This window comes from Scomber japonicus, chromosome 9 (genome assembly GCF_027409825.1).
Source record: "Scomber japonicus isolate fScoJap1 chromosome 9, fScoJap1.pri, whole genome shotgun sequence".
Taxonomy (NCBI): domain Eukaryota; kingdom Metazoa; phylum Chordata; class Actinopteri; order Scombriformes; family Scombridae; genus Scomber; species Scomber japonicus.
Window position 1 is genome coordinate 14,152,088 of NC_070586.1, and position 68,437 is coordinate 14,220,524.

The following is a 68,437-nucleotide window of genomic DNA, read 5'->3' on the forward strand; positions in this document are numbered from 1 at the left end:
TGACCAATCCTATTGTACGAAGCCACGCCACAGGAAATGGCCGGGGTCTTTAGGCTGACTGGCGTTTGACTCTATATTCCATCTCTGTTTTGGTGCAAAACCTCGCCACTGACAGAGATGGGAAACATCGTAACAATTGTGGACCACAAAGCTGTTGGAGGAATAAAAAAAAAAAACCATGTTGGCATTGAGTCGTGCTTCAGAATATACACAGATTCACAGCACAAGAGGCAGAAAAGATTTACACACCCACTGAAGAGAGAGACAGTAATATGTTCTAGCCAAGGCAAACCCACACTTGTGTTTATGGACATTTTTTCTCTTGCAGACCGCAGGCTTTCCGGTGGTGGCTTTTGGATGGGTCCATGAGAGTGAGTGTGTGTGTGTATGTATGTGTGTCGGTGATTTTTTCCACACTAAGTCTCACTCTAATCAGTATTTTAATTCTAATTACATGTTTAGATTTTTTAGGGCTTTGATGTTTAACTATAGCCCACTTTGGGAGAACAACCTAATTACAAATTTACGATTAGCAAGTAATCATGCAGATCTTTTCTTGTGGCACTGCCACAACTTAGAAAGTCACCTGCAGTCACCCAACACAGAGATTAAATAGTCCATTATTACAGCGATTACCGTGGAAAAAATGTGAATGTAAAACTGCAGTGTGCAATGTTTTACATAGTTTATTTTTAAGAGCTCATTGTTTTTGTTTTTTATTCTTTAAATAAAAATAATTTGTGAATTTGTGAGTTTTTGTTTTGAATATAAAGTGTAAAAATCCCCTCTAAAACATGTTTTAAGTATAAAAACACTTCAAGCCATACTTTGTGTTTTTTTTTAAAGAACACACTCAATTTATGTTCAGACAATGTATGAGTCAATGAATGTGGAAGGAATATAATATCTGTGCAGAAATCAGTTTAAACCTATCCTACCATTGCCAGACTAATTCCCAAATGTAGTTCATTTTTGTTTTCTAAAGGACTTTATCAACGGGCGCAGATCAAAATGTCTCAGGACCCAACCGGACAACAAAGCAAAGCAACAAAATATGTGGCATAATGCAGAGCAATGGAATAATGTAAACAGACTACAGCATAAAATACATAATTTATAAATGTATAAGTGCAGTTGTTCTTATTTTAGAAAAACTGTACTATCCAGTTTATTTAATACTGTTGTGATGGCAGATTCAACAGAGCGTTCCACACCAGTGGCAGCTATCTTGGATGCTCCTCTGTACAGTCATTTTATTAAACCTGCGCCATATTAAATAAATGTTTGTGACTGATGGGCGGACCTGGGCCAGGTCTGCTAGAGATCTGTCTGACAGGAGGGGAGACACATCTGCCAGAGCAAATAAAATGTGAGCTTGCAGATTTGTCTGGTTCCCAGGCTAGTTTAAACCTATCTGCTTCTATTGAATTTTTTTTCCATGAAAATCTTTTAAAACCAAAAATGATGAGCTCTGAGGTATTTATGTTCAAGGAAATAATTTTACTCAACTATCCACATAAAGACAAAGGAGGGAAGAGTTTTGGCTAAACCTGTAATTTTAAACCACAACAGAAACTGTGTGACAAACAATGCTACGTTTGCCCCCAAAGCCACAATTTCAGAAGGATAAAAAAAGTTGAAGTCGTGAATCTGATCCTGATGATACCCTAAGCTTGTTGGGACTATCATGTTTTTGTGCTTTGTAGTGTTTTTGCAGATGGCCAGCTGCTAGTGGTTTGGCCAGCCATGGGAAATCTCCCTCCCATTAGCTTGTCTCCTGCCCTTAGTCATCTCTCTTATCTTCTGGCTCAGCCCAGTGAGAGAGCCGTCCTTCGACAAATGGACAGAAATATTTCCCCATGAATGGAGCTATAGATAAAATCTTCCCCCATGATACCCTGGAGAATAGGCCTTCTCCCTGGATGCTACCCTAAACTATCTGAGCCACATTCAGGCCTTCCAGCGACTAAACTATTTTAATGAATACACAATTAGAGCAGTCCTGGGTCAAGTAAAGCCTAAGGGTCCAGATGCCATCCGTGTAAGACATGCACTCACATAGATATTTGACAACAATTCAGGCTTTGCAGTTTTGTCACAAATACTGTAGCTGTTCAGGAAATCAATTGTGTGACTCAGTCAAGTACTTTCAGTACTTGTAACTGAAAAGTTGTGTATGTTAGTAGCATTTTCTTATTGCCATTTGAATTTTTTTTTGCATCAACTAGGTTAATGCAATCAAAATGTGCGTATGATAACATCACATCTCATGTTTGATACCAACACAACCGCATACTTAGAATTGAGCAAGACTAATAAGATAAAGTTGGTGTTACTTATATTTTTCTCATTGACAACAAATCATTAGTCTGTCTCTCAATACTACTGTACTGTATGTCTTTGGCATTCAACCTCAAGCTTGCTGGTTCCTACTGAAGATGGTCACAAATATAATTTAGTTTTAAGTAAGGGTAATATTCTAAAACAACTCATCGCTGTAGTTTTTTTTTAAAACAAATGTTATTGTAACGGGAGTAAATGGTGTGTGCAGATGATTGTTTTCAGCAGTGGATTAATATGTTTGGCGTTAAATACATTTAATGCAACAGGGTGATTTATGTGGGATTGACTCAAAATAAACAACAATGGCTGTGATAATTATAATGAAGGATCATGCCACACCATTCAACAGTGTGTGGCCCATTGATATGTTTGAATTGTTGGACAACAAAGGGGGGATTTGTTGACAATAAGAGAAATAGAGATTATCACTAGATTTATCCTGTAAGTCATAAAAAAGGGAAATGAGGCTTGTGTTGGATTTGACTGTAGCAAGACTTGACTTGAAACTTGAAACTTGATAATGAAAATGTTGAAGTGTGCCTTGCATATTTAATTAGTTGGCCTACAAATACATGGTCTCAGTAATGTAAAAATACCAGAAACAAATTCTTGAAAGGAAAACCATCAAATGTAAACATGTAATGTGCTTGTAACAGCAAGACTTGTAACATGACTCAAACTCACCCCCTTCTTTTGACTTTAGGCTTGACTCAGGCTTATAATAAGACTTGACAAACAGACCTGATGCTATTACACTCAGCTGATTGTGTAACAATAATTGTGAGCCATTTTGAAAGTTTATGATATGGACTTCACAAAAATGCTATATGATAGTGTTTCTTTCAATTATTGCGTGATTACCGTCACGCATATTGTGTATTCTCTGTAAAACCAATGATCATAAATTGAGTTAAGTTGGTAGTGGACATCTTTTGGTCTATAATATAAGCTTTTATTATCGTCTATCACACTGCAAAAAGTGTATGTTGATCATGACTGAAAACCACTGTAGATGTCTAGGCATGTCATGCTGCAGGACATTTCACATTAATCGGAATATGCAAATTACCGTTGAATATGAAAATGTGCAGTCTATTCAGACAAGATGAACTCTTTCTATACCACTTGAAAATATCAAGTATGTTTGATAACTTTTTGGACATTTCTGTTGAGGTCAGGATACATGCAAGTCATACATGCACATAACTGTCAGAGAGCCAGTTACTTACGTAAAACCTAATTTAGAATTAAAACTTTGAATCTATAAAATAGTTTCAATATACACTAACAGTAGGCTTCCAGCCATATCTCCAATAACAAAGCCTTATCTGTAATTAGCTGACTTTTCAAATCCAACAACAATCTGAGACCTGAGGCGGCGAGAAGCCATTTCTGTTTTATGTCAGCTCATTTTTCTGCTTGTTTGCTTGCTCATACAGCCTCCGCCTGCACACCCTGACACAGCAGCAGACATTCTTTGTCAGAAGTGGAAGATAGCACCAGCAAGAGATGAAAAGATAAGGAAAGACTGTCATGACATGCATGTTGTCTTTGGAGTAGAAATTAGAGGCGCAAAATCACTGAAGGAATTCCTGCGTTGCAACTAAACTCTCCTGTGCTGTTTAAATCAGAGGAGCCCATTTCTAATGCATCTAAAAAATTGTGGAACACTTTGTCCAACACGAGCAAAATCAACATGGAAGTCGTGCGAACCGCTAAAGTATTTGCCACATACAATGTATCGTGATGAAAACAGAGCTGTTGAGAAACCAAATTGTGGTCAAAAAGCAAAACAGTAACCGAGATGGAGAGGGCTGTCGTGGTCCATTTCAAACATGTTTTGCCTCGGGGACTGTTTGCCAGCTGCATTTCATAAGTGTTCCTCCAACCAAAGACGTACCTACAAAAAAAAAAAAAAAAAAAAAAAGAGTCTCAGACCAAACTCCTTCAGGTTTTGAATCTGGGCATCCAAATGCTTTACTTCATTATTTTAATTTCCTCTGTCCAGACTTGTATGAGTAAGTTTTCAATTTCCTACTGTGAGCATTCCTGTGTGCTCAGCAGACTGTAGGGGACATGGCATGTAGATGAGACTGTCAAAACTGAATCACTTTCACATAATAAATGCTTTTAACGTCTTGAAATAAGCTCCAGAACTGAGTAATTTTGAGAAAAGACTTGTGGAAAAAGAAGAGAAGAATCAAGTAAATTAGCTTGAGCAGTGATACGTAACCATACAGACAAAAGAGAAAAGATACTCAAGCCTTGTTAACAGAAGCACCGTTGAGTGTGAATGCTATCTCTTCCATTTGTTGTCAATTCTGCAGCTCTGCACCAAAGTTTAGCTTTTCCATTCTCTCCAGACACATATAAAAGCCATTGTACTCTATGTGCTTTCCATCGGGCCCTCCGCCAACATGGCATACTCAGTGATGTCATGTAAATTCCTCCAGCAGTGTATCTTTTACTAGTGTCAGCTCTTCTAATTCAGAGGAGTTAACCCTGCCTGATATCACAAGTGACAACCTGTTGATGTGTTTTTGCTGTGCAGCGAGGGAGTTGCTAGGCACTTTTTTAGTTAGCAATTAATTTCAGCTCTGGCCAAGGGTGGGTGTGACGGTCTAAATGGCTCGGAGGGTTTGACAGCCAGCCAAGAGAGTGTGAGAGCGAATGAGAGAAAAACAGAGAAAGAGAGAGAACGCCAGCACGAGAGATTTCTTCAGCTGACTTTATTTTTATGACCGGCAAACCACAGTAAACAAACAAAAAAGCACATAAATTGTTCATGGACTACCCTCTAAAACCGAAACCCCTAGAAGCAGTTCTGTAGCAAGAAACAAGTCTCTTGAATCTCAAACATACAATGAGTTTTTAAATTCTTTTTTTTTTATGAAACCACTGCAGATTTATTAGATAATGCAATGGGAGAATTTATACATAACTTTATATTATGTTTAGCTTTAACTGTAACTGTAAGTTGTTTTCAGAGCTTTAAAGTCAGACAAGCAATTTGAATTCAAACAAAAAGTACATTTCTTCTTTGTGCCATGACTATATTCAGATACCCTGCAAGAGTCATTCCACAGCTTAACTACATCACTGTGAAATATCTTTGTGCCTTCCAAATGATGATTAAAAGTGTCAGCTCAGAACTGATGCATCTGCAGCATTGTCCCCTTTTTAATGTTAAAATATACAAACTTGAGAATGTAATGTTTGTTAAGACAGGAGGAAGACAAACTGAACCATTTTGTCATTTCTCTTCTTGTTAAATTAGATAGAAGGTGTTTGACATCCTGAGAGTGAAGAATATTCCTGCTAAACTCTTACCAACACCACATGGAAATAAAGAAAAAGTTAAATAAAGATATCTTGTGTAGGGTCATCCAGAGGCGGTCCTGGCTAGTTTTGCGCCCTGGGCGGACCGACTATCACCCCCCCCCCCCCCCCGCCCCCCCCCAACACAAGCACAATATTGAACTATTTATGTTATTTTATTACATATGTTATTAAATACAAAAGTTAACAAGAGTAGAGAAAGAAAATAAGATAGATAAATGACATGTAGTATGTTAACTCCAATGTAAATTGCACAAATCCTTCACCACACACAATAAGGTGAATAAATGAAATATAGTATGTAAAACTTTTTTTTTTGCATTTTATTTATTTATTTATTGCATTTTCACATAACCCAAGTTGATAATAATGTATTATTATTTATTTGGAAGCAGCAGTTTGTGTTGCTTGAGCGGTTAGTTTAGAAAACTGGCAATTTTTTTTTTTTTTGAGGACGCAATCTTTTTTTTTCTTATTTTTTTTGAGAGCGTCGTGCGCCCCCAAGTAGATTGCGCCCTGGGCGGTTGCCCACTTTGCCCATAGCAAAAACCGCCACTGGGGTCGTCATAGTGAGGTTAGCCTGCTAATGTCTGTCCTGTCCTGATAATGTTTTATTATGGTGTGGCTGGCTCTTTTTAACGGATGATTTTGGATTATTTCAAATCTAGCTTAATATATGCTGCAATAAATGGGGGCCTAATCTACAGCCCTTTATCCGTGCCAAGATGCATTTTTAAGTTTAGTTAAAGCTAATGACTCTTCAGCTAAACTGAGTATCTGTGTTCTGTTAATTTGGCCCAATCAAAAAGAGGTGATATATTGACTTGCAATGCAAAATCTTGGATTATATTGATTACATTTTGTTTTATGTCGTGCTAATATTTTAAAAATGGTCACTTCCTGCAATATATGTTCAAGTAAACAATGGTATGTTTTAAGACAAGGAACGGTTTTGGTGAGGGAAAATAATTAATGGTAGGGTTAGGCAATTATTTTTCAGGTCTGTGATTGTATGCAAACCACCACTCTGCTTCATGCAAGCCACATGTCCTCCACTCTCTTATGTTTTGTCTCGCTATGTAAAGGGCACACTACTTTCTTATTGGGAATTGGATGTAAATTGTGAGGTACAGATTCGTCCAATATAGATTACAGAGCTAGATCACAAGGACTATCCTATCCCTCCATTACAGCTCAGCAAGGTCACACAGGGTAAACACAAACAGGGAATATCATACTTAAAAGAGTGCAACTGTTGAATAAACCCATTTAATTTGGCTAAAGCCTCATATGGCATGACATGTGAGTGTTGTATTTAAATGGATTTAATGTGATCCAGTCCTTTTTAACCCAATGGTCACTTTAAAGATGAATGACTCTTCAAAGTCGACTGTCAAAAACATTGTTTTAATGAAATCTTGTGTAATCCAAAGCAGCTTAAGCAAAATTGCATTTAACAATATTTATGAACGGTAAAAACAAATTTAAAACCAGTGTGCTTTTCTTTGTTTTAGGTTTTGTTTGAGTCTGATCTGGTGTGTGTGTTGTGGCTATTTACTCTGTGCAGGAACTTTAACTAATGGAGGCTAACAACATCTGGACTTACTAAAGCACTATTAGCAGCTCACTTATAATTGGCCTTGACCCCTTATTCTGAGAGGTCATTGGTCAGAAAAGGTTGGGTAGTTTAGGAACAGGAAAATTAACTTCCTGTTATTCAATGATAATGACCACATTAGGTGCAAAGTTAACTAAGGGTCATTAGAAAGAACCCTGTACACATGCAGCCGCTTTTTAGAGAAATGCTGGTTGGATTTACTGAAATGAAAAACAGCAAAGTTAAGAACATTGTTGTATCAACCTTAAACAAGGTCAGCAGAACCACTTTGGGAATTTGCATGCCTTAAATCAATAGACTGCCTGCTGATGTGTTGCCTGCAAAATTATTTGACATTTTAATGTCGTCAGAATTTGACCAATTGCACACAATACTAAAGACATATGACATGAGTGTGTGTGTATGATATGCAGTTGTCCCAATATGAAAGCCCAGGCTTTGTAAAAAAAACTACATCAAACAACATGCTCATAAATTGTAATGAATGTTATTTTTCTAAAACAGCCACAAAAAAATAACCCTGAATATTAAAATCCACCTGTGTATTCATTAAGTTCCATCTTAGTTTTTATGCGTTTCTGAGTAAAGCCGGAATCCTTTCATCATTATTAGATGCCAGCTTTTTGTTCTCGGGTCCAAAAAACATAAACTTTGACTGTAATCTTTTGAAGCTTCATGCTGCCTGCAGCAAATGGAAAACGTCTCACTGAGACGACTGTTCACTGCTGGTCACGTACAGAGACAGAAAGGGCCCAAGGCTCACTGCTCTGCTTCTAACTAACTCCATATGCTACGGGTCTGGACATCCAACTGACTTCTAAGACTGTTGCAGAGTGGTGCAACATAAACTTAGCATCTCATCTGAGTGGGGCCATTGGGTAAACCCCTTCCCATGCTCTAAAGAGAAGCATCTGTCCCCTATCACTCTCGCTATCCACCTAGCCCATCGCCAAAGGGTCTGACAGTGACGTGGCGCACATTTAAAATCTTTGATGCCTTAAAGAATCCAGAGTTTCCTCGTTTATTCAAGTTCATACAAATGAAATTATCCCTAAAGAACCACAAAGGTCAGAAGTTTTAATAACTAATACTTACAGTAAGAGTTTAAACAAGCAGCACGTAAATACTCCCTTTTTCTTGTTTTTGTTCAAGTCTAAAACACTCGGATCCTTCTTTTTGTGAGGAATTTTTGTTGAGAACTCTTTACAGATTGGGATGGTGAAAGGGACTGCTGGCACTGAGATTCAATTTGTGAATGAGCAGGGTAAGAAAGACTACAACAGGTAACAAGGACCTACTGCTGAGAGACAGATGGCTGAGCCACACAATAAGAGGCCCGTACACTAAGTGGAAGCTCTCTGTGTGTGTGTGTATGTGTGTGTGTGTGTGTGTGTGTGTGTGTGTGTGTGTGTGTGTGTGTGTGTGTGTGTGTGTGTATGTGTGTGTGTGAACATTTATGTGTGCGTGTAAAACCTCCTTTTGATTTGCTGCATATCAATTTGTCCAATGAGCAGTCAAAGAATGTCTCACAGAGCAGCGACTGACATTTCTTTGGAGGTTACTCACTCCATGCTCTCTAATGAGCGACACAAATATGGCCGCACGAAAAAATACCTGACAATATGGGTGCTGGATTCCACATTACACACAATCACAGTAAAGCAAATCACAGATTCTTCTGAAAATGTCCATTTGAATAGTAGAAATTGAATAAAAGGACTATTGGTCAGGACAATATATCTGCAATTTGAAATGTATGTGAAATATATATTTACACAATCAGTGGCATACACATCACTGCAGATTGTACCTGTCTTGGAATAGTATTTGATGATAGATGTGGTGGAAATTGTATTATTTTTTCATTAAGAAATACATATATCATAAATTGGGGGAAAATCACATCACAAAAGTGAATGCAGTTTTGTTATAAACTTTATAACTATAGAAAATGCTCAAATGAATTAAAGTAAAATCCTGGTAAATCTTCATGTGCAAACTCTCAGCTCAGCTCTTCAAAAATATTTGAGGTGATTTATAGTTCATGGTGTATCTACTTTTTCTTATCACATTACTGGCTCGAATTCATAACTAAGTGTTGTGTATACAGAGTATGTGTGTATGTCAGCTCTGTAGTGTAATGGTTATCCTATACTGTTAGATATGCATAATAGAGAAAGCGAAAGGTGTAATATATCATTTGTGGCTCCAAATTTAACTCCTTTAGTCTGCTTTGTCAATTCAGTAACATCCAACATTTCCCAGAACTAAGTCAAATTTACTTACGGACAGGTTCACATTGTTTCAAGTCTATCTTAAAACACTATTGACATGTCCATATGCACACTGTAAGTATTACTGGTCGTTGCAATTGTTCCCCTTATCCATACTGGCTGCAGAAATCCCTTCTTGAAGTAATTTCAATGTAAGTGATGGGGGATAGAATCCACAGCCGTCGTTCTGTGCAATTACACATTGTAAAATTCAGCTGAAGCTTATATGAGGCTTCAGCAGTCTTAGACAAATTAAGTGGTTTTCTTCCAAATTACAGTCTTTTTTAGTATGAAATTCTGTCTTTTGTGCTTTCACAGTTGCGGCAGGATAGTAACACGAATCGGGAACATTGTACTTAAAAGCCTGTAACTTTGGAAGATACTCACTTTATGTGTCTAACCCAGACTGCATAAGCTACATGTTAGATTCAGCTGAACTTTAGATTTCATTTTTGCACAGAAAGGAATTTTGGATTTTGTTCCCCATCACTTACATTGAAGTCTCTTAGAAAGAATATTCTCAGGACCAGCATGGACAGAAGCAGCCACAGAATAACTGTCAATGTACATATGGGCATGTCAGTATTGTTTTAAGATAGACTTGAGAAAATGTCAACCTTTGCTTTAATTTATTTCCTCTTAGCTACATGGGTTTGTGTGACATAAATGTGTACTGCCTTCTACCAACTGCTATTTTGATTTCTAGTAGTCGTGAATGCAACCTATCCATGTAGACACAATGTAGTATGTAGCGTGTATACTCTGTGTAATATGAACAGAACCACGTTTGCTGGCATCTCTATATTAAGGCTCTTATTTTCTACAGCCACTTCACAAAAGGGTAGAGGGGTAGATTTGGTGTTTTTAAATAAAGCAAGGATCCAAAAAGTTTGTGAACACTGGGGCCCCTGCATGATTGTGGCTTTGTCCAAAATTACAGCATGTCTTGTGGCGACATTGCATTCTGGTCTACTGGGGCTAATGTTGGTGGAAAATGAGCTTTTAACAATGAACTTTTACAGTATGTTTGTTAAGCATCACTGCAAAATAATGACTCTATAAAAAAATCCCCTACTGAAGGATAAACCTTTTTGTAGGGTTTATCCTGAAGGTTTGAGATTGCTGAAAAATGCTATGAAATTCCATCAAAACTGCTTTGGATGTTCATGTAACATCATGTCATCTTCGAACTTATTCGTGAGAAAAGAACAAGACCAGACTGTTTAGAAAATGCAAAATAAATTACAAACTGCTGCATTTAAACAGCTACAGAGCGAACATAACTTTTACAGTATGTTAGAAACTGGCCATTCTTTCATTTAAACGCTCTGTTCTTGATATCTTTCATTCTTAAAATTTTGCAGCTGATTTTAGATACCATCAACCATCAGCTGACAACAACCACAACAGACACATTAAAGTTTTTTTTTAAAATCTGTATTGTGATTATTGTAAGAGAACATGAATGCCAGTGAAGCATGCAGGCATAGCATGGATGAATCACAGAGGATCTCAGATTGCAGGGCTCCAGCCACTGTAATTGATAGTCAAACCACCATCCCCCCTTCGGGAGAAAATCTACAGCTAAAGTCAAACCACATCCAGTTTGGATGTATGCCAGCGAATTATTCATTGCTACAGCTATCTGGGCCAACGCAGAATCATATGGATTACACACACTCACACACACACACACACACACACACACACACACACACACACACACACACACACACAGTCAAGTTTCCATGACTTCAGAGGACATTACATTGACGTACATTCATTTCCTGGAGACTTATCTTAACCGTAAGCATAACCACCACGTGCCTAATGTTATAGCTTACCCTACCCTTAGCATAACCTCCAAACTTACCTTAACTTAAAACTAAGTCTTCATCCTAAAATGAATGATTTTGTCCTCACAAGGGAGGTGAGTCCCCACAACATCACTGTGTAAAACAGATTTACGTACCAATAACATGAGTAATACCTGGACCCCTCCCCCAATACACACACAGTGGTGCCCTATCAGGGGCAGACTGAGCTGTTTTTTGGAAGTGAACTTGTTGGCTTCGGTGGCTCTCCACACTAAATAGCGAGGCTAACCAGTGTTTGCTTTGTGGAAATCCCTTTGGCGTTTGCAGAGTGAGATGGGATGGATGGCTCACACAAGCCTGTTGCCCTCCTCTCTGCAGTCACATGTTTCATGTCATGTTCGAGGCTGTGTGTTTTCAGTCTGATATGTGGTGAGACACAATTATGCTGCACTACAGGACAGCGTTACTGCAATCAACCTCCTCTTTGTGGTATAAAAGAGCTGAGAAATGCTAAAAATGTTGGGGTTTTTTGTAGTGCAAGTAATATATATCAAAATTTCAGCTGCTAGTTTGAAGGTATTTAAAAATTAGATTCATGGGAAAAGGGGCATCATATAGTCATTTCTTTATAAATTGACAGGGGGACATGTTTTTACAATGCATATGTTCATGTTCTCATTTAAATTAAGTTACTAGTAATCATCTGCTTTGGTTTCCTTTGTTTATCATCAAACTGCCTCCTCTATCAGTAACTATCTAGAATTATAATTTAATAAGACTCATTATCACTATTTTACATTTAATAGCAATATTGAACAAGACAATGTCAGCAAAAAGGCAACCCAGGTATAATATTGGCTGATTAGCTAGCCACCACCAGTAATTATTTAACATCAAATGAAGAAAGCTCACACACATGTAGCTACTGTTTTTACTGACACTATTTAGGTTTTGACTATTCGTAAAAAAAAACCCATAGCGATACCTGTGAACCGACTTGTTTCACTGTCAGAATTTAATCCATTTGGTCTAATAATATTAGGAAAGTCTAGAAGAACTGCACGATTAAATTATTTGATTCCTTTTCTTATCCTTTATCTTTTATTTTATCGTTTCAGTTAGCAGAGAGCTAACTGAAAGTTAGTTAGCTCGGTTGGCAGAAGTCACTTGTACGCATGCCCTGCCTGCCCGTAGAGTTTGTGCAGTGTGAATTAATCTGGCCAGCATGGGAATGTTTTACTTGACACCAGATTAAGGGTCAAATATACTATGAAATACAGAGAGATTTATCTGTCAGTGATACGCTGAGCATTGTGTGTATGGAAAAGGCATGAATGTAACATTTATATGTAAAAGTTGAGCACTGCAGGTTTAAATTCTTTTCAGGGAGATTCTGAAGCTCTAAGTGTTTACAACTTGCTTACATGGCACATAAACTAAAACAAATTCTACCTTGCGGGTTAGATGGCACACTGAATATGTGCAGTAGTGTTTCTCCAGCTGGACCCTCCCACAAGTTCTCCCTCGGCCCATAGACTTTACATTGAGATGATGTCACAAATTTCAAAATCTCTTTTTTATGATCCAGGAAAGTTTAAAACCATCATTGTGTAATACAAAGGGTAATAACTGACCATATTTGTAATTGGAAGTGTCCTGTTAACAGTTTATAATGTCGGGAAAAATCTTTTTTGGCTGCAGGGAACAATTTTGTTGAAATGGCACAGGTGTGGCCACTAGGAAAATTGGCAGCAAGGCTGAGCTGCAATGCCTCATCTATAACTCTGTCAATACATCTATGCTGCTATGTAATGCTTTCTCACTGGCATGAACCAAGTAGCTCACACAGAGAAGGAGGATCTGTGTGTCCCAGGTATAGTTAATACACATATAAACAAGCAGAAAAACACTTTTCTTAAACTATTATACTATTAAGGCTATTAAAAACTTATACTGTGAAAATAGAACAATTTCTAAAGCCATCTGATCTCAAATATGTTGAATGGGCACAACGCCTGCACAGGAGGGAATGATTTTAATAAATGCCAAATCTAGAGTTTGCTTTTTTTCTTTCTACCCAATAGTCTGGGGAGGATGGGGCTCTCCCCTATCAGGATTCGACCCGACAACCCGCAGGCCTAAAGTGAATGCTCAGCCAGGGTTGGGGGCCCAGGCCTCGTCTCATCTGGTTTCTATTCTCCCTGCCCTGTCCAATGAAATCTGACCTGCTTTAGAGGAGAACTGAATTATGGGTCCATCAATAAATACCATATTTCCCCCTTTGAAGTTGCATACGTGATGGAAAGTGGTAAGATGTCATGTGTTAAAGTTATTACCCAATTCCTTAGCACTAATCTACTGTGCTTGATGTTCCTGACTTTTGAAGACCGTTGTGGCTTTATCTATTCTGACAGCAGCCAGACTGACCCCTTTTTTCACTTTGACCAAACGTCAGAACTATTTTCAATCTACCCTCGACTTTATATAACCCCTGCAGAGGTAACCTAGCGGGAAGGGAAGAAATGGGGGCGTTACAGGGGAAAGATTGGCTTTGAATGTTTCGTGACAATGGTGGATAATTTTACCAGCTGGTGAATAGTCTGCTCTTGAGTCATTTGGAGGTGCCTATAAAGCCTGTGTGTAATCTTCCTGCCTCCCCCTCTTTAATTGTGCCTCTCACGGAACAAGTTGCTTTGCCTAAGGTCCTTCTGATCCAACAAAGAAGACAACATACACGGACAACATGTGGATTCATGAAAGTTATTGTTGTGCTATATTTCACACTTTTTGTTTGTGCTTTTTGCCTTATTTGATATTTGAGAGTGAATGGATACAAGAAAAGATTGAAAGACAAAACATGTAGGAATTAAAGGTCTTACACCAGATTTGATGAATGCTGGTTGTACTTCAAACAATCTAGGTCAGATAACGTGTAGCCTGGCAACCTCTAAAGGCTTAGTGATCATATACACTAGATGAAAATGGCAGAAAAAAGCCTGCTGTCAGAGAAAAAAATGCTATGCAAGATGAATTGTACAAATGGAGATACCAGAGCACACTTTCAGGCAGTCTCTTCCTGAATGTATTCTTGGTGTTTCACTCATTTGTACACATGAACAGTGTGTGAAGAATGGAAAAAGAGAACTTGAAAGAGAAGTTGGAATCCTTAAATTCTCACTTCTGCTCCCCAGGACAATTGTTAGTAAAGTAAATATGCTTGTTTGATTGTTGGTTTTATAAAGTTACGCTGGTTCATGAGTTGACAAGCACTTTATTTGAAACTTAATACATTCTTAAAAACTCCAACAAAGTATTGCTTTGCTGAAAAACTTCATTTCATCACAGGAACACCAACTCTGCCATATCCACAAAAGACAAAAACAAGACAATAACTCACAGAAAAAAAGTGTCCACAGTGTCCATTATAAAAGCCCCATAAAACCCATATCAAGTGTCAGGGGGAGGAGGGGGACCTGGCTGTTACCTGCACATGCTCAGTGTCAATGAAGATCTCAAGTTAAGAAGCTGCCCCCTCTGACAGGTCAGTGAGATGTAGGGTTATCCTAGTGGTAACAGCTGCCTGTGATAATGACTTACAGCACTCGTGCCATCCTCAACGGGTAAAAAATACCACGACCATTAAGAAGAAGCCTCACGTGAACTAAGGCAGAAGGGACATCTGTAATTACAGCTATAAAGAAGCCGGCAGCAACAATATACTGGATAAAACTAGTTAAAAAATATTTTCAGGTCAGAACAGTGCATATCAAAACAAGTAGGACTTAAAGATTCTTATAAAAATCTATTGATGTTACTGATGTTTTTACAAGAATGTAGTACTATCTGATTATCCCAGAATCTGTTTACTTGTATGGATATGGGAGACCTCATGCATGTACTATGTATATATGATGAACTACTCACATCTCTTAGAATTGCCTTTATACTGCAGAGCATCTGTTGACACAGTCTTTGTGTCATTTCATCGGTGCGTAGGAGGAGGTGTGAAGATGTTGTCGGTGATATTCATTACAAGCTGGCGCATCAGCCCATCAAAGCTCTCTTTTGTGGAGGGGATCAAGCTAGAGGCAGGTTAAGGCTTTGTACAGAGACGCCTGTGGTTCGCTCTTCCTCCTCTGCTGCTGCGTTGTTGAGCATCTCTGCAGGAGGGCTGCACAAACTGAGCCAAACTTCTGCAAAAACCGAATCTAACAACCAGGATTATTCAGCCAAGTAAAACTTACCCAATATAGTCTGATATAAGGCTGCCTCCCTTGCCTTTTTTGCCGAAATCTGTATATATAATTCAAAAATAAAGCACACATCTTTTTACGAATGAGTCTTTTACATTTCTGGATAATTTGCTTTAATCATCATGCACATTATTGATCAAGTTCACCCATAAGTAGTTGACTTAGTCGATTTTCACATGTAGTTAATCAAAATGCAACATAAAAACTTATAACCAGCATATAAAAGTTTTAAAATGTAAAAGAAAATGCAAGGAACAATTTTTACGACATATAATATTTCATGTAGCATAATATTTCAGATAGAATCACAGTATGGAAGTCAGTTAAATCCTGATAAAAGACATAAAGTGAAAATGGAGAAAGAGATCCAGAAGAGATAGCGTTCAGTCACATGCAGAAAGTCTTTGCCACTAAGCGATCAAGTGCCTGCAGGGTCTTTCCTGTTCAGTGCAGGTTGTGACCTCAAAGGACAGAGCAGCTGCTGCAGAATGATCCGTCTGTTCTGAGAAACTGCTGAGCCATCAGAGTCGTAGAAGACCAGAAGAAGCTGCCTCAAGACCTTTGACAGGCTCAGTTTAATCAAGCAGCCTCAAGGGCCGTCTCCACTGAGATCATCCCACCTTGACCTGCAAAGGTCACAGTTTCAGTTTTAGTTTCCTCTCCTAAATCAAATGCCTTGTCTTTTGTACAGCACACTGAGGAATTGACCATGGCAGTCTGACTAACGACCCATCGTTCATTTTGGTAAAATACCATTGATCTGGGACTTTGTTCTATAAATTTGATGACCACGACTTGACTTTAATACTAATAAAAAAATTCTGGCAATCAATTCAATTTTAAGATTATGCTCAATTGATCTTCGAAAAATAAAGCATGACACCAGAGGCAGCTGAGCATAGATAACATTTAAAATTCAGGGGCTTGATAGAGTCAATATAATATTCAACTTGCTTGAACTTTATGTCGTTCTTCTCTTAGGTGAAAAAGCAAGAAACAATGACTACACTCAGTTTTGGGTGAGGTTCCACCTTTAACTCCCTTGGATTTGATCCCTAAATGTCCGAGGAAGGAGACTGTTGAATAGAATGAGGAGAATTAGCAGGAATTTGAATTGGACTCATTGCAGGAACGTGACTCTCTCCCTCCCCCCTCCTTTGAGCTCAATTATCAGCCCTTTTCACTCCTCAGGGCCTGAGCACACAGCAGCAGGCTACAACTTGTGCAGGGGGCATGAAACTCTGGTCGAACCTGAGAAAAGGGCGTCTCTTTAAGACATAAAGTTTCAAACTCTCCTCCCCTTGTGTCATTCATTCAGTAAGCTCAGATTCTTATGGTCTCGCTATATTATAGATGTTGTGTGAGTTTGTTTTGCCAAGTTATTTCAAGCCAAAAACATGGTCATAGCTATAAAACACTCCTCCTTTTCTTAGTAATAAGTGACATAATACTAAGCTGTAACATATACAGTACCAGTCAGTGACTGTCTGTAGCATACATTAGATTGTGAAGGAGAAGCAAATGAAAGAAGAAGAAAATGGAAAGTGGTAAGAAAATATGTATGCAGGTATTTATTTCCCCTCAAGATGTACCTCCCTCTCTCCCTCCCTCCATCCCTCTCTCCTTCCCTCCCTCCATCCATCTCTATCTTGCTTCCTGTCCGCCCAGACAGTTTCCGTCTGTACTTTGCAGTGAAAGTGTCTAATGCTGTGGACAGATTTGTCTTTCCTAAAAGACTGCTGACACCTGTCTAATGTTCATTTAAAACTTTTACTGGCCCATTTCTGCAAGGCATCCACATATTCGGAGATTTCCACAATGTGCTTTCTATTGTACTTCATAATGAAAAAGGGAGACATTGGCCTCAGTTTGTTCCTCTCTTCCTTGCACAGTCTATATGACTTCCACTGATCCAACTTTCAAATTTAATACTTGTAAAGTACTTATAACAACAAATGTATTGAAATGATGTATAAAACAACACAGTGATAATAAAACATGAAATTGAACACAAACGTAGCAAAACGACAGTTGAAAAGAATGCATAACTAAACCGTCTTTTTTTAACGGTTACTGCTCTGCAGCAACATGAAGTATCATAAATAAATGAGTCATGTTAAACACTGGATCCACTCATTCTGCCAAACAGGTCAGAGTCACTGCAGCGGCCAAATACATAGACACCATTGATGTGACACTGTGCCAAACAAGGCCCTCATACCCTCTCTTATCTGTTCTGTCTATTGGCAGCAGAATAACACTTAGTCACACTCAGAGAACACTTGTTATTTGTGAGTAATACAGTCCATGCATCACATTGCACAGAATCAGTCTGTAATATGTGTTCATAAAACAACAAACCCAAGACATTGACTCCTCTCAGGACTATGCTGATACCTCTGAATTCCTCATTTAATCTGAAGAAACTGAAGAAGCAGTTTACACATTTTGGAACTAGCTGCTCAGACTCGAGATATAAGTTTGTGAGTCATGTTTTGTTAAATTGGTTTAACAGAGTTGGAAAAAACTAAAGCATTTTTAACAGCAGAGGCTTCAAACTGTAACCATGAGTTGACATGTTTAATCCTTGTATCAGTGGGACCTTCACATTTCCAATAGATCAGAGCCCAAATTTGCTGCCCATTAGTAATGTTTCAAAAAAGAGAGAGCATGGCCACACTGAATTTGTATGAATGAGCCTGCATAATTTGTATCCTCATATATTAGATAGATATTAGATATTATGATATAATCAATCATTTTAAAAAGGGTAGGTTCTGGCAAATCTGGGTATGGTATCCTTGAGGTCTCGCTATTTGCTTTAAATATTTCTACTCACTGCATAAAGTTAAATCAGAAAAGATGCTTTGGGTTCTTGGTCAGTTTAAGCCCCAGACAAGTGAAATAGTCTTTTACTCCTCTAAAGGCCGTTGAATGGACCAGCACAAGGGCATGGATTTTCTCTTTTCCCCTGTTAATTGTAAAACCAGAAAAACTGCAGAAGGCATTCATATACTAGTTGGACAGGAAGAGAGACTGTTGGGTTGTCAGCCTACCGAGTCACAAACTCCAGTGTGATATTAAATCATCTTTGCTGCAGTCATTATACACAATATCAAGACCTCTGTGGACTTTACAGAAAGAATACCCATTTGGTCAGTGTAGATGATATCTGCTACATGTTTGACCTGCTGGTTGCCAACTTCTCTCACCTTTCCAAAACAATCTCTCAGACTTTGAGGACCTTGAGGACAGTATATGTCTAATTTCTAAGCATTTTCACACTAATTTGTCATATGGAGCTCTACAACTTTACTTTTGCTGTATTTTGATAAAACTTTTAGTGATGCATTTTCAACATTTTAAAATGACTCCAACGGGAGATGAAGCACTGCATAATTTACTTATCTATGTTTCTCACAGACAGCATCACCTTGGGGACTAATCTTAGGAAAATAAGCGTTATTCCAGTGTTTCGCATGACAGTGACAGACTACTGTTAAAAACAAGCTTACATATTTGTTACTTATTGGCCCAAAAGGGACTTCAGCATTTGTGAGAACCATTAGAAATTATATATTTTACTATTATTATTATTCTTATCTACCCTGCATACAAAAAGGATATAGAAATGCAAGTGGTTTCAGCAGAGAAAAGAGACAATAAAATGCCTCTACAAAAACACATTCATGCATGAAAGCAGCAATGCAAATTCACACAAATGTAAGTAGGAGGATAAAATACAGGAACAAAGCTGGAAAATCAAACCTATAAATACCACAACATGACTTGACAAGTGAGACACGAGGGCAGTAGGCTGTTTTGCCAAAGGATATCGGAAACACATTCCACAGTGTGTAAATGACATTTCATCTTCTCATTAATATCAACTCAACACTTACAAGCTTTCAGTCATTATTTTCTGCAATCAAATTTTGACAAGGGATTCTCAACATATTGTTATGCAACTGAGCTACTGTGCTGCAGTGTAGGTGTGACTTCATGCATGTGGTGCATATTTTGCATTAGGGCACAACTCCTCAAATATAAATGAAGTATTGTGTGTGAGTCTTGGGATCCCTATGGCTCCTTAATACCCCCTTCAGTCCTCTTCTTTTGTAATCTAATCAAAGTTCCCAACTCACCAGGGTTCAGGGGGGAAAGGGGGGTCTCTTGTGTTAGGCAGCTTACTGCAATTAAAATTTATTTAAGGCTTACAAGGAATCCTTTCACTCTTAAATAAATCAGAGTGAATTCCTCTGACTCTGACGAGGTTTTACCTCCCTATAATTATCCTTTGCTCAACAAGTGCTGAGAGAGCAGCTCTTCTTTACCCCTCTACAATACCTCAGAGCTTTACACGTGTAATTAAATCATAAAATAACAACTGCAAAGTAAGAGTTTTCTAAACAAACACTAAAACACTGTAACGCGGAAATGGATGCACGCCAGATGACTTCATGTTCATTTAAAAAAAAAACTTGAACAATACATCATGCCTTGATGGTTGAGGTGTTGGGTCTTTAACTACAAGACCTGACAGTGAAGCTCAGACCAGTGCTGGCATCCCAAGGAGTGTCACTGTGTAATGTGACACACCTCAGATGATTACAAGTTTCAACAAGTTAACAGTTTCAGTCTGATTCTCCTGTTGTTTCTACAAACTGCTGCTGCTGTCCTGCTGACACAACCTTTAGTCTTACACAGTTTTTCATGTCATGGAAAAGTTTAGCCGCAAGACAGAGTTGACAGCATTGGGGTTTTAATTTCAAAAACAGCATTGACTCATCTCTGGAAATACACTTCATTCATATTTTGATTTCTGGCCCAGAGGGAAAGAGCAATGAGGACAAAAATTTATTAATCTAAAATCCTGCTTCACTTTGATGTGCTGGAAGGATTTTGAGCCTAAGACATGTGACAAATGTAACTTGCCTTCTCTTTTTCGCTGTGTATTTACCTTCTAGTTTGGAGTTTAATTCAATTAGTGAAGTAATTCAGTTATTAACTTAAATTTTCAGTTGTTTATGTTCAGCACTCTTATCCAAAAGTCATCTCTGTGGGCTTATCTAACACTCTCTCCTCATCCTTTTAATATGTTTTTACGATTTCCCTCTGATTACTTTGCCCTTGTGACCGAGTGTTGAATGAAATGCCTAATTTAACATGGACCTTTTGTTGGCCGCCTTATTGTTGGGAAGCTCTTTCTAATCGTCCAGCGGGGGCCATGGTGTTGTTGACGGCTGGGGGCCACTCAGTCCGCTCTTATTATGCCTCAGTGACAGCGTGTCCTTGGGCAAGGCAGCAGAGCTGTCAGGTCTCTCTGTCACACTTCTCTGCAGGCAGGGCATGGCCAGCCCACAGCACAGCCAGGGGTCCTAAAGACCCAGGGCAGCACCGCTCATCTCCAAGGATGCCTACCTTGGTTGTTTAGCAACCGACTCTGCCTGACAGCGTTTGTTCATTTGTGCTTGGCTGCTGTGTGATGGAGCGCTGGTTTTTTGGGGGTTACAGCGAAACTAACCAAACAACACGATGGGTGCTTTTGTTGCCTCAATAAAGAGGAGGAGCTATCAGGAGATCCCACTATGTGTCCTTTCAAAGCTCCAAGTCATGGGAAGAGCAAGCACACACACAAACACGCAAGCACAAAGTAATGTAGGCCTACTGTACAAGTGTCAAAGAAAGCTTACTCATTCATTCTCATGAATCACAAAAAATGTGACTTGTCACCTCAGTTGACTATTTTTATTCATGATTGTTTAAATATTTTGAATGATGACTGCAATAATCATTCTATTAAATATGATATAAATATTAATGTCCATATTGAAAAATGCAATCATATTTTCCCAGAGTCTACATTAACATCTTCAAATAACTTGTTTTGTTAAAACACCTGACCAAAACTAAAATAAAATTAACTTACTATCAGGGAGGAAAAAATATTTTCAGTTGAGAAGTTAGAACCAATGAATTTTTGACACTTTTTCTTTTTTTCTTTTTTTCAAAAAAGGTAATTGATTCTGTTTCAATTAAGCAATCTTTTTTAATATGATGAAAATCCCGATCCTATCTCCTACCCCACCAAAAAAGGCAAATTGGTTAAAAAAAAGAAAGAAGATAATACACCAAACAAATTATACATTATCAGATTACCTTAAATCCAATATCACCCAATCACATTTTTATTTGTTGATCTTAGCCAGTAAGATATTATTAAATTCATATTTTGGATTTTAGTAAGTTCAGGTTACAAAACACTTGCAGTACAGTAGCAAAAAGCCACAGACTGCTGGCAATGACTGACTGAACCGGCTTCCTCTTTCTTTCATCTCCCCTCTAATCTTCTGTTTGCACAGCTCTCTGTCTTGTCAGCGTAGTTTGTTTAGGTTTTATGCCCGTCAATACAGTTGTATTTCTCCCTCTCAAGGTATCACCCACATCTGAAAAGATCAGCGGTGATAGATTTGCAGGCAGAACATTTCCACAGCAGCAATCCTGGGCTTTGTCTGGAAAATAATTAAGGCTAACGGAGTGTTTCACCTTAAACGGCTGCAAAGAAAGCACCCCAGTGTTACGGAAAGTCACTTTCACGTTCAAGATCATCTCAGAGGTGGCTACAGCAAAGATGGCAATGGGTTTCTTTTTTCCAAATCCTCCAAGTTTATATGCACATTATGCTGCAATATACTGTAGTTTGACATTTTGGAAAATTGGCTTATACTTATTTGCTCTTTTGCTGCAAGGAGATTGAAGGAAAGATACTCCTCTCATATCTGTATGGATTAAATAATACTACATCTTATTAATTAAGTAGCAAGATTTAGAGGTGTGCTCAGGTGTGTTTTGTTACCCTTGAGTAGTGCCAGGCTGTTACTGTCTTTGTGTCTAAAAGTCCCAGAATGACGTGCTATTCCTTTAATAGCCTATAATTTGAACAGATCGGGAACCATAGGTTAAAAAAAGAGAGGAAAACCATAGTACATTTATTTTGGTCTTGGTGGTGTAAAAAACAGTAATGGTTTGTGGTTATAACTGTACTGGTTTAAATATTGGCTAAGAATAATGTACCAAATATAAAAATGTAGACATGCGCAATAAAATTAGTACACTCTTTTAACAGGCACAAGTAGGAATGAATGTTAAGGTGCTGACTTTTCCTCCGTCCTGACCAGCCCTGCTCACCATAGAGAAAGAGAGCGTTGTTTTCCTTTTAACCTCGGCAGCCAATGACTCACGCTGGAACGTGTTGCCAACAGACAGAGTTTGACAGTTTAATATTTATGCTGTCAATTCCTTAGACTAACTTTGGTAATTAGGGGAGGTGATTCCGGACAGATGTGGACGAAGGGACAAAAGGGCCCTTTGTTTGGCTTTTGTGAATGCAGTCACCTCTCCCATGACAACATTAAAAAACAGGTCCACAGTCATTGACAGCCTGACTGGTTCACCCCTCAGCGCGCTGGATGAGGTCACATTTCTTCATGGCATGATGTCACTTGGGTGGGACGTCACGTCAAGTAGCATTAGACGGAGACGTCCTGCTGACTGCTCTGCAATTAGCAGCATTTTAGTTCATTTAAAAACTGAAGTTTACTGAAACCGAACAACTCAATATTTTGCCAACAGTGGAAATGTAAATACAAGCAGGTGTGCCGTGTGTTTACAGAGACAGGCCTGTAAGCAAAGTCACAGGTGCAATTCTGTCAACAGCAGTATAACTGAGTGTAGACAGGATACTGAACTACTGTAACTGCTGCATTGTAAGCAAAGAATAGACAACTTTATGTATATAACGATGATAATGTTACAAGGAAGAATTTACTTTTTAACTGCTGTGGTCTCTTTAATTAGGCTATATGTAATGCTAAAATGGCACATTATTACATGAGTGTAAAATATGGTAATTCTAAAACTCTGCAGGCAGTTGAACAAGTGATGTCATTAGACACGCAAGACTCCATCACTAAATTACAGTGCACCATTTTATGATAAATTATCTCCACTTCTGTGTTTAAAATCAAACTTGATTATGGTCAAACGTTTTAGCAGTAATATAGTCCCAGAAAGTCCTCATTTTTAAACCACAGGAAAACTTTCAACTCTAATCATGATTGAAGTCTCCAGTTGTATTTTTTATGTTTTGCATGTCAGCATTAGATTTTACAATGAGATTCATCATGACCAAATTGCATCTGAAAGGAAAAATTAAAGGACAGGTTCACAGTTTTTTCCAAGTCTGTCCTATAACAATAGACAAGCACCAAAATGAACACTGACACAATGTTCATGCTGTAATCATTTCTCCTGTATACGAGATCCACTCATAATGTATTTTCAATGTGAAAGTTATGGAGGACAGCATAGGAAAAATGTATTTAAAAGTTTTTTGCAGCTGATAGGAAGCTTCAGCCATCCAATTTGGCCAGGTCTTTCAATGTTATTGTCTTTTTAGTGCCAAATTCCCCATTCTTGTTATGATCTTTCCACTGCAGCTGAACAGGATGTCTGTTGAGACATATAATGGGAATTTTTTACTAAAAAGACTGCAGGAAGATTTCTACTTACTTTGATGAACTTATACAGCTAAAGCATCATTATCGTTAGAAAGAATTTAAATACATTACACACATTGGATTTAATACCCCATATTTACATTTTAAGCACATTTGGATGGGATCTTCTAATTGTTAGTGAGAACAGGAGGAATGATTACAGCAAGCACTATTATTTTAAGACTTGAAAAATGATTAACCTATCCTTTAAGTTAACTATTAAAGTAAATACTATGTTTAGTCAACATAAAATAAATATTATGCACACCTGCATCTTCATACAATTTTACTGATTTGCACTTCACTGTGTGTTAACTGGATGCAATGCAAAAGAAACATTACTGGATTGAAAAAATATGAATTTAAGTCTTAGTTTTTGCGACACTCAGCTTGTATCAATATGTTCAGAAGCATTTTTCATACTAAATAACGGATAAATACATACAGAAGCAGAGAAATGGCCTACAGCTTCCTACCATTTACACTAAGCTGTGGTCACTGGTCAGACTAACAGCCCAGGCTCAGCCTCTCTCCTGTGAGAACTGTCTGACCACTGACTGTAACTCTGTTTTCCCTCTTAACAGATCACACACCACAAACACCACAAACTGCTGCTTAGGCACGGTAACACGTCAGGTAGTTCACATGTCCAACATCAATCATGGTCGGTCTGTCATGAGCAGGAAAATACTACCATGAGGACTCTATATAAAAACAAACATGATTTTATTACATATTTTACCCTCTTAAATGTTTAACATGTTATTAGTGAAGATTTGCATATAGAGGTTTTGTATTAGCTCACGATGTTAAGAAACTAAAATTTAATTTGAAGCTTACTATTGAAGGTGTTCAAGGTTATTATTGCTATAAACACAGAATCCTTCAATTATTCATACTGCACATCATTATTCATAAAGTCCTCCAAAACTCATGCAAATTTCCCAATAAAAAAGGGATCCTCACACTAACATGTTGTTGTTTGATGATTCACGCAAAGCGCATTTCTTACTTTGGCAAATCGATTAAGTTTATTGCTGGCTTAAAGGCTTATTCCCCTGCAATGTTACAAACTTCAGCATCATTTGTTTTCTTTTCCCCCACATCAGCCCACCTGGGCAGAGTGAGAGTGCAGTACAGGTAGTTGCCATAAACACTCAGGCTTTATCGTCTGGGGCAAACACAGCCAGGAGTCATTTTGTTGCACACTCTAGTTTAATGAGAGATGACCTCAGGCCATTTATAGGTTGTAAAGGACTACCTGTAGCAGTTTAAGCGCATCAGGCCTAGAGGTTTCAGGCTGTCACTGAATCATATGGTCAGTAAAGACACAAGACATGTCAGTGGGCATGAGCAAATGCTTTAAAGATGAGGGCTCTGAAAATAAATTTGAATTGAAGGTCAGGTCTGATTAGTCATTCCACATCCTGATGTGCCAGGATTGTGTATTTCTCATGCCTGAATGAACATTCAGGAAAAAAATAGTAGAAAAAAACATGGGCAAAGGGTGCAAAAAGCATGAAGCTGGCATTATTTCTACTTCTAATCAGTTCATTGTCATAAAAACCCACAGTATCTGAAAATGTGCAACATTTAAATTTCCTTAAAACTGTTATAATCATTGTTTTCAAAATAACAATGGAAATGACTACTTACATGTCAAAGGCACTTCTGCACCTTTCAGCTCAACACTGTCATTAAACTAATTTTCAGACACAGCAGGCAGTTGTCTTTCAGTAAAAAAAAACATACGCATAAACCTACCTGTACACCTACCTGCCCACGTACCTGCCCAGCACCAAATGGCAGACAGCAACTAGTTGACGGACATAGTAGATTATCTAGTAGCTAATGGGCCAGATATTTCCCTCAGAAGTTGGTAAAGACCGAAAACAGAGCTAAAAGAAGAGTGAATATAGTGCATATTTGCTAGCTTTAAAGGTGACATGTCAACCATGATTACAACTAATTTATGCCGCCCCCAAGTGGCCAAGACATTTACTGCAGCTTTAAATATACATAAAAAAACTTCTGCTATGAACAGATAAATAAATGCAATAGACAGAAAAATTTAACCACAAGGTCCCTACAATGATATCACATTCCTCCACAGTTGAGAGTTGCCCAGAATTTTTGATTCTTTTGAGGACTTGTCATCTTTTCTTGGCTGGTTGCTGTTTTCAAGATCAAGAATGTACTTTCAGTCCCAAAAAATGAATGGATTTAAAGCTTCCTACTGTTCCTCAGAACAATCATAATCTAAACTATTCAAGTATCAGCATTTAAAAAAACCAATACTGAATTAATAGATCATCTTAATTCATTATGTGTGTTTGTGTTTGTGTGTGTACTTGCTCTACTCTCAGCATTTTAGTAGGAGTGAGTCAGACAGGATTTTTTAAATGAACAGTGTGTCCAAATTTCAGAGGAAAATAAGAGATGTTTCCTAACTGCGTGGGCTTGCATTCATTATAATTTGTTTTTACTATTGTACTCCTGGGAAACTCACAGCACACTTTTATCATCTGCACCAGTAATGGCACACAACAGAAGCACAGGCATGCTGGAAAACATGGAGAAAATGGGGCATGGAGGGAGTCTAAATTCAATCTTCACATGCATGGTCAAACCCGATGGCAAAGGGGCCCTTCACCCAAGGTAGAGTTTTGTTGTGCTAGACCCAGGGATCCGGGTCTTGTTATTGAGCAATATGCTCTGCTTTGTGCAATGAAGGTCCGCCCCCTTGTGCTCTGCTTGTGTTTTATCTACCCTTTTACAAAGAAAGAGGCCCTGCAAACAGCCACCTTCACACCTCTCTTAGCTGCTCCACTGAATGAGCTCAAGCACTTCTCCATTCATACGTGGAAATATACTACACACAGTGTAGTAATGGTAAGTACGCAGCCCTTTCTTCTCAGTGTGAAGAAGAGAGAAAAAAACGTATCAGTGGAAGTATTGAGATTATATGAAAGAGGAGAAACGCAGGCTCCTGTTCAGGAATTGGTCCCGAAATGTTTATAGGTTTTTTCGAAAGGGCGATTGAGGAGCGAAATGTTCAACAATAGGCCCGATAAAACTCCAGCAGCTTGGAACCTTTATAAAAATGCCAAATATGAATCACTGCTCTGCGGATGCCAGACGGGCCTTTCCTGTGTTGCTAAGAGAGCCCCTTGGACTGGAACAGGCCGGGCAGCCAGAGGGGGGTTAAGTGTTTCGGATGGCTGTACAGTGCTGCACGGTGGATATGACTTGATGCTCCTATTCCTTCCCCGCAGCATGGGTGGTCCACACTTGATTTTATACTGCCACCTATTAGCACCATGAGCCCGTGATTTATGCAGCTGTCAACTTCAACTTCATCAGCTCCGTCAGCCACTGGTGAATTGTGGGTATGCTGGCAAAGCCTTCCCTCTCTGCACCTCCTACTTTGGGGCTAAAGTAAACCACCCCTGAGAGCAGAAAGGAGGGGGGAAAAACCCTGTTAAACAGAAAAATACAATTTAGATAAATAACAACCATGCATACCACTGAGGCCTCCTCTGTGGAGAACTTCCAGCCCAAACATCTGGCTGGCTGCATATAAGGAAGACACTGTGTTTGACTTAAAGCAAGGTGAAAAAGGAGGAATTCATGGTTGAAATAGCCAACTAACAGTTGATCTGCTTGGGGATCAGTTGGAGGCTACACAGAATTATTCAGGGCAAGTGTTGCTGGGAAAATTGCTGTATGAAATAAAGAAAATAGCTGTATTCAGGCAGTTTCTTTTCTCAAACTACATCTCACTTAATGCTAGGATAGTGTGCTTGAGAACAGTGTGTGTTAAAGTAGGAAATCTGTTGAAAATTAGTCTATTGAGTGAGCTGTTGGGTTATTTCGCACTGGGTCGTACAGTACAAAGTCATGGAAACTGTGGGTAACAGCTCTTATTCGCTGGTTAATGAAGAAAAAGGTGTTATTCCCTGTGGGCAGAGCAGAGTAATGGCCTTTTGCTTGGTTGTAATGGGGCTGCTAGATTCATGCTGAACCAGTGCTGCGGGCCAATTTCAACAAACACAGGCATGAAAGGAAGGTGGACTCTGTATATGGGTGATTTACAGTATGTAATTCTTTACCATAAGGAGCATATTAGTAACAAAAAAGCACTTCTACAGCTACTGTCATGCTGAGGGCGCTGCATTTGAGACTAAAATGCTGATTTGTGGAAAAGTCATTGAGGTTTTAAGGTGTCAGGGGGTAATTAAAGTCCATCAGCTTTTACTACTGTTGCAACACAAGAATGTTAAACTTTACTATGCACCTGTTAAAATAATACTTGTCACAGGGAAATTGTGGGAAAACACCCAGTTGGTTAGATCAGAAAGGAAAATCATATAACGTAATCGTCTAGATCACTGATTCCCAGTCAGGCAGTATTTCCACAGTTGCCAGTTGTGAGAGTAGCTCAGCTAATATCTCAATTTAAAAAAAACTCCCACCAGCTTCAGTTACTTATAACACCACATTTTGCCATTTAGATTGCATGTAAATTAGTTTGCAAGTGAGCAGAAAAAGTCAAAATTGATAGCTAGAAGTACCTGGTAAGTGCCTTTGAAACAATTAGCTAAAAATAATGGATAAACAGATATACAGTCATCACCTGGAAATTGATAAAAGGTTGAAGGGTCAAGCTTCTGCCACTAGAATGCAAACTTGACTAGTTGTATTAGAAAAAAAAAACAATTTCTATGGTTGCTTAACATCCACTTCAAACGCAATTGAAATGAACACATTTGGAGCGTGATGGATGGGGTCAATGAGGGGGAACTTGAGCTCATCTAATAAAAAAGGAAGGGAACCACTGGTCTTAGGTGATTTATTATTCATCTTGCATGTTATCAGCTCAGACCAGATTTCTGCAACACAAATCTTGTATATTCTCTGCAGTCTTGCTTTTGATCCTCACTCTTAAATGTACTGCTGCTCAGTTTGCCTTGACATACAGCTGTCTTCTGTTTGCAGATCCTGCAGACCTACATCACAGATACTCACAGTGAAATGTTGGTGTTGGCTACATGCAGGGTGTGACTGGTGGCAAAGGCCTCTCCTTGGTGTAAAGTGGTTTACTTAATTTATGCTGGGTCAGAGGCAGAGATCATACTTTTGAGATGAGAAAAAAGCATGTTAAGGTCACACGCTAGCTTTCCAGATGCCAGAAAGTGTGATCAAACGATTCCCAATTAGAACCATATAATTTGGTAACATTATGATATTAAAGATGGCAGCTTGGTTTTCCCAAGCAAAACTAACTTCACGAGCGGCTGACCATAATTTGGGGTTCTGTTGCATTTATGCAGAGGGGTAATGGTGCAGGAGGGTGTGTGCATGTGTGTGTGGCAGGGGGTGTAGGAGTTACTGCAGAGACAGAGAAGTATTCTGGAGAAGAAAACGGGTTGGGAAGCATTCAAATATGCATTTCTTTGCTCCAGAAGCAACATGGCTCATGTATGCAAGGGCGGAGAGAAGGCAAGAACACGAGTGTGTCACTTGGGAGGCTTTTTGTTTTTGGCTGTCACTGTCGGAAAGAAAAGTAGAGGGAAAAACCTTTTACATACATCATACAGACTATACAACAGCAGGGACTGCTGTCAGTTGTCATGGTGACAAAGGAAACAACACATAAACACATACAGTAAACAACAACAACAACTTGTTAACGCAGAGGGGGAAAAAAAGGAGATGGTATGACAAATCTTGCTAAGGGTTTGATGAGAAGATACAGCTCTCATATCCATCTGTTAAGTATTCAGCAGACAGTTAGCTTAGCTTAGCATAAAGACTGGAAACCGGGGGAAACAGCTAACCTCTGTCAAAAGCATAGACTGTTTATAAGGATGGATATACTGAGGTGTGATTGGTTTGCATCAGAGTTGGATTAAAGCCCAGAGTTGCTACTTGTATGTGGCACTATCTTTTCTGTTTGGAGTCAGGACCTTCCACATAAGGAGTAAGGAGTGCGGGATGTTGCCTTTCACACTCTGGAAATACATCCCACAACCTCAAATTGAAGCAAAAGCTAGTTTACTGGGAACACCAAGCACTGCACACTTGGGCTAATGTTAGCTATTTTATCTGAATTGTGCTTAGAGGGCAGGTATCATAATCAAGTAACACTAATCTCACTGAAATACTGTGTCAATAGTCAGATAGTGCGAGTCCTGGAGTCAGGGAGAGCAGCAGTGAGTCCACTGTCAATCACAGCTGTCAATCAACGCTCACAGGGCAGACATCAAAGCCAACTTTAAGTCTTAAAATCTTATTAATAGAGCAATAATTTCCTGAATGACCATCAGCACACTTATTAGACGACCTGAATTTAGAGATTGAGACCATAATGCCAAAAAAATGATTGACTTTAAATGACCTTTAAAATTAGAGTTAATTGGAGCCAGGGATTTTTTGGAGCTGGCATCTAGTGGCCATTGGTGGTATTGCACTTTAAGGTACTACATTCAACCAGTTTTTGTTTGGTCCAAAAGTAACAACATATGTCTACCATCGCCTCTAAAGCTCACTAATTAATTTTGTAGGCTACTTTTTGGTGGATCCAGGCTAACTGTTTCTAGTCTTTATGCCAAGCTAAGATAACCAGCTGCTGGTTCTAGCTACATATTTACCACACAGATGTAAGAGTGTAATATTTATCTTCTCATCTAACTCTAAGATAATAAGCATATTTCACAAAATGTCTAATTATTCCTTTAAGAAAATGTTAGTATAAATAAACTATACCTCTTACAATGTGCACAGGGATTTTTTTTTCTGGAGTTACTTTCAAAAGTATCACTGATAATAACAACAGCTGACACAGGGCAGAAAAGGGGTTGGTATGAAAACAAAAGATACTTTAAAAACAATAGGACTAACCTGAGTCATAAAAAGAGAGCTCACACCATGACTTATCTCAGCATCATCTAAGTAAAGAACTGCAGCAGTGGGACCCTTTAACATGTGAATCGATACCTTGAAATGCATGTGTGGAGAGAGAAAGAAAAGTTTGCTCAGTTCAGTGAAGCGTTGTGACCCTTCATTGCCTGGTTTCCAGTGAAGCGTACAGGAAGGGTCCAAGAGGGAGCGAGGATTCACAGGGAGGCTGAGAGTCAACAGCCGAGTTGAATCCCTTGAGATTTCTGCCTGTCTCGCCCTGTCTGTTGACACTCTCCTACTCCATTGACTTTTTCATTAACCCCCTATCAAAATGTTTTTTCTCTCCCACACTCCACCGACATTAGCCCCCCCCTCATTTTTCCCCTAACGTGATTCTGGTTCAGCTGTTCCACCTTGTGGACAGATTTGATACAGTATGAGTTTGTGTGTTTCTGTAATCTGATTTCTTTGTTCTAGTTCTAGTTTTTCTCATTTTTTGATCAGACATGGCCCATCATATTTAGGGTTGTTACTATGATAAGGAGCGAATTAGGAATATGGGAACCAGGACATAGGAGTATGCCCACTTTTTTATTTGAGATTTTTTTTTCTAAACAAAATTTTCAGAGGTGAGACTTACCTTCTAATAAGCATTTTTACACAACTAAACATTAAACATAAGTTTTGAATACTAATATAACAATAATAAGAATAATAATAATAAAAATAATGAGTAATAGAAGAGAATTTAATCATATGACAGACCCATGACTTTTAGTAAGCATATTTTCTACGCAAGAAACCAAACTTGTGAACATATTTTATTTGGTGCTGAAAACATCAAAATAAATGATGGCCTCTCACTTATTTTAATTAGTTGCAACTTGTAGAGCAGCCAAAATCAATGTTTTCATTGGCCTGGATTCAGAGTTGGGTCCACATGGTCTCTTCTGCAACTGTGAGGCCATCTTTTGCTCTAACTTTTAACCTCAACGCTAATGTTCCTACTTAAGTTAATAGACAACTTTTACATGATTTAAAAAGGCAATTTCACAGCGAACATTTATGACCACATGCTGTAGCCAGGAGCAGGACAAGACTTTAACCATTTTCTGTATAATTTCTATGAACCTCATAAATACTATACCCACTTTAAATGAACAAAGAAGGCAAAGTAGAAGCAAAGCTGCCCCACTGCTTTTTGTTTCTTTTACCAGGTTTGCTGTGTTATTTTATCCACAAAAGCACTGATCTGTGCAGGGCCACTTCTCCCAGTTGTTAAACAGCTGAAACACACTGTACTCACTGTGTCTGTTCCAGCTGTGCTGGTGGAGTGCACAAATATTAGCACCGACTAGTGGCTGGAATAAAAGTGTGAGACTGAAAGTGGGAGGTGGGTTCAAGATTTATGTATACATACTCCAATCTGTAATACAGTAACAGTTTTTAAGTGGACAGTAAGTATATTTTCACATAGCTGGAGCAGAAATAATGAGCACCAATGGTAGGAAAATACACTTACTGTATTTGTATGATTTCCTCTGCATGCTCACAGATTACATGAAATTCAGAACATTTTGTTCTCTTGAAAAAAAGGAATATACAGACTCATTACTTTTTTTAAAAAATATTAGAGTATTCTGAATAAAAATCAACGTTTCCCCTTGTGCTTTAGTTCAATGGAGCAAAACAAAATGGTTCAGTAAGCATGTAATAATGTGGAGCATCAGGTGTTTCCCTTCCAGCACATCGCTGTTTTGCATCCCAAATGATGACGCACTAGTGGAGGAAGGTGATAAGGATCTGTTTTCACCTCAGTGGTAACCTCATTTCTCTAACTCAATCCACCTCCACTTACAAATGAAAAATTTGATGCTTTCAGTCTTGAACTCTAATAATTTCAACTTAACATGCCAAATCATTAACCATTTAATAGAGGTACGACTTGACAAAAAACTACTTTCCTATATTAGTTTTAATATATATATGTATATTTAGTATGTTAATTGGATCATTATTATTCTACCTTATTGCTATAATTATTTGGGGCTTTTAATACTTATCAACTTGTCATTTTCATCACATTTTGACAGAGTTGACTGACCAAACTCAGCAGCAGTTTAATTATGAAGACAAACAGCCTTTGCTGGTGAAATATCCTCATGTAAAAGGTGAATTTTAACTAAAAAAAAAAAGAAGTAGTACACACCTGTTAAGAATAGACCGTTTAATTACCAAAATTGTAACCCTTGTACAGTTCCCTGAAAAAAAATGATTGACTGATACAAACTGTTAAGACAGTGGTACAAAGCATTTCCCTTCTGTTTTGATCCAGTTCATTAAATATTGAAAAGGTTTTGAGAGCAGTTATATGGTACAATTTATTCAATGCTACACAAGAGGTCTGTAAAGCTGTTCAGAGACCTAATCAGAGTCTCACTAGTTGTATTTCACCATAAGCAGAGGGGCTGCGGACAATGTAATTTCAATCCATGGAGAAATGAAAACCGTGTGACTAAAACAGAAACCATACAGATACAGCAAAGAGGAAATGGAAGACACCACAAAAAAAACCCAACAATAATTGTCTGATCTGAAAAATGTGATTTCTTGGGGACAAAAAGGAGACTAGGCAACGCTGTGAAAGTAGTTTCATGGAAAACTGATTTCAACCACATGACTTTTTAAAGTTACTAGACTTGGGACTGTTGAGAGAAGGACACGCTGATAGCTTTAGGAAAGCTTAGAAATCCTCTTCAGCATTCCGACTCCTGGAAGACTTCAGCTCTTTCAGACGCTGGATGCACTCCTCCACACTGCGCTCTCCATGGACTTTGTTATCCCGGGTACGTACATTGACAGTGTTGCTGGTCTTCTCCTTTTCTCCCACCACTTTTCCAGGTAAAGAAACATGCAAAGAGGACAGAAAAAAAGGAAATCAATATCTAGATAGACAGTGAAGGGGAGATAACGATATAGACGGTTATAAATGACAGACAGAGTGTGTTGCTACTGACCCAGGATGAAGTTGTATTGAGCCAACTGTGCGTTTCTGATCTTCTTGTTCAGAGTACATCCAGGGTCAAGATCCACATCAGTCATTAAGCCGCCTTGGTGGAATTCCTGCTGGACCTGCCACATTAACCAGAGAAATGACCAACAATTCAAACAGGTGAGTCTATGTCAGCAAGTTTTAAACAATTACTAATTCAAACTTGCTGATTGAACATTGTAGTTGTGAGCACAGTTTTCCAGTGAGATGAAGGATTTTTAGCGACATTTCAGTGGTACCTTCTCTGGGTTTAAGGTCCAGTGTGTAAGATTTAGTGGCATCTAGCGATGACATTGCAGATTGCAACCAACTGACTACCCATCCCCTTCCAAGCATGCACAAGAACCAATGAATTGCGAAAGGTCCTCTCTAGAGCCAGTGTTTGGTTTGTCTGTTCTGGGCTACTGTAGAAACATGGTGGTGTAACATGGTGGGCTCCATGGAAGAGGACCCACTACCCATGTAGATCAAAGGGATTACACACTAATTAAAACATACTTATGAATATTATATTCCATTTCTGCCAGGTCCGTTCCGCCAAATGCCACTAAATCTTGCACACCAGTCTTTTGTCAGCTTGTTTGTATGATTATCTGACTCTGCTTGTGTCTTTTCCTTCCATTTCTTTTTTTAAAGCAGTGCTGCCTTGTTCTCTGCAATACACAGTTGTCTAATGTTAATACCTAATTCAACAGATGGCACAAGCAGATAAAATCCATGTTAGCTTCCTCCCATTCATTTAGTTTTCTGCACACACTTCAAGATGCAAAAACGTGAACTTCAGAAGCACTGACAGTATATTATGTGACTTTGTGCAGTTGACAGAAACCGTTCACATATAACATCCCAATAAAAAAATCCTAAAAGAACCATATAACAGGCTTTACAAGTAAAACAGAGGGCCATAACTATTTACATAATGATTACTCTATCAAGTAGTTTTGTCATTTTGTCTTATATAAACCGTTTCAGTAGAGTTTGTGCTGTTTCTGAAGTTAGAATAAGTTGCCGTGGTTACCTTCTGAGCGTACTCATCACAGGTCGGTCCCACAGGTACAACCATCACTTGACGAGGAGAGAGCCACAGAGGCCTGAGACAGAAGAGAAGAAGACACATTTGCATTTAGTTGGACAGCAGAAAAGCAGGTCAGGCACAATCTACAAAATACCTGTGAAAATATTTACACACAGCTCAGCTCATGAAGAATTGCAATAAAACAAATGTCTGGAGTCAAGTCCTTTTTTGACACTTTTTAATTATTAATTAAAATACACTGTATACAAACCATTTCCCTCCGTAGTTTTCAGTCAGAATAGCAATCATCCGCTCAACTGATCCCAGGATGGCTCTGTGGATAATCACTGGTCTCTTTTTGTCATCACCATCATGGCTGGAAAATCATTTCAAGGGGACAATAACAACATCAGCAACAACCAGGACTCACACAACAAGAGAAATAGTAGAACGATAGTGATCATCTTCTCGAGAAATGGTAATGTCATTAGCATTCCAGCTGTACAATGGTTACTTTCATTCTTATTTACAAAAACAGAGAAGCTGGTTAAAATAATGCACCAAGACAATTGGTTTCAGGGAGCTGAATCCAAGAAACACAAAGAAAATCACAAATGGAGTTTAACAAATCTCATTTTTGTTTGCTAAAGCTTTACCTCATTTTATCCCATGTGTCTTAACATTGATTTCTTAGTGTGAGAGATCCACAATTTTAGATACTGTTAATTTGTATCACAATCTACAAAATATGAGGATTTGCAACAACAGTTTGTTCCGTCATTTTTCATTTTTACTTTTATTGATGAAAAGAGGTGGATGAATTACCTAACAAATGTGAGGTTGAAGCGGATTGGTAGCTGAAAATCAAGCTGAATCGTGGCACACTGATGGTATCGGCCGATGGCATCCTTGATCTGAATGTCAATCTGCAGAGAAGGACAAAATGGACGGTAAATGGACTGCACTCTTCTACCTTAATGGACAAAGTGATTTACAATTTGCCTCTCATTAACTCAAGGACACCGACATGTGGACCGGAGGGGCCAGGGATCGAACCACCAACACTATAATATATGACATGGATGCTGTACCTCCTGAGCTACAATCGACCCTCGTGCTGCTGTCTCACAATTTTAAGTTTATCATTACTGCAGCACGTGCTCACCTTTGGTCCATAGAAAGCTCCATCACCCGGGTTCAGAATCCATTTCTCCCCAAATTCATTCAAGCTGTTCTCCAGTTGCTGTAAAAAAAACAAACATATAAACAATTAATTACTGGCTGACCAACATGCAAGTAAACAGTAATATTAAGCAAAGCTGTATATTTAGACCTGACATTTTCTTCATCTGGAACCAATCACTGAACTGAGAAATGTTAACGTCTCAATAATATTTTATGGTTGCTTGTGGGAGTTAATGAGGTGAGGGAAACACGCAGCAAGTTCTGTTCCAGTGGCTATGCCAAGTTTACAAGTCCTTTTTTGTGTACATAATTTTCCACCTTTGTGCGTGCAAACATTCATCAAAAAGTCAGTGCTTTATGTGGGAAATGTTTTCTTCAGAGACAGCATCCTGATAGGTCAAGCAAAGCAGCTGTACAATTTATTTTTAATAACTTCAGATATTCTAGTAGTATTCAGATATTATTGCTATTCTGAGAGCTGTGACTAACTCTTAATTACACAAAGACTGAAAGGCAAACCATAATTTAAGAAGCAGCAAAATCTCTTTAGTGTTTAAAATGATCTCTTCTGTCAATAAGCGGACTAAAGAGTGTTTAGTATTTAAATAGTTCCTGTGGCTACTGAATTGATTGCTCTTGAAAAAATAACTTCATCAGTAATGTTCTTCATCCAGCGGGCAAAATAAAAAGGTACAATGAAGTACTAACATTGCTGACTAAACCAAGGACAGAAATGAAAAGGAGTTCTTTAAAGTTTATAAAATACCCATGCCTGTAGAAACAGGAGGAGTGAATATATCCAATAATTATGGGTAAGTACCCCTATCTACATCTTACCCTGCTCACATTTTATTACTGTCCCCTGTGGAAGATTGTAGGTGACCTGAAGGAGCCTATGACCAAGTAAAGACATCTGCACTAAAGGTGAAATGAAATATACTTGTAACAATCAGATAAAGAGGAAAATGAAGTGAAAAACAAATCTTGACTTGCTGTAAAACTGAACTCATGCTTTGTCTCCATCAAAAGACTTTCATCCATTCAGAGTGTGTCAGTGAAGGCTTACTGGACTAAGAAACCATTTAAATGTGCTTCATACACTTGTTAAATCAATACAGTACACTCGTAGCACTTTTATCTAACAGCTGACGTTTTATTCTGATTGTACCGATCTACAGTATATTTTACATTTGAAGTTTCTCATGAGAGACCGTCGCTCTGTTTCATCTAATGCTGAAAGCACCAAGCAAAAGACTCATTATCACTTAGTTTAACTTGTGCACTTTTGTTATCATTTTGTTCAACCTAGTTTGAAACATTACCTGTTCTCCCACAGCAACTTATAGCTGAACCTAAGATATCAAAATATGGAGCTGGTCCACAGAGAATGAATTTGACAGCAAAGGGAGACAGCGATAACACTAATTTAGATTCTCTGGAGGGGACTGTTTCAGAACTGATGGCAGTTCAACTGAATAAAACTCATTCATTAAAATATAGATGTTCTTTGAGTCTATAAATCACAATCCATTGTCTGTGGTGCCAAAAATTCCCATCTTGATAATATCACAGATCTCCATCCTAATTTTCAGTGAGACTCTGTAAGTTGTTCACATCTTCAGCTATACACAAAAAAACAAGAGGTGCTCTGATTACCTTTTCTGCTTGTTCCCAGACTTGGGGGTCTCCCAGGAATTTCTCTGGTCTTGTGGAAAGGTTGAGTTTGAAAGTGAAGCCAAACACGTCATACACAGTCCGCAGGAAGTCTAGGCAGCCTTTGATCTCCTCCTCAATCTGGAATCAAAAACAGCATGAAACAGAATTTGCATCATCCATCTGGACATAGCTCCAATTTTAACTTCTGGCTTAATACTTGATTATATCTTTTTTATTACAGTGTTACTAAATAAATTAAATTAAATGATGTAATGAAAAACTGCTTGGTTTATTGTAGATAACATGACAATTAGTTATAATAAGGCTATCATGCACATGCATGTGTCAAATCACAAATTTTAAGCAGGCAGCTCAGATGTGAAAAACATGTGGTACAACAGGATATTAAACACAGAAGATCAGTTGGAAAAAAATGGATTGCCTCCATTTTACAGGGGAAAAGTTTCTCCTAAATCTAAATGTGAAACAGTTTTTTCATTTCTCCATCTGGAGACACTGATTATAAACCTCAAGGCATATATAATTATAAGAACATATCATCTGAAGTCTGCTTTAAGGTTGTTTTGATTTTGTACAAAACAAAAGACAAGAGTACAAGCACTGCTTTCCAGCTGTTGTTATAAAAGTGAAAAATTAAAAATGGAAATAATTTGTATGCAAAGTGCAATAAAATAATTAATCATTCAATCGCCTAATTAATTAAGAAGTCTCCTCTTTTTTCCAAAATTCTGTTGTGTGTATCAACATGAGCATGGCTCCTTTTTGGTGGAAGAACTTAATATGCAAGTTGCGACATCCAGCTGCAGCAGCTGGTGGAGTTCTCTCACTTTATCTGAAAATGTGACAGGCTGCTCAATGACCACATTACCTGAATTCATCTAATAAACTGTGCCAACAAGACACTGATGTACTAAGAGGCTTCAGAACTTCCTTCTCCAAAGGAAGTCATTTCTCTGTTAATTGTGTAATGGCTTTGTTTTGTTTTTCACGGTAATATGTGGTGTATGTTTTTAATGATCAATATAGAAAGTGGAGACAGTTCATCTTTATCATGCTTGTACAGTGTAAATTCATTCGTCATTGCGTCAATGGCGGGCCTCACCTGGTCCATGGTGCAGAAGATATGAGCATCGTCCTGCTGGAAGCGGCGGACACGGGTGAGGCCGGTGAGGGCTCCTGACAGCTCGTTCCTGTGCAGGACGCCAAAGTCGGCCATGCGAATGGGCAACTCTCTCCAGGAGCGTGGCCGGTGATCAAACATCAGGCTGTCGCCAAACAAAAAGTGAAAAAGAATTTACATAAAAATAAGAATGTTGACTGTTGCCTAGATTTATCACATTAACTAGAAATTGCTCTACTGCTTTAATAACAGTGCAATGCTGAGTTCAATATTTGATTTAACTGACATTCAATGCTTTGACAATATGTGTTTGCAAGCTCAATTTCCATTTCAGTATGATCTCCAGAGGGGGTGTCTTTGTGGATAGCACAAGGACTGGAACAGTAAAAAAAAAAAGAGAGAGAGATAAAAGATTTCGATACAAAGAACTGCAGTCTGGCTCTTTACACTGCAATGCAGCATTTAGCACTAAATTGAAGTGGGTCATTCACAAACTGAAAACATGGCAAGACTATCAGTCCATTTCAAGTTAAGTTGAACTAAATGACAAACTACAGCATTAAAATGTCAAACTAATTCATATCGATTGAGCGATAACACATGCCCTGAGCAGTCATAAAGCTGTTCTAAATGTTCTGAAACATTGCTTGATTGTGCTCTTTGTCTGCTGTGGTAGTGAATATTGCAACCAGGTTCAAATTTTTTGCAAGGTTACAACCCTAAACTGAGCTCATGTGATGTTATAAATGCATTAAGTGCTACAGAAGAAACCTGCCACCAAAAAATAACTAAAAATATCTTTTAAACCATTGGAAAAACTTGATGAAGAGTCTGTAACAACAGGCTTTGATTTGCTCATTTATAGCATACTTTCAATCATATCTGTGAGGAAAAGAAGGCTTTACCAGTGTCCGGGGCAGTTCATTGGTTTGAGTGCGAAGATCTCCTTCTCAGACTCAAAGGAGAACATGTTCTCGCTGTAGTGCTGCCAGTGACCGGAGGTCTGCCACAGCTTACTGTTGTAGATGTTGGGAGTCACCACCTCCTGGAAACCTCTCTTCCTGTACTCACTCTGCCAAACACAATGTGTACATGTCACAACAACTGTTCAAAACAATTTCTGTCAATACCTGGGGACTCGCCGATAAACATTGCATATTCCCCGAAAACATACATAACTCTCAAAGATTTAGAGAAAACAAACTCCCTCAAAGAATATTTATTCCACTGAATATTTACACCCTTGTTTGTTTACACTTTATGAAGGAGATTTGGGGGTAAACTAAAAAAAGGAAATGAAACAAGAAATTCAGCTCATGCTTCCACGTTTTTGTTTTTTACTATTTGTCAGTTCTATAGACATTTAGGTTAGCCTGTTTTGTTGGATGTCACTTAAAATTTGAAACCAAAAGTAATACTGAAAACTGTGTAATTTGTTTTAAATCCCAATAATCACGTACGCTACAAATGTTGAGATGTTGGAGGTGTTTCATTGCTTGTACAAACAAATCTTATTATTCAAAATCTCCTTAGTCTTCTATTTACCACATAAAAGTCAAATTAGTTCCAATTTACACTGCACAGTGGACTATTGGAAGACGAAGAAAATCAATGCTTAAATCAAATTAGTTGCGTGGCTTTTAATTATGAAGCAGGTGCAGCAGAGCTTCTCTTTAATACTGTCACTTCATGTATCACTGCTTTCAATTTGTTCAAAATAAAAATGCTATTTTGAAAGACATAAATTAGTTTGACATGGAGCAAAGATTTTTCAGTATCTGGCCACAACTGATGAAAGAAATAAGTAATATGTAACATGTCTATGTAGGACAGTATTTTAATTGTGGGAACACATAAGATATTATGTTGATATGATTGCAAATCTACAAGAGGTGTTATAACATTATAGTACACACACATTTATCCCTGCTCATCCAGCCTGCCAGCAAATTTAAACTTTCTACACTGACTTTTTGTCCTTCTTAATGTCTTTAAGTTTAGAGTAAGATCACAGCAATTCTCCACTTTGAGTTTTGACAGCTCTGACTTACTCTGATGAACTCAATCAAGGTGTTGTAGATAAAGGCTCCCTTTGGCAGGAAGAAGCAGCTCCCAGGACTCAGGTCGTGGAAGAAGAACAAGTCCTGCTCCTGATGGAGAAGAAGGGAAAAAATGATTTGTAACTATGAAGGCAGCCACTAAGTCCAAACTGGTTTTTATTTAAGATAATGAAACATTTGCATACTCTAGTTAATGTAACTGTTTAGGAACATACTCTGTCTCCTGCTCAGCTCACACAAGTATGAATTGTGAAGTACTTCTAAATGAATACCGCTTTCTTACAGATTACTATTTTACTACCAAACATTCTCAATATTTGTTCTTTTTACGCTAAGAAACACATCAATTCATTAACACATGAAAATGAACAACTTTTCTAAATCCTAAAAGAAACAACACATCATAGTGATAGTGATACTTCCTCATATGTTCATCTTTGAGATTTAAAACCATGAAGGTTTTCTTGTAATATGATGTTTCATAAGCCAGAAAATGTAACTACACCACTGCGAATCCAACTGCGGTATATTTTCACACTGTTCATAAATGTCTTTGAAGATCTGACACTGTCTCATATATTTCTAACTTTAGAAGAATTCTACCTGTAAACCGCAATATTTGTTTTGGTTATATCATCGCTGCAAATCTGTAGTCAAATCACATCTTCACAAACTTCAACATATACGTACTGCACTAAATCTTAAAAAGTGAGAAGAAACCCAACAGGAGGGCCATTTAAAAAAAACTACGAGGGAAATGGACTCTTCAGTTACCCGGCCTAGTTTGCGGTGATCTCTGTTCTTGGCTTCTTCCTGGAATTTCTCCCACTCTTTCAGCATTTTGGGGTCAGGGAAGGAGATTCCATAGATCCTCTGGAGGGTTTCCATATCTGCTTTTCCTTCCCAGTATGTAGACGAGTTCTAGCACAGCACAAATACAGGATGTTAGCTTTCATCATATTTTTTTGGGCCCATCTTATCCCTTGAGAATAAAGTGTAAGGTAACTCTGCTCTAGAAATGGGGACAGATGTGCTTACTAACAAATAATCTGAGTGCATACTACAGCACATGAAATCCTACTTCAATCAGGAATCAATCCACAAATATAGTAACAATAGGTTAGGACATAAAAAGCTCACCTTGTGGATCTTAAGCGCCTTGATTTTTCCAGTGTGTCTCACATGGGGTCCACGACACAAGTCGATTAAGGGACCACACCTGAAATGCAGCATATTAATGAATATTCTCTAAAGTGTTTCAAGGACCATAAACATATACGATGACATGAACAAACAGGAACTAAAAAAATACAAACTTTTAAATGTAAGGATCCCAGACTCACCTGTAAACGGTAGTAGTGGGAGTGGTGACTTTCTCGTTCAGAATGCGGCACTTGAACTTGTTGTACTGTTGAGAAGAGGTGATATTAGATTTTACCACTGCATTGTTTCTAAAGGAGGAAGTTTCTTGTGTTTTTTTTTTCCCCATACGTGTTTGTGCTCTGCGATACCTTGAACATTTCCAACAGAGTCTCTTTCTTTATCTCGAGCCTCTCGAAGGGCTGCTTCTCCTTGATGATTTTCTTGCACAAGGTCTCCAGACCGGGGAAGTCATTGCTCGATACGCCCCTGTCGAAAAATGCGAGAGATAAACAAAACAGGAACATTCAACAATAACTTTTCACTGAATTGTCTACATTTGGGCTGGGCCGATAAATTACTGTTACAATAAAGTTAAAGTACTGTTATAATACAGTTAAATGTCATAAAGTTAAATAAAGTACTGTCATAATAAAGTTATTTTAACCTGTGGTGCAGAATTACATATAAACGAACATCTGTTACATTCAAGCCCTTGCCAAATGAGTTCACACGATGCTGATTAAGCCTATCACTGCCAGATAAATCTCAATTTCACAGTGTACCAGAGTTTTTAATTTGTTGTTGGGTTTCACATGCTGGCTGGTTGAATACATACTGCTCATGCTGTATGGGCAGAGCATGCGTACTAGAGACTTCCGCCAGCCAGACAGGCTAACTTATGGTTTATCGCCCACCCCTAGCCCACATTAATATTCAAAATGCCTCCAGTGCTCAGTTTAGCCTGCCAGTATTTCAAGAGGGCATCATGGCTGTAACCAGACCTTTTGTTCACCAGTGTAATTCTTTGACTGCCACAAACTGATAACCTCTGTCAAGCATGGGCAAACAGTTAAAAGTCCTTGGCTTTAGGGCTTGGGCAATGTCAAAATATCCTTGCAAAAAAAAAAAAAAAAAACAGTCTTTGGGAATCCATTAGCATAAAATGACTTCATTAAGGAGGATGTAGAATTAATTAGACAGCACTCCTCACACTCTCCTGTAGCCTGTAGTGGGGAGAAATGTATGTTTTAGGGAAAGGTCGAGTGAAAAAGTTGTTTACGAGTAAGAAGTGTTCCAAATTTCTAAGGGTGTCCTCAACACACTTTTAAAGCTTCACTGAAGTAATCTCTAGTCCGTGTTTAGAATAGATTTGGTTTTATGATCCGAGATATAGAGCATATATAGAGAGATGTCACCTCAAATCCACAACTGAGAAAAATCCAGCTTGACAGCATTAGTGTCATTACAGTCCACCTGTTCTGTGTTTGCCACTGGTCTTATACAGTTAGCAAGAGTGACAGCTGTTAAGCCTTAAAGTACATGCCAAAATAAATTAGAACTGACAAACATACAACTATTTATTCAGACAAATGTAAACCCAAAGCTTGTGCGACTCACTCATTGTTGTCCAGGAACATGTCGTAGTAGAAGCCATTCTCGATGGGGGGACCGTAGCAGAGACAGCCCCCATACACCCTCTCCATGGCTTCACCCATGATGTGGGCGCTGGAGTGCCAGTAAACCTTAAGAAAAAGGAAAAAGAAGTACTGCCTGATTAGCAAAACAACAGCAAGGCCAAACTCTTTATGCTAAGTCAGTATCACTGTGGTGAAAAAAATCAAGATTATTGACCTTCATCGTCTATGTCGATATTACATTCATTCACTGTGTTGCAGACTTTTTAAAAAGCCTTTGAGAACATTTGAACCATCTAAATAGTGCAAATCAATTCTTCTGATGCTGACAACATAAAAAGATATGTTATAAATCTGCTACCATGCTGCCAAATTACAAAAAAGCAAACTGACTGAGACTTTGGATTCTCTTAAGTACTTAACAATGTCAACTGACAAATGTTTCTCCTTGTGGTAAAACATTTAGCACTTTGTTAAGACAAGGAAGATAAAATTGGGCTTTTACTTTAGGGACGTGTCTAGTACTTATTCTCAGGAGACCATATGCTGCCACGTTTATGACAGTTGATGATTACAGCAGTGTTTTATGTTTTCTTAATGTCTCTGTAGCTCGCACACTCAGCGAATCACAGAGCTTTGGGCTTTATTATCGAATATAAACCTCTCATTCTTCACTTTAACCTTGCATGCACAAGTCAGCCTATGCTAACTACACACCAGTAAGGCTAAAATATTTTGTCATTGGTTGGTGAGTATTTTAGGTTATAGAGAGATGCTCAAAAGGGCTTCAAACTATGTATTCAAAGAAGTTGTTTAGAGTGAATTCTACAGCTTAACAATCTCATCTACTAACTCATATAAGGAGAAAAAAAAATGTAAATCTAATAATTGTGTCAGACCAGAGCAGACGTGGACTTACAGCTTGAGCTTCCTCATCATCAAACTTGAGCAACTGAAGGCTGCAGTCATCCTCCAAAGGTCTGTCCAGATCCCACACACCGTTGTTCACTTTGGCAATCACTGTGTTGTCTGCGAGGCCTTGGCTAAATAAAAAAGTTAAATATGAAATATTAATTAACATGCAGATGTACATTTATATTATCACATTATACTGGCAAGTCCACTTTTAAAACAGACAAAGTTGGCCAAATTCTTCCGTGACATACTCTACAACTAAGATTTAAAAATGTTTAACATAAAAGTGATATTCAAACCGTAATATCAAATTAACCATACATAGCTCCAATACTGATTATCTAGATGTGTGCATGCTTGTATGAAAAATGGCGAGTGAAACTGAAGATTCAAATGTCATTATTTTCAGAAATCCATGAGTAATTGCTTTCTAACTATTATAATCCACAAGATAAATCAAATTCCCAAACATCATTACAATGACAGACAATACGTGATATACTGATATACTCCACAGCCTCACCTAGATGTACTGATCATGTGACACTCACAGTCATCACTAGACCTACAGTAGATGTAGTTTAGCTGGTTTTACAAGGTCCACGTTGGTTTGACAGACCTGCTGTAATTAGGGCGGTGCATTATAATGATATATAGATGGTTTGAAGAAATATTATGCTTGTTTTGTTGTATCGCAAATCACACTCGTTTACAGCAATATTTTTCATCATCTGGAGTCTGTCCATCTTTTGTGTGGATTACATTAATAAATTACTCTTCATGGCATTTTACTCAACAAGTTTTTATTGCATTTACAGTAATGTAATGAGTGTAGTTGTCATCAACTCGAGTGCTTCACCTGGTTCACTTTCTGCTGCACTGCGTATGCAACACACACATATGCAACACACACACACACACACACACACACACAAAGGGCTCAGCTCCACAGGGACATGAACCAGAAACTATTAATTCACTGAATTCAAAGAAAATGTGTTGAAAACAGCAGGTGATCACACTAATATGCTTGTTGCACCACAGAACAATGACACAAGGGTTATATATATTTAAAATTTCCACAAGCTTTTTACTGTTTATTGTAATTTTAATCTCTTTTTAATCTTTTAACGGACTACTGGCACTTGATATATATTAGACAATGCCGACAAGGGTCATTCTCTGACTACTTTCAGGCAAAGTTTCCTCTAGTTTTTAAAAAACTATTATTAGTATTTTCTTTTGTTTGGTAGACAGCCAAAGGTTAGAGGGATGTCATTTCCAATTACAGTTTTCATAATGTGGGTGTTGGGAGGCCTTTTAAAACTGTGAAAGTGATTACATGCTGTATAAATAAATTTGACAGCTATTCTTTCAAAATTAAATTTCTGAAGCAGCGTTGAGTTTTCCGCCCTTTTATTGTGCTACATGAAAGCGAGGTGTCACATTTAATGACAATATGGAAAACCATCCACATCTAATTGGATATCAATCTCATCATCACACTGACCTGATTCCACAGGCCACTTGGTATGGTGTGGTCTTCCAAGACTCTGCGTCCACCACCTTCCCATCGGGCAGGGTCACCTTGATGGGTCGGCTGTCCTTCGCAGCCCTCTCGGTCATCAGAGCGTCATGCTCAGCTTTCAGCTTTGCGTACAAAGTGAGACGCTCCTCGATGTACTGAGGTGCTGGTGACAACTGAATGCAAATTAGAAAAAGGTGCGAGTGAATGTGAGGGTAAAGGTTAATGCCGTCATTGATACATTTCATTGTGCGTTAATCTGTAAGAAATGTTGCTATAGGCTTCACACCCGGGTGCTAGAAATTACATTTTGTGATTGGTTTTCTGTTTACCAACTTTCTTTGTAGTTCATTATAGTCTTTGTGTACACAACCGCCTGGGCACAAAGACACATAGGCTGGTACTTTACCTGTACTGAAGAACTGAAACTAAAACCTACATTTACAGTTGATTTTTTTTTAGACTTTAAATATTTTTGGCTTCTGAATTCAATTGTATCAGCATCATTGTTTCAGAGTAAACATTTATACAAGTACCAATCAACAAGCAAACAGCCTGGGTGTGGCTGCTTTCAGGTGCAAGAACATGCATTAGGAAGGATCTATAAAAACTGTAGACATACTTTACATCATTGCTAAATGAAAACAAGTCATATACACTTAAAATATTGATATTTTATGCCTCTTGATTGAGCAACTTACCTCTGCCTTCCCTCCAGAGTCTCCTGCAGCATTTTTGGCCTTCTTTTTTCCATCTTTGCCGCTTTCAGTTCCTCCCTGTCCAAATATCACAAGGTTTACATACAGTTCAGATGGGAAATGCACACACCAACCTATCACTATACAAATATCTGTTGTTTTAAGAGTTCTTCCTTATCGGTATTTGTTGTTGTGGTTCATAGTGGTTACAATATCTGCCTTAACTTTCATATAAAATGTTGGGCAAAATCCAGCACAAAGTGATTCAAAAAGACTTTATAAATGGTTCACGTCACATGACAAGTAGTAACTCACACCTATATATTAATAGAAATTGGTAAGAGTTCAACACAGTTTTTAAAGCGAGCTTGGCTTGAAGATGGATTGGCTGTGTGATTTGTAAAAATAACATAACCGTTTCATAAATTATCCCCAAGTGTTTTTATGACATACGTGTAAGCATTCCTATAAGTAAGAAAAAATAAACTGTCATAGTTTGAAGGGATTCTGGTAAAAGAAACTGGGGTCGCCAGACTGCAATGTGGCATTACTACCCACCTTAGCAGTTTAAAACACACGCTTAAGTAATGCTTCTGTTATCTTGAGAGTGATATTAAAAGGTAAAGCCAACATAACATTACTTATAAACGCTTAGCTTAGCATAAGCGTTAGCACCACACTGCTGACAGCATGAATCTGAATACAGGCTAGGCTAGCTGCTAGTAGGCTAATGTAACTGAAAACTAGCCTGTCCTGAGAACAGAAGTGTCACCTTTTTTCCTCCGTCCACTTTCAAGTCGCTCATTTTCTCCACGACCGTCTGATCAGCCATAGCAAGTGAAAAGCTACCCCCACTTGAAGAGATATCTTTCTAAAGTGTGAGCTACCGGTGTATGTGTGAACTGTAAGCAGTCAAGGAGCCGGGTGACGACTGATGACGTATCCCGGATGTTGCGATTCTGATGCAACATTGCTGCACATGTGTGGACTGATTTATACTGAATTATACAAACAAAAATGATCTGCCGTAAACATCATACAGAAACCATCTCACGCCTGTTCTTTGAATGTGAAATATCAAAAAAAAAAAAAAAAAATCTAATCTCTCAAGCTCTCAACTCTGCATACCCGTTTAACCCTTAGCCTACATACTGTTCATGGTCAAATTTGACACATTTTTACAATTGAGAGACCTTATACGCATTCCTATAGCTGGACTTTTCTTAATGACCCACGGGGGGAGGGGGGCGAAATTTATAAAATGTTCTCCTGGACCATAAAATAATTTTTATGGTTTATGAATGTCTTTTTGTCCACAAGATTAATCAAACACGATGATTAATCAAACATGTTAATGACTGATGGGGAATTTATGAATGTGAATTGGTGTGGAGACTAATTAGGCCTATGAGTCAGTAGGTAGCCTATGAATAGTATGTAAGGGTTAACCTCAAACATGTCATCTGCTGTGTAACTCAGAGAATAATTCTGATGAGAATATCTGATAATTTTTTTTATTATTCTTTATGCCAAATCGTTTCATTCATAAACAGAGATTCTCCAAAGCATTACCTAAAATTGCACCTTTCCTACTTAGAAAGTCTTTATTTAAACTGCTCAAGCTAGTAAATAATAAGAAAAGCAATACATTCATAAACCACTAAGAAAAACTATTCGCCCCACATTTTTATTTATTTATTATGTATGTTTTTTCTTCTTTTATTTTAATATGTTTATATATTTTTTTTAATGTTTAGATTCTCTTTCTATGTAATTTATTATCTCATATTCTTTATTTTCTCATATATGTAGATTTCTGAGCTGTAAAGACTTTATGTGAGATGTGATGTTTGCCTAATTATTGTGTACTCCACTGTAAAAAAAAAAAAAAAAAAAAAAAGCAATCTAATTCAATCTGATACAACAGTTCTGCCATAAAGTCTGCATTTACAAAGCTTATATATTTTCAGTTTTTTGCTGACATTGTCAGAAAGTTAATGATTTTACCTTATGTTTATTATGGAGGTCACATGGGTGGTGGCGGTGGTGTTGGTGTTGGTGTACTGGAGTGTATTATGTTAAAGGTGTTCCTAGTATTTTGTCCACAACGTTTAACATACATGAGGAGGGCACAATATTAGAAATACTTTTCAATATTCATAATATTTACAATTTTGACTATTATGAACTGAAATGTGGTATATTCTAATGAAATGTTTATTTTTTTTAAACATTGCTGTAGACTAGTAGACTAACATCAGCTGGTTTCCTTCAGATCACCTCTTTAATCTTTATGGAAGTACATTTAGCCTATTAAAGCAAAAGTCTTTAGTTTTATAACCCATATCACTGTAAAACATATATATTTACAATAGGTGTTTTTTTGTTCAGCTGGAACAAAACTGCACACATGGTGCTCAGTGGCTCATTTAGGAGATCATGAAGCATTGCTAAGATTAAACGAAGCAGTAATCTCTCTCTTTTTCTGCTTCAAATTCCTTAAGGTGTACAAAATATAAAGTAATGTTTCTGAGTGAAATCACTAGAGCATTGTAAATACTCTGATATTATTTCTAATGTGGTTGCCCAGCAGGGAAATAAAGAAGACATGTATCATTGATCATGCATGGAGTCTGAAGTATGATTTCCTTCTGCTCAAGATCAGGTGGGGATTTTTTTAATTTGTTTTTCCCCAATGCAGCACACACTATATCCTTAAGGCTCAGAGCTACAGTGCTATTATCAAGTTGCCAAGTTGTACTATTAATAATTAATATTCTGACTGAGCTATTTTTGACTATTTGATCATTTGTGAGGAGAAGAAACGAGCCAAGATAGATGTCTTGATACCCATTGTTCTGCCACCAGCAATTGGTTTCAGTTGAACTTTCTGTTGCTAATGGCAACCACTTCTGGCGCAGTTGTGCAGCAGTTTAACTGTCAAATTGTCAAATCTGAGACCAAGCAAATTATAACAAGGATTGTTGATCTACTCCACACATGCCCTAAATGGAGCATATCTGTGTTTTTCATTATAGCTGTTCTATGGTTGCTAATTTGTTGATTTTAAAGGACCAGTGTGTATGATTTAGTGGTATCTTGTTTAAACTTGTGAGAAATGCAAAAGGTCCTTTCTGGAGCCTGTGTTTGATTTGTCGGTTCTGGGTCTACTGTAGACACATGTCAGTTCTCTGTGGAAAAAGATCTGCTCCCTATGTAGATATAAATGGCTCAATCTAAGGTAAACAGTTGTTATAAGGTGATATACACTAATTAAAACATACTTATAATACATATATTCTACACACTGCACCTTTAAATTAGTTTTTATTTGATACATTTTACTGATAACCGGACTCACCACTATACTAGCTGTGTTGCTGATGTTACATGTAGCTATAGGGCTGCCACTAAAGATATTTGCATTATCAATTCATCCATCGATTATTTTCTTGATGAATCAATTGTTTGGTCTTTAAAATGTCAGTAAAACAGTGAAACAAATCACCCAAAATCCCCAAAATGACATCCTCAAAATGTCTTGTATTGTACGGACCCACAGTCCACAACCCAATATATAAAGAAATCAGAAAATATTTAAATATGAGAAACTGGGCAGTTAATTGATTATCAAAATAGTTGGTGATTCATTTAATAGTTGAGAACTAATCAATTATTCAACTAATCACTGCAACTCTAGGTCCATATGTAACTGTTAATTAACTGTTGAGTTAACCTTGGTTAGCAAAGAAGCTAACTGTTTTTTAAAAAATCGTATTACCTTTACTCTTGTGGACTCTATGTTTATGTTACTAGATTAATTACTTTACTGTGTTGGGCTTCTCATTGAGACATAATGTTGTTCTATACTGTTGATGCCTGGGATAATTCATTTGACAGCTCATTATACGTACTTCTTAATAATAATTAATCAATCATCTGGTTTTACTGTCAAAATACTATCTGCCTTTTACTGTCTGAATATGATTTACTGTATCTCATCTTTTTTCTGATTTGTAACCACTATGACTGATATGATATATTTTTTGAAATCGTGTTTAACTAGCTGCATACAGTAGCTGCACCTACATGCATCCATGCCTGCTTAGGAAGACAGAGTGCTCGAATGGATGAATGACATTGCAATAGAGCAGTTCCATTTATTTACAATTTTGTGGCGTGTTTAAAATCTTGTTGGTTCGTGAAGGATGGAGTGAATGGTATGAGGTAGACATGGACTTTGCAGCTGATGGTTTTAGCTGATTTTGAAGTGAAAATTTCACTGCAGTTTGGAGCCTTTTTTATATTCTTGAGACATTTCACTGAATACTTTTGCTAAATGGTTCGCTAGCCGAGGTCATTTGGTCAATGTTCGCAATCTTGCTTTTCTTCATATTTTAATATTTTTCTGTATCAAGATTTGACTGCTAATTACGAGAAAAGATTAGGTTTGGGAAATTGACATTGAAGCAGAACACAAGAGGGCTTTTCAAACTATGTGCAGATGACACAGAGCAATAACACCCAACCTGTGGGTCGTAACCCTCATCAGGGGTCACAAGATAAATTTGCGAAGTCACAAAAGGATTAAAAAGCCAACATGCAGACATGTTTCTGCTACAGAAAATTATCTTTGCTGGAAAATGATCTCTAAGACTACAAAATATTTAAATAAAACATGGAAAACAATCACTCCTTTGTGGACCCGGTCTGAACCAGTAGACATATCTAACCTGTGATAAGGGGTGACAAGTAGGCAATGCTTTGTTTTAAAGAGATACACGCTGAAATTGAGGTTATGTGGAGATTTGAGTTTGTGTACCTAATGGAAGTATTCCTCTGCCTCTATTGTTTGTTCAAGGTTTGCCTTTATTCAGTTTTGTCTTTATCAAATATTTTGCACATCACACATAGATTTCAGCTTTTTAAGGTTGCATAACAGTCTAGACATGTGGAACTTAATTGCTTTGATGGATTTTTAAAAGCACAGAAAACTAAAACCATGATAAAAACCATATTCTCTGTCACTTACTTGCATGTCCAGTATAGTCATTATATATGGACTATGTTTATTAATCTTTAATCAGTTGAAATAAGTAATAGACACAAATATTTTACACTCACAATGCATGCATAATCAAAATAACAAAGAGCAGATTAGTCTTGTTCCTGATTACAATCATAACACTGATTGCTCTGCTTACCCAGGGAGTGTGCGGGGTTATGTTTGTCCTATATTCTGCCTCGCTTGAAGGCACCAGACTTCAGACAACGTGTGCATTTCAATTACTGTCGAACAGCGGTTTTAAACTTCTGACACTCTCCGAGGGAATAAAGAAGAAGCTGTAGCACACCGTACTTCCCTGCTGTTCTTGGCTTGTTGTGAGGAGAGGGAAGTCTTGAATAATTAACCTTCAAGCCCTTGAAAAGTCAGGCACCATGTTCTATTTCTTGGCTCTGTACTAGGCCTTAAACACTGTTCCCGTGCCAACTCAGGCTCACAGTATGGTTGATGTATAAGGTTAAGCCAAAGTAGATTACATAGAAAACAACTACAGCAGTTTTATTTTTTAAAAGTATGTTGAATGTTTGATTATGGGCATACATATATTGCAATCATGTTATATTATTAGAATAGTAGCAATTACAATATAATACTTTTACTTTTGAATATTACTTTATATACTAGTAGCCTATTTCTAATAGTGGTGAGATATGGATAGCATTCAAACTCCCTTTTCACGAATAAAGCTGTGCATAAAAGGAGAAAGAGGTGTGAGAAAAAAATGGGACACTTATTATTATTTATAGCGAGAAAGTGAAAAAAGAATGGGGCAGAGTAAAAGTGAATTTATTCAGGGAGCCTCTGGTGTTGTAGGGATAAGATTTATGTGCCATGTCTATACTCACTCTCTAATTGTTTGGGGATATTTTGAATATTTTATATCACTAGCCATTAGGTGTCAGTAGAGAAACCTAGCTTAAGACAAACTGAGCACTGAATCCAATACCATCCAGTCTCAAACGCTTTGTTTTCTGCCTGCAGTTTGCACTCCCCCACAGTTCAGCAGCTGACATTGTCACCTCCTTCACTGAAGTTTCGATATAGCCAGCATTTGTCTACAGGCATCTCTGGAGAGAGAAACACATAGCTCCTACCTCTCTCACGCTGCTCCACATTCAAAGGAAATTGCAGAGGCGAATACATGATGGGATTTGTTCCAAATGCATCATAAATATTTGATCCTTCCGTGGTAAAATCACTTTTGTTTTCACAACAGAGTACATGAGATCATCAGTCAGTTCCATTGTTTTTCATCAGAAATGTCTCTTAGATAATACTGGGGAAGACCTTATCATTAAAGAATTTATATTGTCTGTTAGAGTGGCCCAATTAATTCAACCTCACCAACCAAAGCAAGAGTCCACGTGAAAAAAGCCTTGAATCTATAACACAACAGATTTTAAAATCTTTACTGATAGAGATACATAGATGACCGAATGTGAAAACAGGGATTTTTTTAAGGGAGAGGTAACAATTTCAAGCTCAAGGAACCATTCAAGGGCAGAACATCTGACAACTAATCTCAATGCAATAATACAGATCTGTAATCTTACAGCCTGATCAAAGTAACCCTACTATCTCCTGGCGCCAAGGGCAAGCTCCAGTATGACAGAAAACATTGGTCTTCAGCTGCCCTCCACACTGGAAAAGGATGACACCAGGTCAGAGACTTGCCCAACCAGGCAGACAACCATCTGCTGCAAAATCCTTTATGAGATGGTCCAATCCTCCACAGCCCCCCCCCACACACACACACACACACACACAAATACACACACCTCCCCTCAACAGACAATATTTGGACTCTTTACAATTCAGTATGGCTGAAACCTGTTAGGATTACAAGTTATTTTCATTCATTTCTAATGGCCAATAGCATTTTTACATAATGCATGCACACAAATCAAGCCTTTCTAATTATGACTTTTTGGCTGCTCATAATGTCCCTGTACTTTGTTCATTTATTTATTTTGTCTCAGTCTACTTAGTACTAATTAAATGATGCATGTTTGCAACATATGTCAGTACAGGCAAAGCCATCATGAGCCATAGTGTAGTTTTAAAAAATACATTTGCCTTGTTTAGTCTAATAGACCAAACATGTCTCCTCAGCGTTATAGCCCTACACTATGTATTATTTATATTATATAGAACATTTTCCAAAACATACAACAGTGTCATACAGCAATGACTGTTTCTTTCCTACCTTTCAGGTACCCATTCCTCATGGCTGACATTAATTTCAGTGCAGCATGAAACTCATCTAGTAGATACATGAAACTTTGATGTAGGTAATTCCATATAATATATTCCACATACCTTGGTTTATGTTTGTCAAGGCACATTATCATTGGGTGGTAACACAATTGAAAGGGCATTCATGTATTCATGAGAAGCTCACACATGTGAGCTGTGAGAGCTGGCTGCAAAACAGCATCATTCTCACAACCTACACTGTCCAACAAACCTGCCAGCTACAGACATTCTGTTGCTATGCTACATTATTTAAATTTGTTAATTGTATAAATTCATTGTCTATATTTAATGATTTCAATAGGTGTTATACAATTACTTTGAAGTGCCAAATAACAATGTCAATCATTCTTAACAAATAACTAAAATACAGATTGTGAAGTCTGTGACTCGCCTTCCTTCCTTAAGAATAATCCTTTACGCTAAGCTCTTCATACTGCATGAATACAAATAACATACCTGGAAATTGTTTTTTGATCTATATCAACCCATTGTAACCCACAGCACTCCTCAATACATACATCCACATTAAGCACACGCACACACATGCACACACATTTGCACACACCAGTCTGTTTCTGGGTCGTTCACTGCTGAGCTTCCTGCAGAGTTTCTGGTTCAGACAGAGGTGCTCCCTTTGAGTAGAAATTCAAATGCTGATGCACATGAAACAGCTCTGACAGCACTCAAATGAAGCACAATAAACAAAAGAAAAAACTTTCTTTCAAAAGAGAAAAAAAAATGTTCTTCACAAAGTGTTTTAGCACCGAGCTCCATATTGTTTTCAGTCAAAGTGAAACACTTGCATAAAATGTTTACCTGCTTAACAACCAAGAGGCATGATGATACTCCAACAGTATAAAATATTATCTATTCCTTTTTCTTTTTTAAGTGTAGATGTACCCATATGTGAAGGAATAAAGATGTGTCAGTCAACATATGACTAAAAACTTACAAAAATAAATGATACCCTTTACAGTTAAAATTGTCGTCACATTTCTGTGTTCAATATTTTCTTCAAAGCATGAGTGTGTGTCCAATCCCAGGCAGTTGGTAGGGGGTCCAGATTATGTTGCTTAGACTTCCATCTCTGCATTGCCACATAATGTCAAATACACCAAGGGAAGGCTTTAGTAAAGCTGCCCAAACCGTCCATGCTGCCAGAGGAGAAGGTAAAAAGCAAAAGCCAAATGGGGGAAAAAAATCAAGGCACTAAGCTTTTTCGTTGATGCTCACATCCTAGTGAGAAATGAGAATCAGTCAATGTGGAAGACAATAAAATGTACATCACATCACACCCAGAGGAACATTTATTGGCTACTTCCCACAGCTAGGGGTGATAGCAGATCAACTGGTAGTGGTGAATTTGAGGGAGAGAGACAGAGAGGGAGGGAGATAGAAGGATTAGGCTTGATTCTGGTCCCTTATCATTCGGTTCAGTCTGCTGGCTCAGCAGCAGTAAGCAAATTGAAACTAACAGGATCTGCTGTAGCAACTACCTCTTCACAGTAATATGTGAGCCAAGTCGGGCCTGACTGTCATTAGAGGATTACACTTTATGTCCTCTGCAACTGCCAAAAGAATCCTGATGTGCTTATAGGAACATCCCTCCCTAAAACAAAAATCGCATTAAACATTTGTTAATATGAGGATGCATTCCCCTGAAATGCCAAGAATCTAGATTGTGATACCTCCCTGAATATCCTTTGAGATGCTTGTACAAGGACAATGTCTCTGTTTATGTGCTTGAACTATAGCAATTATTTATTATAGTGCTGTAGTTTGGAACGTGAAAGCACACTCATTAGCCTAGAAATGCCTTCTGGGTACTATAAAACAAAATTATTCTGACATTCATTGACTCATGGCATCACTGCACAGTCATGAATTGACCTAAATTGACCTGTTCGTTTAAATGAACATCATATTCTATAGGCTGTTTTTGAGCGCTAACAGCATAAGGGACATTTACTTGACTATTATTCTACTGAATATTTTCTCACCATGGCTGTATCATGCAGACTAAAATAACCACCCTGTATCAAAAGGTACTTAATTACACAATAGTGAAAGAAAGTTAAACTCATTTTGAATTCCAAACATACATTACACAAGATGTATTCACTTCAATAGCAGGATGAGTCCCTGGAGATGAAACAGCTCATTAGAAGCATATAAACAAGAAAAAAAAAGAAAAAAACTTAATCAAACTAGGCTTCAGCATAACTTTCTCTGAGTCATTCCCTTGTCTTTACTGAGTTTTAAAAAAGCCCCAGTGTTCCACACAGGTAAGCTGTGTTAATCTCACAAGTTCTCATTTCATTCTACAAATTGAAAAACATCCAACAAGATCTAGAAAGCTCATTCATTCTTATAGAGAGAGCCAAACTGAATATTTCATTCTGCCCCTTGTGTGGGATCAGACAAACAAATCAAAATGTTATGAAATCCTTCCCCTTTGTGGATGGAAAAGTGGGCTTTGAATAATAATATGATCCAAATTTCATTACTTTCCAAAAATGTTCCCTGTGAAGATCTCCAAATAGTTTATCCAAATTCTCTCTTGCATGGAAGCCTCTTATGAACGCACTACTAGTGATTTAGTGATGCTTAATGATGTTGATGATGTTAGCAAAGATGTGCTTGCCAAGACACATTGTCATTCACACCAGTCTCCATTTAGCATCTCAAGCTGACCACTTGTGTCCAGATTTTGTTGCTACATCACTTGTGCTACAAGATCAAAGGGATTCATGCATAGTTATTATGTCAGACAAGCACCAGATTTGTTGTTTGTGCCAACTAAAGAGCTAATGAAAGTATTTGAAGAACTAATATACATATACAGGCAATTCCAACTGTTCAGATTAAGCCATCCGTGATATAATCTGCATTTTATATTGTGTCCATCACTTGTCCCTTAAAGCTATAATGTGTGACTATTCCTCATTAAAATGTCAAAAAAACAAGCATTGTCCTACAGTATGTTATATATTTTGTTGAGTCGTGTACTTGGCATCATACCCCCTCTAACTATATGTGTACAAAATGCATGAATCAGCATTGTGGTTGTCCTCCATTATGGTGTCTATAGTATACAGAGTAGAGTATATACACATCCAAGACAATGTGTCAGATTTGCTTGTCCACCAGAAACTGTCATAAACATATACTTTTATTGAGTTTTAAGGTACATTTTAATGATAAACTTTTTTTTAGGAATTTTTAAGGATATCGTTTTACCAGATTAAGGATTTTAGTCATCGGATGTCTGGATCGTAAATTATCAGAGAAACAAGCTGAGAAAGCTTTGCTCACACAGAGCCCCTCCTGGGTGTCCTGTGTCCACCGAACAGCCTTGGAGAAACACAGTTTTTTTAATATGAAACGACTTTATTCACTATGTTTTAATCAATATGAGAAAGTCTGTTTGTTTTTAGGAGGAATAGACCTCTGTGGATTTACCAGCAAAAAACTGCTGATTGATGAAGTAATCCTAAATAATCCTAACCAGGAGGAGATGAGACAACTCCCATGATCCCGTGTTCCTTCACAACATCATCAAATTCTGTATTTTGTTATTGTTTTGATTGACAGACCCCTAGAGGAAGACATTGCATATTGTGCATTTAATTTCTCTCTTACAGAATTCCATACAGTACAGAAACAGCTGTTTTTACACTGACTTTATTTTTTGCAGCCCAATTGGGGTTGCAAGTTCAATTTTAATCCCATTAGATCTTAATGCACCATTCAGCAACACAGAATTTTAATGGACTTAAATGGTGGGTTGACATCAAAGGCAAAACACAAAACTATCTCAGCACACACTGCTCACTGTTCACATGCAACATATCCAATCACAAGGAAACCCCTTTTCCAGAGGTACTCTACAAAGTTCAATCTAAGGCCCTAAATTGCTTCTCATTTACTTGCTCCCACTTGGCCTTACAACATGAAGGGCATAGGCTCAACAATAAATCCTTCCTTTGTGATGCTTATAACTTTGGAATTTTTTGTGTGAAGACCCTCACAGAAATGTGGATTCAACTGAATAGTAATTTTGAGACTGAACTTTGTGATGTTTTCTCTCCATTGCCACAGTGGTAACCCATAGGTAACACTTTCTTTTCTTTTGGGATAGACTTAGAAAAAATTGTAAACCTATCCCTTAAGACATTTAGAGATAAAAACCACTGGGTATCACAAAATGTATAAAGAAAAAACTAAACAACTCCAAGATAGTTTCCTTTTACACAAAACATACATTTAAGTGGGCAGTATTGGTCATAGCAGCATATGGTACAGCAATGTTTCATCATTCTCTAAAGGTAATATATTGTATCTTTTTGAAAAAAGCAAGTTATGATTGTAATACACAGAGGCTACACTACCGAACTTTGGCATACATCACTCTCAGGTCTGCAGCTTGCTAAGAATGTGCTGCCTTGATCCTAATTGGTAAAAGCTGACATCAATGGCATCTCCAAATGGACCAATTTGAAATTTTACAGATTCATTTTAAAACAAGTAAATACTCCTGGGACACATATATTAAACATTTGAAATCTCTAAGCTTCCATTTGAATCCTTTAATGGTCAGCTAATGGAGCCTTGCTTTGGTTCCGGCAGGCATAGGTTAGTTTATAGACACATATTTCACACACTTTCCATTTATGTACTGTACGTCCACACACTGCCTCTCACAATAGGCAGTCTATATAAACATTTGGCACTCATTCAGTCTGCCTACAATAATGGTCAGTTCTGCCCTCGCTGCTGCCCTGCTTCCTGCTTTAGTAGTTTAACTCCCACCACCTCCACAGCCTCTTCTTGTATTGGCAAGTTTTGTGAATTTCAAATGTTTCTTTTTAATGTGTTCATGATCATCAAATAATGTGTATGTCAGACTCTGCCAGGGGGATTATGAGCTCACAAACAGTCACAGTATCACCTGAACAGAGTCGCAACATAACACTAATGAATGTTGTTGCAATAAAAAGTTTAAACCATGATGTGAGTGTCCTGACTGAACTGCTCCATATACTGATGTAAACTACAAGCTTTAGACTAAAGGTGACTGGGTTTTTCTACTTTGGAACAATGTTCTGACACAAGAAGAAACATTGAATCAATAATTCACTATATTTTTGCTTTTGAGTGTTTGTCTTCCATTAAGTTTTCTGCTTTATTTTCTTATGGTATTATTCATTTTTTATGTCTTTCTGTATATTTAGTTTTGTCTGTGCTTTATCTCTGGTTTCAAATGGGTAAGACTCCATAGAAAAAATGTGACGTATTTCGTTGCTTCAGTCAGGATTTTATAACATTTGATCAAAATGTGATAATAAACATTTTCTGAGGCTCAAACAGATGCATTTACCCATTTTCTTTAGGGTAAACACATCTAAGTAAACACAGTTATTACTATAAATACATTATTATCTGTTATTATAATTGATCTATTATTGTAATATTATTATTAGTTGTAGCAGTAATAGTAGTGTTATTGTTTGTTAAAAGAAATTTGCTCACTTACACACACTTACACACACTTACACAACTACAATAGATTATTTTATTCTTATTATCTGACAAGGTAGATTTAGTGAATAGATGGTCATTGATATTCTTTCCGGGCGAAATCATCCACATACAAAAGAGCAGTGAGAGGAGGGTATTGTGGAACATATAATGAGACATGCACAATTCACTAGCACCTGCTGTAGAATTCAAGTAATGGAGAGGGAACACGAAGCAAAAGCCAGTGAACCAGATAGCACATGAATAAAGCAGTAGGGAGATGGATGGAGCAATGGGGCTTGAGTCCACCCTCCCCACTCCTCTCCTTCGGAGCGGGTCGAGAGGCATCCTTGGCTTTAATCAGGCTCACCTAAGCATACCTCAGCACTGCAATGCCACGATGATGGATGGCCTGGAGAAATACCTGTAATGGCAAACTCGTCGCTATGCTTTGTGTTTGGCAAAGCAGGTACTCCCTCTAGAAAAGTGTGGTGGTGAACCAGGCTCCAAGTGAGGCATGTGCTTTCAACATTTTCACCCTGTTAATTATTGCATGACCCCACTGTGCCTTATTTGTATCTGGGGGAGAGCAGGCTTTCAGGGCATTTCTGACATTTTGTGTGATATACAGTACCACACAGCAGTAACGTGTATGTCATTCCTTTTTGCCTCTGGACTGACAACATGTAGGGCTGATAGAAAGATGTCTTTTCGCTTGGTCTTGAACGATACATTTTGTTCTTTGAGAAGTGCCAAAGGCTCAGTTTAATCTATTCACACACTCTTTTTCATGCTGTTGCCTTCGAGGGCTGAGGCTACTGCTGCACACAGAGCAGCTCTTGTAATTGTAATAAATAATGTATGATTAATATGGCTGATTAAACAGTCTGGGAATCCTCTCCCTGTTGGCAACTTCTAGCAGAATAACAAAGATTACCTCAGAGCTTTCCCATCTTGTCACCATTGTCTGATAAGGAGTTAGACAGCTGCTCCAGATCAAAGAACATCTTTATGCAACATAGCTTTGCAAGTTCGGTTTTACTCCTTTGAAAGTCTTGGTAGCATTTCAGTGGGTGCAGGTTGATGATTCTAAACAAAAAGTTTTCAGTTTTGTTATGTGCTGCAAAATGGAAAGATGTTGCACACTTTTGTTCAAAGTTACTTACACATTTTCCCCACATACACACAGTTTTGTCTCCCAGAAATTCTGTTTATACTCTAATTTCCAACGGCAAGTACATTTTGAAGGAAATCAAATGCTGCCCAAATTACATTTCGTACGGTATCTACATACTGAGGAAGCATTTTTAATGAACATATCTGCAAAGTTTCAGTGTTTATACAGAGTATCTGCAAACCATATTTAATTAGTTGTGTGTACCAACAACAACATAAGGGATGTCTACATCATTATTTTTATGCATTCAAAACACTTGGGTAAGTGCCTTGAAACACAAGTTTAATTTGTGCTTACTTTGTCAGATCTGCAGTATTTAAATGTTTCTTATATTTTTGTTTGAAATAGGCTCCACATCTTAATGTGAAAGGGTGTTGCTAAAGCCTCTGTCACCCAGGCTCCTTGAGCAACCAGAACAGAGGTGTTCCCTCTCATTTTTTAAGCAAGCATCATATTTCTACCCAATCAGAGGAAGTAAAAGTCAGACGTGCGAGCATGCATTTCTGACCCAATCTTCCTCTTGTATCAAGGCTCTCAGCTAGTATTACTGGAAGACATTGTTATGGCGTACTCACTGACTAGACTTTCCCGAAATGTAACCAAATGTCTTCCTCAAAGATATAATTACATATGAACAGGACACTAAAAGGCTGTTTTAATTGATGGACAACCTATTTTACCACAGCCATCTCTACAGTGTGGATTGCTGTGGTCCAAACAACAGTAAATACCCCTGTTTCTTACAATTTTTACAATCCATTTGACGTGTTTAAAGACACTGGGATCGGATATGATACTTCTTGTTATACCATCTTGTAACAGAAATTGTTGGGTGCAAATGTTTGATGTCTTCTATTAACTTTACAAGTACTCTACCATTTGCGGTTCAGAGATTGTGGTACTAAAAATCCTTTTTATTCTGTCAATGTTAAATTCAGCTGTTGGAATATTCCATTTAGCCACTGCCACTTGAAACCCCCGTGTCTCCACTTCACCCTTGTATCTCACCTTCTCTTTTGCCCTCTTCCTCAGCCTTCTCTTGGAGCTGGTAACACATCATCATTACTTGACAAGATAGAACATTTTGGCCTCACTTTCTCATTTGAGTTTTCTTTTCTCTTTTTTTTTTTGGACTTGTGGAGTGCCCTGCTCGAAGGACCATGACATTCTTCCCTTAATATCAGCCACAAAGTATGAAAAATTACATTTCCTGCCTGTTCAACTGTACTTTTAGTACAGTGTCTTGCCATAAATTCTCTTTAAATGTCAAACATTTTGTAGGCTCAAGACAAGGTTAGAATTGTCCATGGACAAGCCCCTGATGTATGAAGAGAAAATGCAATTTCAATACAAAACTACCTGCTTTCTAGGAAGACGCTCTGTCCCTGTGCTTTGGCTAATATACCTGATGGGACGACTGCTACCACAAGTGGCCCAGCAAGAGTAAGAATGGCGTATTAATAATTTAACTGCCAATGTCTTTGACAGACACTGACCTTTAGCGGACAGAGGTCCTTAAACACTATTACAGGGTTTTGCAGGAAATAGAAGTCGTTTAAGCTAATGCCTGGCATGGACACTCAGAGAATCCAATAAAGCAGAAGGTTACAAGCTGTCCATTCAAGTCTACTGCAAAGCAGTCAAAGAACACTTGCGAAGTGCCGTTATCTTGTGGGGACTCCAGAAAATTCAAACTGATCTGACAATTCAAGTTTTCAGGAAATTCAGCCCTTAAATTTACAAACAACAATGAGCCCAGTCTCAACCAAAATTCTTCTACTTCTTCTCATTTTTGTTGCTGTTCTGATATGGCACACATGGATAACACATTTCTGCATCATCTCAGTTGTAGAGACACTGGAAATGCAACTTCCACAAAATAGCATACTGTACATCTGGCGAACCTCCCAATGCTTTCCAAATAAACATCCTTTTCAACACACAAGTAGCTACAGAAAGTATGACCTGAAACTGCACACTTCGGGATTTACTCCCAGTACAATCAGCTACAGTAGCTAACCAAGCCTCCTTTCACACATGGAGTATATCCCTGAAATGTTCAGAAACATTTCCTGTATGGGGTAATGTGTGAATGGGACGAGGGATGGATATTCTGTGCCAGAAATTTGTACCGCCAATTTACCATCTTAAGAGAGTAGTAACATTTCTGGGGAAATGCCGGTATTCTCAAGACTTGACTTATTGGTGACGTACTGCAAATTGGGGGGTGCTTGGTTTTTGCTTGTATGTTTTCAACATGGCTGTGTCACAGATGTTCTCATATTATGTTATAACAATGCACTAAAATGGAAATATTTGAGGCTAGAAACTGGCAATTCAGTAAAAAAATCTTGACACATATTTTATCAGCACTGCCTAGTCTGAAAGTTTGACCCTTGATCTATCACCCTCTTCTTCTGCTGGGTTTTACCTGCTGGATTGTCCCCTCCTCCATCTATTCCTGGAATTGCAGTGTTACAGTATGTGTGAAAAGGTGCAAGACGGAAATGTTCCTGAATGTGGCATGTAACGGCTTCGACCTTGGCATGTGTGAAAAGTAAAAAACCTGAAAGGTTATCCCAGTAGTTTACAGGAACTGTGTGTGAAAGAGGCTAATGCTAACTGTTTGGTTTGCCAGCCGGCAAATTATCTATTTATCTGCAGTAATAAAAAATATGTATTCCTTATCATTTCATACATAGCGTGATTGTACTTATAGAGGCAAATACATTTTACAAAATGTCCTGAAAGCGTTTGACAGCTTTGTAAGGGTTGTAATTGAATGAATCACAGTTTCCATCACAGCAATGCCCTGCAAATTTGTTGCAATAACACTATGATCACTCACTCATCTGTCGGCACGTCAAGGTTTTAAAAAAAAATTCTAAGTCCCACTCTTTGAAGTAAGGTTTTCCTACTTTATTGACTTTGAAGAGCAGAGAAATACCACCAGTTTTCTTCTCCTGCCTTTCTGCCTCTCCCTTGATTATTTGTTTTTCTACTTCCACATGATTTATTCTCATAATTTTACATTGGTTAATTGGCCATTACGCTTAGTTTTCTCGAACTTCTTTAGGAGACAGCACTTAAAAAAATCTCTCTTCTTTGTTTCTTCTTTTTTAGTATGAACACATGCTGAATCAACAGCTGTCCACAACCTCACACACACACACACACACACACACACACACACACACACACACACACACACACACACACACACACACACACATACATACACACAAACACGCACACACATACACACACACACACAAACAGCTTATATACAGTATACGAACAAGCAGCTGTTTGGTTAGACAGCAGGTTGCCCCAGACGTACAGATCCCTATTCCCCTATCTTGAATAATTTCTTTATTTACTTTTGTTTGGACTCAGAGACACGCATTTGTAATCATTTATGTAAAATTCCCCTAATATAAGTTGTTTTGATGTAGTCACATTTCCCAAATCTTTACAGCAGCGGTGGCAAGTGAAACGTTATTATGATCCACAATCAGAACTGCCACAATTATGAGAGAAAGATCCATGTTGAAAAATGCCATTATTTTCTTCAAACACTCTCAATCAACATATGCACACTTAGCCATATGACTCATCTTGGTACCTATTGAATACTGTTGAAATGTACAATTGAATATAATTTGATGGCAACTTGATGCTGTCATACAACTGCAATTGTTTGCCACAGACTACTTGACCTCTGAGCCGGCAGGTCTCAAAACAAAACATGCTGAAGTTGAATATATAATATGTGCAAGCTGTCTACTAATAAAGGAGCGCGTAGGAGGCATTACGGGATTCATCATAATTGTAAGACGGAGCGAGTGTGTTTAAATGAATTCAAAGATCTTGCAGACATTTTGGCATTTTATAACAATACACAATGACAAGTGAATAAGACAGTGAAAATGAAGAATGGCTGTGATGGTATTTAGCTAATAACAGTGGCAGTGGTTAAACCTTTCCATATGGTAAATTATTCATTGTCTCATTTGTTTGCAGAGACCTCAAGTTTATCCCAACAGGCACTGGGCAGTACTCCAGTTAATCACAGGGCTGACACAGATTGACAGTCACTCACAGTCTCATTTCTGGACAAAAAAAAAATGTTTCCAGTCCAAATGAACTGCATGTTTTTGGACAACATCCAAAAGATACCCACTCCAGTGTGGAAAAAATATGCAAATGCACTAACCACTGAGCCACCATGTCACCTATTTTAATATGCAGCCACTTTAAATGTTGAGAAGTGTGTGTGATGTTTTTTAACAACAAATCCAGCGGTGAAAACTATGTAAATATCCAAGAGGAAGAAGCTGTCTCCAAAGAAGGACAGCAACAAGGTTAATGGCGTGGCTTGCTTTATGACTGTGGAGGATGATTACTTTTCGTGGTAATTTGCTGTTTATATGAATAGAAAAGCCTATAAATAGAGCAGCCTTGCAGAGTGACAATGCGATTATAGCTTTGGCAACTCAAGATAAGCAAATTGTGTTGCTCTGAGTAAAAGCTTTCCTGGGATTCACTCTCCTTGACCTATAAGTCCCGTCACTCCCATTCATCCACACACTTATTTACCCTCGAGATGGTTTAAAAAGTCGGTTATGCTCCAAGGCAGCAGGTCCTCTGCTGTCTACAAGCAACCTGACTCTGTAGTTGTTTTTTTGGGGTTTTTTTATGTTCCAATTTTTATCCCCTAACAGCACAGGGATTTTAAAGGGATGGTACATTTCAGATATGTTGTATATTACTGGGACCACTCAGTTCAGTATGTGAGGTGAGGGGAAAGGGAAATCCCTTTTGATTGTTATAGTTTCTAAAAGCTACAGCATACAGCAGAGTTTACTAATTATTCTAAGTATTTGCTGTTGCTATTATTTAACTCCAAATACTGATCTGCTAAATGGTCCAGAAAACAAATAGCAGTGTTATTATGCTGTAAATTGATGATAGGATAGGATTAGATAATCTTCATATTATTTAGAAATGGTTGTAATACAACTCATTAAATGTTATCCTTCTCTGATCCAATCGTCTGTATAAATCAAATGATGGTACATTTTTGCATTTATTTTGGGACTCTGCTCTCTTTGGATGCTCAGACAACTCTTTAACTCTCCCCTCACACATACGAACAGCTCTGTTATTGGGTATGGTACTATCTTTTATTAAAAATGTCTTCTTCTCAAAGACTAAAAGACACCAACTTCACCGTGCTTCAGAAGCTGGACTGCATGGACTATGTTTGCAAGCAACAATCACAAACAGATGATGTGTCGTTATGATGTTTTATGACCTTGATACATGGTTAAGATGAACTACTTTGATTTACTATTATCACTCTTCTTTGTGTGTGTGTGTGTGTGTGTGTGTGTGTGTGTGTGTGAGAGAGAGAGAGAGAGAGAGAGAGAGAGAGAGATAGAGAGAGAGAGTATGACTTAAGGCACTTTCAGGGACATAGACTAGACTTAAGACTAGATGATTGAGGATGGTTTGTGCAAATGGGGACAAAAGCTGTGTCCCCAATCTGTAAAATGCTGATTTTTGGATCAGTGGTCATGATTATGGCTATGGTTAGGGTAAGTCTCGAGGAAATCAATGTAATTATATGTAAATACCCCAAAAGTGACCCAAGAAAACCTGTTTGTGCGTGTGTGTGTGTGGGTGAGTGAGTGCATGTGTATGTTTTAGTTGGGTTTTGGGCACTGATAAAAATAATATTCAAAAGTAATGTCTGACATTATGCTGCCGTATAAAAACTATTTCTTTTACAGTCTGTCGTTTAGCTTGTCAAGCCAAAATATCTGAATAATACTGGTTCATGAATTTTAGAACAGCAATTTATAAAACCAGTTTACTGTTAAGAATCTGACTGGCTTTTACTGATTTGTTTATAACAGCTTGTGAAGCTTGATTTGAGCCAATCACTTTTGTGTAATGCAGCTCCTATTGAAGCAAACAATGTGTCTCTTTTCATAATAGACACATGCTTGCTACCACAGTGAATAGCTGATGTGACTCAGAAAGAAATTCTAGTTCAACGTGGTTATCTAACGAATGAGAGATAAAAATGCTGCACGAATTACACGCTGAAACTGCTATTTTGTGAGTGGTCACTCACATCAATGTAATGCTCCATGGCATAAGCACAGGCTTCATACTGATCATGCTGCCTACAGTAATTGTACATAGACATCTCTGGCAGTTGTGCTTCTCATTTTAGGAGTTAAACACTATCTGAACTATCTGCATAGTCTGTGCAGGATTTCAGGGGCAGCTTACTGTATCTGAGCTCGGTATAGGAACTGGAGTATTAAATAAAAGAGGCTGACCATGGCAAAGGTTTTATAACCAACTTGGAACCTTGGGGTATAAGCACATTAAAAATCTGCTAAAACAGTGATGTGGACACCTTTACTCAGCAAAAGTGATCTCTAATGAGCTGGATGATGACTTAACCCCTTCTTGTTCTTGTGTCATTTTTTCCTTTTTTTTTTTTTTTTTTACAATTGCAGCATATTTATGAAGCATTTTATATTACTTATAAGGTACATATACAGTGCCAAATCACATTATTGCATTATACAGTATGCAGACACTGACTATTTTACTTTAATATTATATTCATGTCTCATCTATATCACATAATCTTACTGCCTTTGTCCCATGTTATTGCACAATAGATTGATTGACTGATATTGACTGATATATCAATAGTTTGACAAACAATTACCAAATAAAGGGATATATTAATATAGTGTATACTTAATATACTTAAACAACATTATTATTATTATTATTTTACATATACATTTAAAAAATGAGGTAGGAAGTAGGACTGCAACTTTTCATATTTTTATTATCAATTTCTTTCAGTTCATAATAATAGTGAAAAATGTCCATCACAAGCTCAGTTTTTTTTGTCAGTCAAAGCAAAACAAACATTAAATAAAACAGAAATCTGATACATTTTAATAAATAGACACGAGAGAAATGCAGAAAACAGGATTTAAAGTGCTTGATGAACCAGATGGAATAAATACTTGAACTGTCAATAAAGTTCAAGTAGCTTTCTGTAGTCAAGTGAAGTGGTGCTACACATGCAAAACCTGACCAGCCTGAGGGTAAAAACTGTTTTTTAAACTGTTTTTACAAAATACTTTTGGTGTGAGTAGCACTTGCAGTGATAGCATCTACCTGATGTGAGCGGAGTGATCAGTCAGTTGCGCTGTTGGTTTTGCATCTGTGACTAGCTTCTTATCACAGCACC

The 68,437-nt window shown here is 37.8% G+C and overlaps 1 protein-coding gene across 1 annotated transcript; it reads right to left on the reverse strand.

Moving 5' to 3' along the window:
* Nucleotides 1-33,316: 33,316 nt before the first annotated feature.
* tars1 (threonyl-tRNA synthetase 1) lies at nt 33,317-48,046 on the reverse strand. The gene is made up of 19 exons (XM_053325662.1): nt 47,901-48,046; nt 47,132-47,206; nt 46,416-46,606; nt 44,910-45,033; nt 43,974-44,098; nt 42,725-42,842; nt 42,557-42,621; nt 42,354-42,432; nt 41,988-42,134; nt 41,205-41,303; nt 40,059-40,225; nt 39,136-39,298; nt 38,013-38,150; nt 36,337-36,414; nt 35,997-36,097; nt 35,443-35,547; nt 35,175-35,247; nt 34,122-34,236; nt 33,317-33,996 (listed from the first exon to the last, which is right to left on the reverse strand). The coding sequence occupies exons 1-19, from the start codon at nt 47,958-47,960 to the stop codon at nt 33,848-33,850; spliced, it is 2,172 nt and encodes a 723-aa protein (XP_053181637.1). The 5' UTR covers nt 47,961-48,046; the 3' UTR covers nt 33,317-33,847.
* Nucleotides 48,047-68,437: the final 20,391 nt, after the last annotated feature.

Coding starts and splice junctions, on each gene's coding strand:
- tars1 (XM_053325662.1), bottom strand. CDS start 47,960: ATGGCTGATCAGACGGTCGTGGAGAAAATGAGCGACTTGAAAGTGGAC. Junction 42,843..43,973: donor ATGTTCCTGGACAACAATGA/GTGAGTCGCACA, acceptor ATTTTTCGACAG/GGGCGTATCGAGCAATGACT. Junction 35,248..35,442: donor GAAAACTACGGAGGGAAATG/GTTTGTATACAG, acceptor CTTCTGTCTCAG/GCCTCTGTGGCTCTCTCCTC.